The 71,094-nt window shown below is 44.9% G+C and overlaps 3 protein-coding genes and 3 long non-coding RNA genes across 9 annotated transcripts; 1 reads left to right on the forward strand and 5 right to left on the reverse strand.

Moving 5' to 3' along the window:
* Window positions 1-2,608: 2,608 nt before the first annotated feature.
* On the reverse strand, window positions 2,609-8,323 carry LOC123100759 (paired amphipathic helix protein Sin3-like 5). The gene is made up of 16 exons (XM_044522644.1): window positions 8,192-8,323; window positions 6,426-6,635; window positions 6,146-6,353; window positions 5,960-6,061; window positions 5,776-5,850; window positions 5,635-5,689; window positions 5,379-5,536; window positions 5,147-5,292; window positions 4,900-5,006; window positions 4,545-4,796; window positions 4,106-4,407; window positions 3,640-3,978; window positions 3,465-3,526; window positions 3,248-3,386; window positions 2,914-3,074; window positions 2,609-2,828 (listed from the first exon to the last, which is right to left on the reverse strand). Exons 2-16 carry the CDS (start codon window positions 6,587-6,589, stop codon window positions 2,756-2,758), a joined length of 2,343 nt encoding a protein of 780 aa, XP_044378579.1. The 5' UTR covers window positions 6,590-6,635; window positions 8,192-8,323; the 3' UTR covers window positions 2,609-2,755.
* Window positions 8,324-9,854: 1,531 nt separating this feature from the next.
* On the reverse strand, window positions 9,855-10,604 carry LOC123100771 (uncharacterized). Its single transcript, XR_006448461.1, has 2 exons — window positions 10,308-10,604; window positions 9,855-10,166 (listed from the first exon to the last, which is right to left on the reverse strand). It is a non-coding gene; the product is annotated as an uncharacterized lncRNA (long non-coding RNA).
* A 4,862-nt stretch (window positions 10,605-15,466) lies between these two features.
* On the reverse strand, window positions 15,467-18,526 carry LOC123100778 (uncharacterized). Its single transcript, XR_006448464.1, has 3 exons — window positions 18,204-18,526; window positions 16,083-18,073; window positions 15,467-15,941 (listed from the first exon to the last, which is right to left on the reverse strand). It is a non-coding gene; the product is annotated as an uncharacterized lncRNA (long non-coding RNA).
* A 5,162-nt stretch (window positions 18,527-23,688) lies between these two features.
* On the reverse strand, window positions 23,689-29,360 carry LOC123100785 (paired amphipathic helix protein Sin3-like 5). Of its 3 annotated transcripts, XM_044522677.1 has the most exons (17): window positions 29,178-29,358; window positions 27,986-28,208; window positions 27,682-27,901; window positions 27,498-27,599; window positions 27,315-27,389; window positions 27,172-27,232; window positions 26,726-26,883; window positions 26,496-26,641; window positions 26,263-26,369; window positions 25,910-26,164; window positions 25,386-25,759; window positions 24,915-25,247; window positions 24,725-24,786; window positions 24,484-24,622; window positions 24,193-24,294; window positions 23,958-24,058; window positions 23,689-23,865 (listed from the first exon to the last, which is right to left on the reverse strand). In XM_044522677.1, exons 2-17 carry the CDS (start codon window positions 28,147-28,149, stop codon window positions 23,778-23,780), a joined length of 2,487 nt encoding a protein of 828 aa, XP_044378612.1. In that variant the 5' UTR covers window positions 28,150-28,208; window positions 29,178-29,358; the 3' UTR covers window positions 23,689-23,777. The 3 variants fall into 3 exon arrangements, with proteins under 3 accessions (XP_044378612.1, XP_044378607.1, XP_044378601.1); XM_044522672.1 differs by having other exon boundaries at window positions 24,915-25,184; window positions 27,682-28,208; window positions 29,178-29,360; XM_044522666.1 differs by having other exon boundaries at window positions 27,682-28,208; window positions 29,178-29,360.
* Window positions 29,361-46,765: 17,405 nt separating this feature from the next.
* Window positions 46,766-48,440, forward strand: LOC123100809 (uncharacterized). Of its 2 annotated transcripts, none has more exons than XR_006448468.1 (3): window positions 46,766-46,896; window positions 47,024-47,221; window positions 48,257-48,440. It is a non-coding gene; the product is annotated as an uncharacterized lncRNA (long non-coding RNA). The 2 variants fall into 2 exon arrangements; XR_006448467.1 differs by having other exon boundaries at window positions 47,024-47,214.
* A 1,538-nt stretch (window positions 48,441-49,978) lies between these two features.
* Window positions 49,979-52,098, reverse strand: LOC123100820 (AAA-ATPase At3g50940). The gene is made up of 2 exons (XM_044522694.1): window positions 51,017-52,098; window positions 49,979-50,878 (listed from the first exon to the last, which is right to left on the reverse strand). The coding sequence occupies exons 1-2, from the start codon at window positions 52,037-52,039 to the stop codon at window positions 50,192-50,194; spliced, it is 1,710 nt and encodes a 569-aa protein (XP_044378629.1). The 5' UTR covers window positions 52,040-52,098; the 3' UTR covers window positions 49,979-50,191.
* Window positions 52,099-71,094: the final 18,996 nt, after the last annotated feature.

The raw sequence follows: 71,094 nt of genomic DNA on the forward strand, positions 1-71,094 counted from the left end.
CATCTCCGACCAATAACCAATAGAGGAACATGGATGCTCATATTGGCTCCTACATATTCTACGAAGATCTTTATCGGTCAAACCGCACAACAACATACGTTGTTCTCTTTGTCATCTGTATGTTACTTGCCCGAGATTCGATCGTTGGTATCATCATACCTAGTTCAATCTCGTTACCGGCAAGTCTTTTTACTCGTTCCTTAATGCATCAACATTAGCTCAGCCTACCCATTGGCATGCCATACTCGAGGTTCATGGATGAACCCCGGCCCCCCACCCCCCCAAGAACTACACATCGATCATCCTTCTATGGTAGGACGACCCAAGCTATTTTGTATGCCTTGTGACCGAGCAAAGCGGAGACCGTAATCAAGCGGTCTTGGGCGCCGCCGCTCAACGAGTGATGGACCGTAGCGGTCAAGCTCCTGGGCGCCGCTGCTCTTGTCCTTGTGATGTCGTCCTGCCTCTTCCTTCTTGTTTCTTCTTTAGACCGAGTGAAGCTGTACGTTTTGCAGGCCAAGTTAGAGCACTACGGAGGTGTCGAGCGAGCGAGAGTGGTGCTTGGAATTGAGCAAATCATCCAAAAAATAGTGTGACCATTCAAACAACTGTGCATGTGTTGGAGGCCAGTGAATATCAAATCAAATCTCAAGTCTGAATATATACATAAATACATCCACACGCAATTAATTTCTTTTTTCATTCCATATATAGCCCAGACAAACATATCCATTGGATATAGACTACGGAAATATAGACGTTGGAAAGTACAGTTCGTGGTAGAAAAAAGAGACGTTAGATAATAACGGCTAGAAAAATAGCCGTTGAAATATATATATAGATTTAAAAATATGAAGCCGTTGACCATTAAGTGCGCGATATAATGCCCCAACTAGAATATATCTATATATATAGATGTTAAAACCGAACCACCAACCACCGCTATCCTCCCCTACTTGCCCTTTCCCACTTGTCAAATCAACTCCCTGCTTATGAAAAGTTGCAAACGTTGAACAACGAGGTATGACATTCTCGCGAACGGTTTGATTAGTCAAACCGTGGGCGTTCGACCAACCACATAGGTGCCGCCACAATCCTATCTCCGCCTCTGATTCCCCTCTTGCCCACCTCCAATCATCCAGACCTCCACGTACGCCATGGCGCAGAAGGATCGGTTGCCCCTGGTGTTCCGGTTTGGTGAAGTCGACTCTGAGCCGGAGGAGATGGAAAATAAGGAGTATTGGGATGACTTCGACATGGCCCAGGAGGAAGTCGTCGCGGCTACCCCCGCAGCCGTCCCATCTCCCATCCCAGCGCCGGCACAAGCGACTATCCCCGTGGCATTAATGGGTTGGGCACCACACATCGTGGCTGAGCTAGAAGCCGCGGGGCTCTACGAGGTCCCCACTGACGTGAACGCGCCGGTGCACGTGCCAGCTCCTGCACCGTCACTAGCGCCCCCGTCTGTGCCCATGCACGTGCATGTGCATGCACCTATCCCTGCACCGGTGCCAGTGCCCACCCTAGTGGCATGGGACGTCGCCATCGACCGCTTCCCTCCAGCGCCGCCGGTCGCCGCTGCCCCGCCCGTCGACCGGCTCGTGGAGGCGGAAGTCCAAGCCATTGTTTCCTTAGTTGAAGGTTGGTCCAACAATTCGGAGTATGTCAATGCTGGCACAAGACGCCACCGCCGCCAGTAACCGCAATTAGTTTATTCGTTTAAATAATGTAGTTCAATGGTAAGAATGTAAAGTCACAGTGTGACTAAATGAAATCAATGGTTTACCTAAATGAGTGTTCTGCTAGATCCCTGTCAAGTAAAATAAAATTCATCAAAACTTTTATCTGCACGCATAATTATTTGACCCAATGCAGCATAAAAGATTAAATTGTTGTCTGACTAGTTTTTCACCAAATTCGACAGAGAGGACTAAAATAAGGACTAACTATCAAACTAAATCAAAACATTCATCGAGCCTTTCCTCTGAATAATCCAAGGGAGGACAGAGATGCGTCGGCGACTCGTTCTGGGGCAACAGTGGTTGTTCGGTGGTCTCAGAATCTCGATGCCGTTTTAATTATGTTTGTGATGCTTTGTACTGCTGGTGCACATTTATAATAGGTCCAATCTTTTTCACAGAAAAAAAATCACTAATGGGATGTTAGAGCTGTATCATATGACCGGCTTTTGCTTCTTTCGCACAAGGCCTGCTACATGCCTGACGTGATGTTACGGTTGTATAGGAATTGTACAGCTCAAACCTGTCCTTAGCACAACAAACCATAACCTCACCGCCTCAACAGTGGATGGGAGTGTGGGCTAGTATCACCCAATCCCAATAATTACGTGATGCAAAAACACACACACAATTTAACCGCGCCTACTGGTTTTTTTATAGTTCTTTGCGCTTATCAAAGTAAATTATCACTTTTATGTTTCAATTAAATTCAACGGACTAGAGTAGTTTTTCTAGCAAACAAAATCATCAATTGCATACCCTGAATAGTTTTTTGCGCAAAAAGAAGGTAAATTATCATTTTTATTTTCAAACTAAATTTATGGTACTAGGGTAATTTCTCATAACAAACAAAATAATGTTTCTCTATTTAATTTTAATGATACTTTGAATAATCACATCTAGCTTGTTACATTACAGTATTACACCAAGGTATAACATTCAATAAAACACTTTAACTCTATAATCCTGGAATAAAACAGTTTTATCCCCGCAAAAAAAAATGGTATAACGTTCAGTTATGAGTTAATTTCAGCCACTGCTCCAAGCTGACAGGAACCTGTTGCACTGTTCTCCAACTTGCGTTTTTTCCTAGGAAAACATGCATAGTGTTAGTCTAATGAAAACGAACTAAAAGCAGTACAGAGTAATATAGTCCATTTTAGGGGATCATTACCGTCTCTCAAAATGGCGTGGGACTTTTACGGTATCATCAAGAGCTTTCCCCTGCTCCTCTCGATCATGCTTTGGCAATTCATTGGGTAGAATTGGCCTTTGTAAGTTCTCAAGGAATTGAACGATTGAGTTGTCTGGATCCTTGGAAGAAATTATGCACAGCTGAAAGTAAGACTGGATTATCAGTTATGCGCCTAACTATATCTCACACGAATAAGCAGTGTTAACTATACGTAATTAACTAATTACAATGATCAAGCGCTAAATGATCTAGGTATGAAGAAAAATAGGTAGGTCAGAATTCCCAGTCACTACCCCATACTAATATAGATTACCTGCTTGATAACTTGGTTTATCACTGTATCCAGAGTAAAAAGTTCAAAAGACATTGGCCCAAGATATTTCAGGCAGAAATCCTCAAAATTGGAATTATCAATAGCGCGATAATGTAGCCTGGTGAGTTTCTCCTTAAATCTGCACCATTCAATAAAGAAGTTATGGTGAAAAAATATGAGCAATTCTGTTTAGATAGATATGCATCCTAAACATTACTCTGCATATAGGTTGTCACTGGTGCACAAATTTCTCGCATTCTGTAGTCTGTTATATAAAATCTGCCATACAAGGGAAAATAAATAAAATTATTTTGCAAGAACATATGTAGTTTGCTTAAATGAAACCATATTCCTTTGACTTCCAACCAAAAAGCAGAGAGCAAGATGAATACCTGGTAAAGCCTGCGAAGCACAACGAGGAAACAACAAGTACCTCCTTTCACACCACGCGGTTTAGCAGATGTTTGCCTTGATTCTTGCTGCTTTTCATTTTTGTCCCCATGGTCGCGAGTACTAGGTTCGGAAGTATCGATTATGCGGTAACGAGAGCTCAAACCATCTCTAACAGAACCAGCAACATCACAACTTACTGGTTCTTTTCCGGCACCACGGATGACATCCGACACAATGGTTTCTCGATCGGGTATGAACTCGCCTTCCTCAATATCTGCACCAGAACCATCGTGTGAAGAGCTAAAGTCTTTGGAATTTTTGCTTACGAGTTCACCTCTCTGAAATAAAAATTGACAGGGTGCAGGTTACAAAACATGGATACTAAACAAAATCATGTTATTGCATATTCAAAATTTGGGACACAATTCTGAAGAACAGAATATTATGTCTTATGTGTATGATTACCTTGGAGGACAGAGGAAGATTATTGTCAGTGAAAGCATCAGGATTGTTGTTGAGAATATCTTTTCTGGTGCCGCAATGTTCACAAGCTTTTTCAGGAGCTACAGTTTCCTCTGATGAAGGCCGTGCACAGTGAGCAGAAAGAAATGGATGTACTACTTGTGTCCAAGTCACCATCTGCTTCTCTTCAGAAGCGCATGCAGAGGAGATTATGCTGCTTATGTCCATGTGTATGTCAGGATTAGCATATTGATCTTCAGCCTTTGGCTTCATTGCATTGATTTCTTTGGCTTCAGCCAGCAAAGCTGCACGGGAAATATGTATGAAAATAAGACTAACAAGACAAAAAAAAGATGGAAAAACTTTCTTGAGTAGATGAAGCAGTGCCCAATGCTGGTTACAAGTGCCATTATATTTGAGGCAGAGTGGAAGTTGAAACTACCTTTCCGGCTCATTCTCTTTGCATCCAATTGTTTGAAACAGGGGCCGCGATGATCAAGTGCTTTGTAGTAATTTTTTGCTATAACTTCTGAGCAAGTCTTTTGCAAACGCAATCGTGCCTCCCGTAGTTCTACTATGCTGTGATTCAAACGAGAAAGTATAACAGGGAGAGCAGCACTAGCATTGTCGGTATCCAACAGAGCTTCAAGAAAATCCTCACCATATAGTCTTATGATGCACCTCCTATGTAGAGCTTTGTACAATTAAAAACAAACAAAAAAGGAATAGTTAGTTAGCTGAACGTACAAAGAGGCCGACTCAAAGTTCCGTTTCCGGTGACGGTGACCCATTCTTACGAGTTAGTTGTTCCTTAATCTTCACATCGCTGCCAGCACGATGTTGGAGATTCGCAATGAAGTCCGCAGTCACACTAAACCACTGCAGGAGCATGTCACTCTCAAACCTGAAGAAAGAACACAGCAGTGAATCACTCATCTTCAAGACAACAGTGCACTACGAAAAGCATCGGTTATTCGCTGATATATTTAAGAATAAAACAAAGGATGAACAATAATAATGAACAAATTAGCAACTGGTGCATACATGTCTTCTTCGCAAAGCAACATTTTTGCTTCATATTCATTTGCAGCTTTATGGTTAGGGCTTTCCTCCTCGGATACCGGACAAATCAAAGCATCATTGAGAATAGACCTTCCCAGTTTGGTCCGGTAACTCAATAGAGGTATACACTGCGTTGCAGAACAAGTATGATTTGGATTAGCTGTGCCAGCAGTAATTTACATGAGAAACTCATGGGTTTGTAGGGATTATTTACATTATCTGGCAGCAGGTAATAGCTAGGAGTGCAATGTCTTTTGAGTTCCTTGGGTTCCAATTTTGGGGGCAATTCATCAATTCTTGAGGTAGTCCATTCAGGCAAGGGTTTAACCTTGTCTTCCTCGTCCTCTTCAGTGTGAGGCGACACTCCATTACCTATAAGAGATTAGTATATCTCTTAAGTTACCGATCCTGCTGCATAACTGCAGTTTCCTATGGATTGTTTGAGTTCAGGGCAGGAGGGGCAGAAAAACCTTCTTTCATATGGACACCATCCAAGCTGCGATTATCATTTTCTTTTACTAAGGCCTGCAAAGGAGAATCGGTGAGATGACCATGTCATATGAGTAAATAATACACTGAATGATGTCACCTTGATGCATGAGAAAGGGTACCTTCAGGTCTGCCGGGAGAAAATTATCTGTAAACTCTTCCAACAGCTCGGGACAGTTACGCATGCATCTCTCCACCTACGAAGACAAGGAATTATGAATCAAACACGCTGGTCTTTTCCAGTCTTCTACAGAGAAATTACTGAATGATTACTTAATACACAGTTTCTGAAGAAATAATAAGTACATCACTGTAAACTTCTCGAGGGGTCATGGTCCTGTCCATGCAAAAATCTTGCATGGTTTGCAAAAAAGCAGCATAATCATCGTCGCTGATGTAAGGACATGTCTGCAGTCATAAGGTAGTCGAAGATCATGTTAGCGACCACAGGCAAACAGAAGGAGCAACCATGCATGAGATTTTATTCACCACCTTCACTCTGGAAAGAAAATCCATTGGTTTCTGCATCAGGGTGTTGACAGCAACGGTATCGACATCGCCATTGCCTTCGAAGGGGCTACGGCCTTCGGTAAAGTTCAGGAAGCTCTGTTTAACTGTAGGACAGCCCTGGAATAGCTTCAAGGCCGTCTCTATGCAGTTTTCAGGGCAGACATTCCTTATTTCACCATCGGGGTCGGCACTGCAGTTGGGAATTGTGTGAATGTGATCAACAAGTTATTTAATACCGACTAATTATTCAGAACATACATACCCTTTTTTCCAAATGCCGGTCATGGTCTTGACAAACTCGTGGTACACGTCAGCGGGGAGGTTCTCTCTAGCAAATAGCAAGCATTGCATAGTCTCCAGCATGTACTCTTTTTCCCCCCCTTGGTATCCAAAATTGTCGTCGTCAGCTTCATTGGGAGACGCCATTTTCTTGCACTGCTGCTAGCTCTGACGGTCAGTCCTGCAACAACACCTGCACGTCACAAACGAAAGTGCGTCAATTAATGGCATGTCTGAATTCTGAGACTACCAAAATCTATATATTGCCGCATTTCCCCTTTTTTAGGGTGTTTCGCAATTGTACTCCTATGCACGCAAACATCTTGTGTAGTGGTGTAGACAGTATATAAAAAGGGAAATAAAAGAGGAAGTGCTATTTTTTTAAGTTGACTTTTGATATTATCTGACACGATTGTAAAATGTGCAACTATCCAAAACCCACGATTGTCGACTAATCAATGCCCACAATTGTCGACTTAGAAGACGCATGATCGCCGTTACTGCTAAAATGTGCAACAACTTAATTTCCATTAATCAAGATGCATAATTATATATCTTTGGCTTGAAAATAATGAGGAATCTGTAAAACATCTAGAGGTACTCGCATGAGCACCAGCACATCATATATTGGCCAAAGAATCCAGAAAAAGGAATCAACTATGAGAGAGATGGGAATTGCAAACATGAAAGGTAAGAAAACCATTGCAGCACGTGCCTACAGCAAAGGTTGCTGCGGATTCAAATTAATCAGCCTGCTCGCGTCCACGGGATAAGCTAATATGATGTATGTAATCAGCCCTGCAAATTAATACGCAAACGACAACACCTGAAAGTCACAAACGAAAATGCGTCAATTAATGGCATGTGTCAATTCTGAGACTACCAAAATCTATATATTGCCGCGTTTCCCCTTTGTTTAGTGTGTTTCGCAATTATATTCCTATAACTGCAAACATCTCGTGTAGTGGCAGAGACAGTACATAAAAAGGGAAATAAAAGAGGAAATGCTATTTTTAAGTTGACTTTGATATTATCCGACACGATTGTAAAATGCGCGACTAGCCAAAACCTCATTTTCCACTAATCAATGCCCACGATCGTCGATTTAGAAGACTCGCAGTCACCGCAAGTGCTAAACGCGCATCTAGCCAAAACCTCAATTTCCACTAATCAACGCCCACGATCGTCGACTTAGAAGAGTCGCGGTCGCCGCAAGTGCTAGAATGCGCAACAACTTAATTTCCACTAATCGACGCGCATAATCTTTGGCTTGAAAATAGGGAGGAATCGCCAAAACATCATATATTGGCCAAAGAATTCCAGAAAAAGGAATCCACTATGAAAGAGATGGGAATTGCAAACAGGAAATGGAATTAAACCCGTTGCAGCATGATGCGTGCGTACGGCAAGGGTTGCCGCGGATTCGAACGAATCGGCCTGCCCGCGTCCGCGGGACAAGCCGGCGTGACCTAACCTAACACGATGTAGTCAAGCAAGCAATCAACAGGCCGGCGGCACTGGTCGCCGGCGCCGCCCGGAAGAGCGCCAAACCACACCGCCAGTGCTGCCGGCTGCACTGGTGTCCCGGCCGGCGCCGGATCCCGGTGGGCGCGAGCGCATGGGTCCGTCCGGCCGCTGGAAGTCGGCTGATCTCCGCCGCGATTTTCATCCGGCAATTAATACAACAGGTGACCGAGGGTGTGTGGGATCGGAATCGGGATCGATCGGAGTCGGTCGGTGGGCACGTACCGACGGGCGTGGTGGGTCGGGATCGAGCGAGGACGAAGGGAAGCTTCCGACGGCGAGGACGCGGCGGAGGGAATGGGGGCGGGGCGCCGGGAGAGGGAGGGAGAAAGGGGGTTTGAGCGCGCCGCGGGGTGGGGTTGGGGTTTGGGGACTGATAGGGTCGGGTCGGGTCGCGGTGACCGAGGCCTTATTCCGCGGGTCATAATGGTCGCAAAAAACGTGTTTTAAGGGTCCATTTTACCTCCCTACAAACGGCACTGTAAAAACGAGTCAGATATGCTCCCCACCGTCCTCCTCCGCCTCCCTTCCTCATTCCCCGCTGTCCCCCGAACGCCCCCGGTTGCGGCCGGTCACATCCGTGAGGTGGCACCCATCCCGTCCGCCTAGCCCCACCCTTCTCCGGCTCAAAATCGAACAGGCTGCGGCCGATTCCGGTGAGGTATGTGGTGGAATTGCGGCGGCGCACACTACTAGAAAAACCGCTACTAATGGCGCATCTAATTTGGCCATTAATGGCGCATCACTGGTGCGCCATTAGTATCTGATATACTAATGGCGCACCACTGGTGCGCCATTAGTATAGGCCACGGTGCGTCATTAGTATGCCTCCCAGGGGCCATGTATATCTAGGTGCTTTGGCATACTAATGGCGCACGACCACGGGATGCGCCATTAGTAACCGCGGCATACTAATGACGCACTGTCATGTGATGCGCCATTAGTATGAATATTAGGTTTTTTTTATATTTTCTGTTTTTTGCACAGGTTACAAAATGTATAATTTGACAAAATATAGATAGCACACATCAACAATAGATTCATCGAATACAATACAAGATTAGTCTTTGAATACAACTAGATGACCAGTTGCGCCAATGGCGCAAAGGCCGAGAGTAAGCCATGTATTGAAAGAGTGTACATTAATATTATTCAGACACATATTGAAACATATGAAAATAAGTACTTATTGCTGGTAGATAGATACTTAGTAATGATACATAGTGTTCTAAGAAGCTTACGATTAATTATTTACAATGTTATTAGCAAACAAAGTAGATAGTCACATATAGGCGCTATGAAGTGATAAACATTAGACAGAGCCATCGTTGCACCCTTGACCATGGCGCAAAAAGTGAGAGCGAGCCAAGCATTCAAAGTATGTGTATGAGATTGATTTAGAATCAACTTATAAAGATACTTATATTCCATTACATGAAAGCTATGCTTGAAAGAAAATATTCCGATCAATTGGTGATAGCATACATTGGCTTTAAAAGACAGGCTATATTAGCATAGATGAATGGTGTATATAGTGCTTGCCCGTTAACCATTGCTCGAGTCTTGTACCTGCCGTCAACAGAAAGGAAAGAACCTACGACCCAGGCGGACGAACAACCTAGCCGTACACTGCAGACAGGACCAGAGGCCTATAGAGGAACAAAAATAATCAAGCGACTGTATGTAAAACAATAAGCAGATGGTACACCACTGGGAGAGACTGTATTTGATACATATAACAGTTGAGCATATTTTTGGAACACCAACTGGACCATGAAACAAACATATATAGCAAGCCAAGAAAAGGAGGAATCATGATGCCACAATGAAAAGAGTAAGTCCAATGGACACAACTACAGAAGCACATGTCATAGGACAAGATGCAAAATCTATATATCAATTAGATATAGAAACAAAAACAGGAAAGAGTAATCATAATGATCTGAGTATGTTGTAGATTTCCTACTGAAATTATAATTTAATCAATTTAATGTCAAGAGAAATGCAATGAGGAAAGGGCCTGTAACATGGAGTTGGTCCAACCCAGCCTCTCTAATTCATGAAACAGTAAGTTAATTGTCACAGTCTTCTAGTTATTAATGGTCCTGCGTCACTAATCTCAACCAACGCCAAAAGTTTGTGATCCCATGAATGTACTAAGCGATTTCCATCAAGCCTGGACCAGCTCTCTTAGATACCCCTGCCAAAAATAGGAAAATAGAACTATGAATACTCTCAGCTTACACAAAATAAAACACTATGCAGGACATGATAGACACTTAGAATTGCAAAGTTCATTCGATGTCATAAAGCAAAAGACTAAGAACCATTATGTACCAACCTGGACGTTGCCTCTTACTCCCTTAGATATCATGGTTCAACAAATAAACCTCTTACTCCCTAGAAATAGTAAATCCTGCCTTCATCAATTACAGGGAGGAGCTTCCAACTGGATTTGAAGGACCATTTGTATTATACCCCCCCTATACCAATATAAAAAACAACAATCTTTTCACCATCAATAGTTATCCTGCAACATCATTCAACTCTCACATGATTTAGAGAGAGTAGTAATGAAGCACAGATAATAACATTTGTCAGAAAAGAGTAGGAGAGAAACAAACAGAGTACAATTTGAATGCTCGGAACAATCAAATTAAACACTACAGGGAAAACTAAGAACAATCAACCTTAACTACTGTAGGGAAGATAAAAGTCGTCTCAAATTAACTGCTATTGGCTTTACTAATCTACTATTGTTCAGACTAATTATCAACTACTACAGGAAAAACCAAGAACAATTGACCGCAACTATTGCATGAAAGATAAAGCATTCTCAAATTCTTTTTTCTTTCCGAGTTGAATGACTCCATCCAGACCAAATGACCAAGCTGGTCATAAAAAGGGACATAAAAAAATGTCGATAGAAGTGAATCAGTAAAAACAAAAACAAAAAACTGTATGCGAATAATCAAGATGGGATGAGTGCTTTTAAGCACCATGTCAAGAACCAGAGCCATGGCGAAAATTCTGGTGATTTCATATGCAAATAAACGTGCAAAAGTAGCAAGATGACTCATACTGACAAACAAATCTCTTGACAGTGCTCTTTGGCAAGTGCTGCAGAGATGGATAATACTCAATCAGTCTCTATACCAATGTCTCCTGTAGGCTGGGTGTAGTACACAGCTTTTGGGAGCTATAGAGTGTGTTCAGCATAGCATCCAAAATAACCCTTGGTGGAATGTGTACAGGATCCATTAGGAAATCCTAAGATGATTTTATAAATGTTAGATTATCGCTCATAAAAAAGGCCATATAAGGATTATTGCCATTGATCAGTACTATGCATATGTAGTATGGTCAAAGAAGATAGATATGAACAATTGGTGTTAGCTACCATGTCAGACTAAAACTAAAAGAACTTGTTGAGTAATCATAGATAGCAGGAAAGTCTATGTTGGTTGCATTTAATTATTCAGTTTTAGTACAGGTGCTGTTCAAGAATGGCAGAACCATTTTCTACCAAAGCTCACTATACTAAAGGCTTATCCAATGCCATAGCAGAGCCGATCAAAGAGGCACTAACGGACAGGGGTCTCGCAAAGTACATCATGAATTTCCATGTCTCAATCTGGCAGTGTAAAACTGTAGGTTCCATGGCTCAAAAAAAGCTAAGCGATTTGAATCTAAAATAAACGTAGGTTTATTACCTATAAGGCCATCCCCAGGAACATCAATCTCTACACCAGCAAGCACATGACCATTCCCGTCGATCTCACACAAGTAAAAAGGCGGAAGCAATGCACATTGTGCTGCCACAGTTCCAAAATTGGAAGAACAAAGGACACCAGAGCACACATTCTAGGTAAACGAAGTAATTACACAATACGAAGCAGGAAAGAATATATGTAAGCACACAAATAAATAGTATAAGGTGAGAGGATAAAACATTCCATGCACAATAAAACCGTTCTACCAAGAACGCTAAAGACACTATGTTAGAGGAACAAAATGTATTGAAACAGTAAACAATTAGCAGGGAAAGTACTAATAATAATCACCTTCACAAGATGAAAGAAAGCAGATGAGGCCCTTGACGAGATCAACAGCACTAGAATCCCAAGAACAGACCTAGAAGAAAACAGTTCATAAATCAGGACACAACCAAGCTTTCTACCCACAAGGAAACTCTTCTACCAAGAATGCTAAAAACAGTATATACAACAGCACGAGCAGAAGGGAATAGGACAGATCTTAACCCCAAACAGAAAAAGGATTCTAAGCACGACCGCATTTCATCGAACAGGTAGAAAGCAAGCAGGGAAAAAGTGGCTCACCTCTGACGAAACGTAAATCGCACAGTTCAGACCGACGGAAGAATCAAGAATTAGATCCTGCAAAGAAGAGAGAGGAATCAGTTACACTTGGGTTGTTTTTTCTCTTAAAGAGGATTGAATCCTAACCCTAGAGCAAGAGGAAAAAAGAGAGAAGGAGAGGCAGGGGCGAAGAGGCATACCAGAGGAGGAGCATGAGGAGCAGGCCTCCACGGCCAGAGCGCCGCCGACCGCCATGGGAGAGATTAGATCCTGCAAAGAAGAGAGAGGAATTAGTTACACTTGGGCGGGCGCGTCGCCGCCTGGTCGTCCTCCTTCTCATGCATCTGCCCCCTCCCTCTTCTCATGCGACGGTGGTGTCGGGGCGGCGCTGGGGCGGCGGGGCGACGGTGGCGTCGAGGGCGGCGGGGCGACGGTGGTGTCGGGGCGGGGCGACGGTGGCGTCGAGGGCGGCGGGGCGACGGTAGTGTCGGGGCGGGGCGACGGTGGCGTCGGGAGAGGAGATCGGGGAAGGGGATCGCGGGCGAGGGCGAGGGAGAGAGAGGGGATCGGTACGAAGTAGGGGCGCCACAATACTAATGGCGCACCACCCCTCGGTGCGCCATAAGTACATACATGCTAATGGCGCACCGCGGGTGAGTGCGCCATTAGTAGTTTTGCAGAAAAAGGAATAAAAATAATAATAAAAAAACAACATTAGTGGCGCACTTTCTGACTGGTGCGCCATTACTGGTGCGCCATGGATGCGCCATTAGTATGTTTGGACAGGCGCACTAATTCAAAAAAAAAATTGATACTAATGGCGCACCATGGGCCAGGTGCGCCATTAGTAGTTTCAACACTAATGGCGCATCAGAAGGTGGTGCGCCATTAGTATATATTAATGGCGCACCACTTGTCTGGTACGCCATTAGTGCCAATCCCATCTATAGCCCTTTTTCTAGTAGTGGCATCCTTGCCGATGAGGTTTGACCGGTATAAGGGCCACCCTCAATTTGGCCTTCGAGCCTTCAGATATATGGGTCTCGGGTGTGGGTTTTCGGTGCCCTTTAAAATATTTAAGGATCAGACCTTTTTACAGGATCTGTTATGCATATTTGTTTCGATCAAAACCTTATAACCTAAAAATTATAACGGTTTGACCGCTTTTAAGGAGTCTGCTAGAAATGCTCTTAGACTCTTTAGAGCATCTCTACAGCTTGGGCGCACAAAAGGTAGTTTTGCGTCACCTAAAACATTTTTGCTCCAGCGAGTGATGCAAATTAGGGCACCACTTTGCTCCAACAAAAGCCCTATATTGGGTGACGACCTCCGACTCGTCCCACGTGCCAAGGCATCGCATGATCTCGGCCGAGAAATGGCCAGACTCCCGCCGGTGAATGCCATGTAAGCCGGTGGAGCTCCTCAGGCAGCACGGGGCATTGCGGATCTCGACGATACGACTGAAGAAAGGGCGGAGGGAGGTACAGGGATGCATGATCCTCGGTGGCGGCTGATACGATGGCACGGAGAGGAGGGAGGAGGAGGAGGGGGCGGGGGAGGGGGGCTGGATCTGCAGCGGTGATGGGGCCGCGGGCTATACTGTGGTCTATACTGGTAGGCCTTGCGTAGACTAAACTATCTATAACATACACCATGCTTTATTGTGCCATCATTGTGCATCCGTAGAACAATGTCTTGCATATGTTGCAATGTGCATGCGTACGGCAACACACAGCGCCAATGCTCACGCATCAATTGTTCATTCCCTTAGACTCTCACATGTCCATGATGCTATAGTGTTAGTGTTTTGATGATTGTGTAGTTTACATTATACACTTACTAACGTATGCTTAAGCAATGAGGTAATAAAGATCGAATAGGATGCCGAGGAGTGTATCTACGAATCGCTGTCCGACATCGAGGATGTTCTCCCGATAAAATTGCGGGCACAAAAGCACAAGGTTCCTAGAAGGAAGGAGACGCCGGAGCTACTTTTGCATAGGCATGGCCGGCAGCCAAAGCTGGGGCACAAGGCGAAACAAACAATGCCCAGCTGGTTCTACGTACAGATGGATGAAGAGGATCTTTCCATGCTCGTGGTTCCAAAGGTTTTTCAGAAGACCCTCAGGGACTGGCTTCGCGTGGCCCTTCCTCGTTGCATACCGGTCGCTGCCTGCCAATGGTGCAAAACCTATGTGCAAGTCCACGAACTCGGCGGCGAGGTGATATTGGGGCAGACTGGAAGGAAATCTGTCGGAAGCACCAAGTTGTACCAAACGGCATCATCATCTTCAAGCTCAATGTATGTGGGTTCAAGGTCAAGGTATTCAGCGCTCCAAACTCCATTGTTAAGCGGTACAACTATGCCAAGCAATGGCTAGGTGGCAGAATTGCGTCCCAAGTTCATAGCAGTGGCATTTTAGGTAGTATGCGAGTGTTGATCCGTACATTTTGATAAGAGGACAACACCCTTGATATTGTCTGGGGGCATTGGACGACCGACCATGGCTCATTGTTTTAGCCGGGGTTTTTGATCTATGATGTTAATTCAATAAGCAGGAACACAGGGTGGCTTGCAGAGAACACTCTAATTTAGTTTTAAAATCACACCTCATCATTCTAAACCCGATTGTTAGCTTGATGCTTAGATATGTGATTGTCGACATGGTGGCAAGATCACCACCTTTGTAAACAGCAAACATATTTTATTTTATGGACCTGTGGAATGGTAACTATGACGATAATAAACACCACAAACCATGTTACACAATCATATACGTAGGGCAGCATTCATCGACACTCTCGTTGCACCCTCGATGAACTTTTTTGAGTACTAGGTAGGAAACGCGCCTTGGTGCGGCATGCCTGGCTCAACTTATTGTCCAAGCACATAAATAATGTATTAACAACAGCAAAAGAAATTTAGAATGGTTGCTCAAAATGGATCAGTCCAATCCAGTAAGGTTACATCAGAGACATGGCATTGCCTTGGTGTATGACATAAGTATGTCCAGAGCAGTTTGTCCAAGCAATGTCGCAGGGTAAGGTGATCAAATATATAAAAAGCAAGACAACATTAGATCTGGAAGTTCACGACAAAGTGGGAAATATATTCTATGTTCCAAAAGTAAACCAAGATGATGGATCGTCACTAAGTAGATACAATAGTTAGGTTATTAGATAGCCAAAGCATGAATCGTCACTAAGTACATCCAATAGTTGTGTTATTACATGGCCAAAGCAAGCCAGAGTGGCGGTGCGAGATAAGTCCAACCAAACACTCACAAAGAACCTATATAGTTCTGCTGAAGCCTAATATTTGATGGCTTCACTTGGTCGTATCGTTGACTAACTCCTCACATGCCATGTCATATGAACCTGTTGTGATCATATTGTTTAGCCGATGAAATCACAGGGAACATTTGATGGATAGTATGATGACAACCTTGTAACCGACCATGTCAAAGCAGGTAGACAGTGAGCAACAGTTTGCTCCTTGTAGCATTGTACACAGAAGACACATATCTGACATTCTCCAATCTCTGCTTTCTTCACAAGTCTGACCAATTAGTTGTTATGGTGGCTCTTCCATGAACTCCCTTTATAAGTTGGACATGCTCCTTAGCTCACCCACATGCAAGTTTAATCCACATGTCCTAGATTGATGGTTTGAGTTATTTGTAAGGTATTTCCTTGTGAATGGAACTGAGAAATACTGGAAGCAGGGACGATAAGATTCGTGATCATTGATAATTGAAGTTCATTTGCGTCAAGGAAAATGTGTAGAGAGCTCTCACCATCCTTTGACAGGGAGCGGTGAAGGTCTTGTTCATCTCATATATGTAATACCTGATGGCAGGCTTGTTTGAACCAACAAAATGCTTGAGTCAACCAAGTTCGCATGGAGACATTTTTAGCTTCTTTGCATAGAAAATATCCAAGGTCTGTACCATAGTGGACACGCGGTCCTGCGTATCAAGCATAAGAATTTAGCATTAGAGAAGTGAGAAATATGGGTTTCAACAGACATAAAATAGTAAAAATGCAACTGCTTCAAGGTGGAAATGTATTAAATAATTTATTTCTGTGATGTAACATCTAAAATGATTTTGGATCTTACCAAAGCTCAGTTTCTCGGTTACACAAGCCTGATCACCTAGTTGTGCACTAAGCAAATATATAAAACAAAGTTGTATCTGGTAAAGGAAAAGTGCAAATGTACAGACAAACATTTAGCTGATATAAAAGGAAAATGTAGGCACCTCTTTGGAGACATGGGGAACAATTAACAATAGCATTGATGATAGCATCACCCATGTAAAACACCCATAAGGCAACTTCCCATGTATGTGATCACTGCAGTTGTTTCTTCATCATCCAGGAGCCCAGCATCGCCACTTTCTCTAGTTATTTTAAATTTAAGACCGTACTGTTGATTTTGTATAAGTTTCTGAATTGTTTGGTGCAGATAGAAAAAAAAACAATTATGTCAGCTCAGGCTTAGTTTTAGGGGAAGATCATCACCCCGATTACCGCTATTAGTCACCTCTCCTCGTTCGCACTATCTTAAAATGGTGGCAATCCTGCTCTACGAACTCTCTTATAGTTATCGCGGCTGAAAGCAATCAAAGAATCGTCTATCCAGGTAAAACACAAAATAAATACACACAATGACACACACGATCGTGTTAATAAAAACAATTACATGCATGCGGATATGTTTCTGTCTTCCAATGTATTATTTGGTCATACAGGAACTAACCAGTCCAACAATAGGGAATATCTTACTGAAAGTAACAAAAGGAAGTAAGAAACATAACATGGAGGAGCTTATAGCTTGGTAGACTTAACTGGGCAGTGCCCAACGGTAGTCATCAACCTTTGAGTCACAGAACGACAAGATCGAACTGAGACTCAGGCCTGCATAACCATAGCAGGAACAGGATCATCGATAAAAAAGGACAAACTCGAATCAGGAACCCAAACCGTGGAAAGGAAAAGGAACAGGTTCTGATTCCTCTAATAATCAAATTTAGATGACAACCAATGGTAAGAAAAATCAGGAAGCAAACCTTAAGGGAATAGCATCTATTATTCCTTCTCCTAAGCCAAGAAAGCGTCATATAGCAGCAGCAACAACGTGTACATAGGGGGGAAATCCCTAAATGAAAGGCACAAATGGGCAAAATTGCAAGCAAATGCAAGGAAGCGTATATGACCAGCAGCCTCAAATAATATTTTCATTCAGCCAAGGTGCCACGGTGCAGTATGCTTGTTGTTTCGTGCATAATGGCGAACTTTTTTTTATCTTTCTATATTAAGAAAAAAAAGGTTTATGGTCTTTCATCAAATGATCGAGTCATGCCTCAACCTAGAATAAGTAATAGTAAACCAGAAGAAATAATTACGTTCCTTTGCTTTCCCTCTATATAAAGAAAGTTGATATTGTTCCTGTGAGGCATGTTGCCATCAAGTTTCGTGTTGTACTGCCTAATTTTGATAACTAAGAGTGATGAATATCATTCTAGAAGACGCCTGTTCGGAGTCCCCCCACTCCATGACTCCGCTCCCGGAGTAGGCGGAGCTGCAGTTGAAAATCACAGAACGGAGAAACAGATGCTCCATAAATCCTCGGATTTCTCGGAGCTGGTGGATTGCTGAACAGGCAATAACTATCTTACCTTGGGTCCGTAAATGGCAGTTGGTGCTATTAGCGCCCCTGCGATTACTTCCAACCCCTCTTCATAATCTTTCCCCATTGAGTGCCGCTGAGAACAATTCCCTGAACCTGCAATTGGACGTCATATTTTAAACTAAATTAGTTTCTAATTAATAACCAGTAGTAAAGCTAGCAAGCACAATTAGTTCATGACGTAATGTAGTATCTACCCCAAGACCATGGCAAAATATCCTACTACCTTTTGCACAGAAGTTCACCTGGGACCTTTGATTTGGCGGTTAAACCCCATGAACCACATCCTTCTGCACCAGAAACATATCTTTCCCTGAGAGATACCAAATGCTGGACCATAGAATCAGATAGGCAACACGTACCTACACACAATCAACTGTCAATGCAAGCGACCCGCTGAACCTGCCAATACAATAGTTAGCGTGTGAGTGGCGATCCCGACAGGGACAGAAGAGAAGACACAGAGAAACCGAGTAATATTTTAAAGCTAAAAATCCCATGAGTGACTTTCATAATGCAAAATCGGTGAAGCTAAAAACACATGCTATATTTTGAAGCAAAGAAGCAGCATAGGCAAACCAGTGAAACTAAAGACACATGCTATAGTTTGAAGCAAAGAAGCAGCATAGGCATTGGAGCCAGCATTGTTTGTCAAATCAACCAAGCACTGTACTAATGACCACACACGAAAATGTTGGTTGACACTCTTAATGGACCATGAGGTTCACAAGTAAACTCAAAATATAATTATTTTTCTCGAACCATACTGCCATATAAAACAGTGTGATACTTGCATCTGATTTATGACAAAAAAGGGAGAGAAGAATCAACAAGTGATTCTGTAATAGGAAAGAAAAATAGAAAAAGAGAAAACTGAATTTGAACATACCAGCCCAATAACTTGGTTATCCGACATGTTTAAATCCCCCAGCTATGTACAATGCAATAACCATAGGAAAGAAAATGAGAGAGAGAGAGAGAGAGAGAGAGAGAGAGAGAGAGCATTGGAGGGTTTTCAGCCTTTACCATAGATCTAGAATAAGATGAGTAGATCTCCTCTGCAATTTAATTTATATAGCGGTGAAAATCCAATCAAATTGGCGATGTGAGACTAAAAGTAGAGTATCCGCCTTACCCATAGCAGCAGGCCGACGTCTCCTCCCACGGTCCCGCTCTGCCATGCCAGTCGTTCTCTGTTGCATGTGTCGCCGTCGCGGAGAAGGAACGCGGAACGCCTCGACGCGCGTCATCATGTCTTTCTCCTGCTCCTACCGTGGTGGCTGCCAGCCCCTGCTCACGCGAAGCCAACCTCAACTGGATACTCTGGCCGCTGCCATCTGGTGGTGCAGGCGCTAGGGGCTAGAAACCCTAGCACGACACACATGCCTACTGAGGAGCGACGGCCGCGGTGCTTCCCGGCGGGTGGCGGCGCGAGGGGAGGCAAGGAAGAGAGGGCTTAGAAGGGGGGAGGGAGAGTGGCGGCTAGGGTTCACCCAATCGGTCACTCTCCTCGACCTAGCTAGCGCGCAACCGAGCCATCCACAGGAAGACACGCAAGGGACTACACCCGAAGTCCCGAAACTAACCCTCGGCGGCCCTCCAAAACTCGGTGGTTGGACCTCTATGCCCATTAGAACCAACACGGGTCACCCCTTCTGCCGCAGTCCATGATAGAAGCGGCTGCCCTGCCTGGGTCCCGCATGTCATGGGAGACACAGGAAGGCAACATGCATGGAAAACGACAGCCACTATTCATTGCTTGTCACAACAACTCACATCCAATGGCCAAGATCACTCCATCAAAACATCCGACAGTCAGATATCTTTTGGACACACAATCCAACGTCTCAAAATCCAAACGCCCTGAGAAGGCTTCACTTTGTGCACGGTTCTAACAATGCCTGGGTCCCGCATGTCATGGAGACACAGGAAGGCAATATGCATGGAAAACGACAACCACTATTCATTGCTTGTCACAACAACTCACATCCAATGGCCAAGATCACTCCATCAAAACACCCGACAGCCAGATATCTTTTGGACACACAATCCAACGTCTCAAAATCCAAACGCCCCGAGAAGGCTTCACTTTGTGCACGGTTCTAACAATGGGATTTGAAAATTTTGTTTCCAAGCTATGTGCAAAATATGATGACCCGTTGCGCCCCTGGTGCAAAAACTAAAGGCAACCAAGCAGCCAGGGAAAGTATTTATTGTTTTTTGACCATTGTACCCGTTTCTGAAGAACATACACCAACGCTCGATAGATACGCCAAGTTTGGCCGCTTGGCCCGCACCGAATCGATTGCCCAATAACCCCATTCATGTGGATTTCTCAGGTTGATGTTGCCACTCTTGGTCTCCCATCCAAACTTCTCATTTATAGCTTCTTTTATGGGCCAATTACATTTTAGCCTTTAACTGGAACCACTAATCACAATTCCCCTAATTTCCGAGTATGCTCAATTCGCCCATCTTTCATCAATTTTCCTTATAAGAATGTCCTTTTGTGTCGTTTCAGTCCGTCAAAGGGATTTGAACGTTTACGAGACATTTTGCCCCTTCTTATAGGTGGGACCCTCCGAGGTAAAAGATAAAAGAAAAAAGAAAAGTCAAAGTAGTTGTAGTAAATGACAAGTGGGATGAGAGAACCAAAGCTAGCACATCAAAAAGGACAAGTCAAACTAGATATTGGGCCCACATGTCATTGTATTATTATTATTTAAAATGTTATTTTAGTGGGTTATTAGAGGGGAGGCCCCACTAGTTGGGAAACAGAGGTAGTTAAGACTTACATGGGTTTATCCTAATATAATTACCAAGGCCACTCACAAGTCTAACACAACGGAGTCTTAACTCTCACGGAGTGCGCCGGCACGCCGACGACGCATCGAATGGCGCAAAGGATGCAACTAGTAGGATAGGTGGGGGCATATGAGATCTCTGGGGCCGCAGCAAGCTCGATCAACAAGATAGTAGGCTGCGGGGCATTCAAAGACCACAACAATGACGAGCTCTCATGGTTGCGCTAGGCGGGGAGAGCTGCGGGGAACGGGGATGATCGAGAAAAGGGGCAAAACATCTGAGTGTTCCCAAGGAAGCAAGGACGGGCTCAAAGGAGCAGAGGAGCATGGAAACAACGACCTTGCCCTCCATAGCGGGCGGCAAAGTGGCTATTCGCAGGAACAACGCCTCAGGGATTAAATGCTCTGGGGCGAGGGATCTAGAAGGTTTAGAAGCATCAAGGGTCGATTAGGAAGCTAAGTGAAAGTGTATTTGTGTTGTATCATAGGAGACCGGGCACATCGGAGCATTGCCAGAGGCGGAGAGGATGGAGACCAAGCCGCCGCCTCCCTCCAATTCCTTCGGGTGGGTTAACCAAGACTATGATTCGAAGCTCCCGGACAACGTTTCAAGGCGGGGAAGAGGCGTTGGCCGCGCGGGCGAGGAACGACAGCGCCAACTGTGTCACGCATGAGCTTTCCCATGCATGTGCACGTGTGTGATACGACAAGCGTGCTATGGCGGCAGGTCAGCGTGCTTGACGGGCAGTGAGCGGACCATGAAGACTCGAGATTTCAGGAGGGCGGCTGGGAGATGCGGCTTGTGCCATGCGGGTGGCTGCTGGGAGGTGCGGCTTGTGCCATGCGGGTGGCTGCTGGGAGATGCGCTTGTGCGTGCACGGGCGAGCGGCTGACAGAGGCAGCGTGTGTGCGCATGAGTGAGTGGCTAAGAGATGCGGCAATGACGGATACTGCTATTGGCTATCGACGTGTAAGTGATACATGGAGAGGGGTGGGAGATAGTTTCTTTTGTTTCTTTTCTTTCAAGGATGGGTCGCAGCTGTAAAGGACATGTCAGCAGCAACCTAACAAAATAGGGAGGGATACAAACATCCATAAAACATCTCGTAGACGGTCAAAGCCCTTTGACCGAATGGAAACCGCACAAAAGGCCTCTATAAGAGGACTTGACGAAGGAGGGGGAAAATGAGGGGCAAATGTGAGTACTCGGTTGCAGTTAGGGGCTGATCTAAGTGATCCTTTGTTTAATGTTGTCATTGAACACGTTGGACTGAGAGACCTGCCTGTCTACCCCACAATGGTAGAAATTACATTGGAAGATAAACACTCTCTTTATAATATGACTACATTGGAAGGGACATATTTGATCATGTTCCCCTCCTTTTGGACACCGGTAGCCATGAGCCTAAGGCACCTTAAGTTTGAGTGGAAGTCTAGATCATGGCTTCATAGGGATGGTTTTTCTGAACTGGTTGCTTTTGTGTGGTTAGACAAAAACCACCATGCATCCAACATAGAAAGACAAAAAACTTGAGCCCTGAGGAAAAAAACTGAAAGGATTGGGTAGAAATGTTGATGCTTGGTACAAAGAACTTGAAACTAATTCTGCCGAAGTAGATGACACTGATAAGAGATGAGAATATTTTGGTATATCTGCTTATGGAAGACAACAGAAAGATCTTAGGGAACTATGGAGAGATGAAGTGGTTGCGAATATGCAAAGAGAAAGAAATTAAAGAATGGGATAGTAATGCTAGATATTGCATTTTTTACAACAAAACTATTTGGACACCCTGAGCATTCTCTCATTGCCCTTATTGCTGTCCCCAAAATTTTAAAGATCAGGTTAACTTGCTTGTTATAATCCTTTTTCCATGGGTGAGCTATATGAGGATGTATTCCAGATGGAACACAAGAATGCCCCTGGCCTGATGTCACTGAAATGTACTCAAGACTTTCATTCCTTATAAAGTCGCCGAAGTTGGAAGTGACAAAATGACTGGTAGATTGGCCGCCAAGAAGAATTTACATGCTATGGATGGAAATGTACTTTAGATGGAAAGTATGACATGTTTGCACTCTTTTCCTAATGATGCCAAACTATAAAGATCTCAAACCTACCGAGGTTATTGGAAATATTATGGATCATCAGATGGGTCTCAAGGACAAAGAACTCCATTGTCAATCCACCCACCTCAAGTCAAGTGGAGCTTAGAAGCTTACAGGTGCACCTATCAAGATCTCAAATGAAGAAATCCCCAAAGGTTCTATGGATGAGGAACTTGGACTCATGGTCAAGAACTTCAACGAGATGCACTCTGAAGGGAAGTTCATGATGGTTCAAGATCAATATCAAGAAACCCCTCCCTGACTATACCCAGCAACCATGACATTGGCAGGTTAAAAACTGTATTTACAGTAATAATGTATCTAATAACTTGGTGATCTCTTTGCAAATTATATCTTACATTTTCCATGGTGAGAATAAGCGAGAACTCAAAATAACCTGATCACAATTTCAATTTCCATTTTCTTTGTATACCATTACAGTTAAAACGAATAACAACCTACAAATTCCAACTGCAAATAACTAAGATACATCAGATAAAAAATGCTTGAAAAAGGAAAACAAAACAACTGAAAATAAGCAACAAGCATCACTTGTAAAATGACAATATAAAAGGAGGGTAGGAGGTATGAGATGGCTAGGCCCAGGAGGAAGCAATTAGAAGTTTCAAATGCATTATGCAAAAAGAACAGAATTGAACTGCATACTATTTTTTCGCGAAAATGACATCAATTGCATGGGATTAGAACCGAACAGTTATCTGGGCTTACCAAAGCACATTAAGATTTTTGTTTTTTTGTTTTCTAACTAAATTCATGGGATTAGAGCAGTTCCTTATATAACAAACAAAATTATACTATATTTCTCTATTTAATTGTAACAATATTTCGAATAATCACATCTACCATGTACAGTACACCAAGGACATTCAACCATGAGTTTTAGTCACTGCTCCAAGCTGAGAGGAACTCCAAGCTGAGGAACTCGTTGCACTGTTCTCCAACTTGCGTTTTTTCCTAGAAAAAAAATATGCATTTGTTAGAATACTGAAAACGAGCTAAAAACAGTGTGTATGATTTATATATAGTCCATTTTAGGGAATCACTACCTTCTCTCAAAATGGCGCGGAAGTTTTTCGGTGTCGGCAAGAGTTTTCTCTTGCTCCTCTTGATCATACTTCGGTAATCCATTTGATGGATTGTTGGGAAACTGAACAAGGGATAAAACACATGCTTCAGTAATAGTATGAAACAGAACTAAAATGCACTTCGCGCTGAAACAGCATCTAACATCTAACATGAGGCAGGGTTAGAAAGAAAATGAAACAATGATCACAGGATTACGTTTTGATGCCTGAACACAGGTTTGGGCAGAACTGGTCTTCCAAAGTTCTCAAGGAATTGGAAGAGCGAGTTGTCTTGATCTCTTGAATAAATTATGCACAACTGCAAGTAAGCCAAAACAGCAGGATTATCAATTATGCATGCCCAAGTATCTGAGACAAATAGTTGACACTGCTTATCCATTTCCGGATACTTTTTTCAGTGTCAACTAAATGGATTTACAATGATCCACAAAAGAAAGGTAAGTAGGGAAGAATTCAGAGTCGTTATCTCATACTAGATTTAGATTACCTGCTTGATAACTCGGTTTATCACTATATCCAGAGTAAAAAGTTCAACGGACTTTGGCCCAAGAAATTGCAGGCAGAAGTCTTCAAAACTGGAATTATCAATACAGTGGGCATGCAGCTTGATGATTTTCTCCTTAAACCTGCAACATTCAATGAAGAAGTTGTGATTTTAAAACAAACTCTTACATGGTGAGAAAATGAGCAATTCTGCTTAGATAGTAAACAAGCATCATGGACGTTACTCTGCATATAATAGATAATCGGCGCATAAACCTCTCGCAGTTTGTAGTCTTTCATATAAAATCTGCCATACAAGAAAAAATAAATAAACTTCTTTTGGAAAAACATATCGCAATAGGTGCAAAAAAAAGGGTCTGTTGAGTTCCAATAAACAACTTCTAAAAAAACAAAAGCAGAGAGCAAGATGAATACCTGGTAAAGCCTGCGAAGCACAATGAGAAAACAACAAGTGCCTCCTTTCACACCACGCAGTTTAGTTGATGTTTTAGAGTGTTGCCTTGATTCATGCTTGTTTCCATGGTCACAAGTACTAGGTTCAGAAGTATCGACTATGCGACAATGAGAGCTCAACCCATCCATACCGGAAGTGGCAACATCACAACTTATTGGTTCTTTTCCGGCACCAGGCATGACATCCGACTCAATGATTTCTGGTTCGGGCACGAAATCACCCTCAATGTCCTGGCCAAAACCATCGTGTGAAGAGCTCAAGTCGTTAGAATTTTTCTTTAGGAATTCCCCTCTCTGAAATGATAATCGTCAGCGTGCAAGTTAGTTTTACTCGACCTGGATACTAAGCAAATTCTTTTCTGGCTATTCCAAATTTGAGATTTTTTTTGGAACAACAGAAACAGAAATACAGAATGCTATGTGTATGATTACCTTGGAAGATGAAGGAAGCTTAGTAGCAGGCAAAGCATCAGGTATGCTACTGAGAAAATCTTTGCTGGTGCGGCAATGTTCGCAAGCTTTTGCGGGAGCTACAGTTTCCTTAGATGAAGGCCATAGACAATGAGCAGAAAGAAATGGATGTACTATTTTCGCCCAATTCATCACCTGCTTCTCTTCAGAGGCACATGCAGCGGATAGTATACTGCTTATGTCCTTGTGCATGTCTGTATCAGCATATTTATCTCCAGCATTCGACATGGCTGTATCAGCATATTTATCTCCAGCATTCCGCATGTCTGTATCAGCATTTTTATCTCCAGCATTCGAATTGGTTTTATTGATTTCATTTGCTTCCGCCAGCAATGCTGAAAGGGGGACATGTATGAAAATGACTCAGAACAAAATTAAAAAAATGGGAAGACTTTGTTGAGTACATGGCTCAATGCAGGATCTAGGTCCAGCAATGCCTTACTACTATTTAAATTATATGGGACAGGGAGAAAGTTGAAAAATACCTTTTTGGCTCATCCTCTTTGCATCCAATTGTTTGAAAGAGAGGCCACGATGATCAAGCGATCTGTAGTAATTTTTGGCAATAACCTGTGAGTGCGCCTTATGCAAATATGAGCGCGCCTCCGATAAATCTTCTACCTTCTGCTTTAAACGAGAAAGTAGAACAGCAAGAACAGAACTAGTATTCTGACTCTCCAACAGATCATCAAGCTCAGGATCATCATCATATAGTTTTTCAATGCACCTCCGGTGTAGAGCTTTGCACAAGAAAAAAAAGCAACAAAAAATAGTTTATTAACTGAATAAAGAGGCTGATCCTCCTAAATATATATTAAGGCCAGTGTATCATTCTTACGAGTTAAATGCTCGCTTATCTTCAAACGGCTACCAGCACGAGTTTGGAGATTGGCAATAAGGTCAGCAGTCGCACGAAACCGGTGTAATAGCATGTCACTCTCAAACCTTGAAAAGAACACAAATGTGAATCATCTTAAAGAAAAAGGGCATTATGAAAACCATTCTCCCCTGATAGCTGAACGAATATAACAAAGACTGAAGATCAAAACAAATTAGCAACTGGGTACATACATGTCTTCTTCGCAGTATAAAATGTTTGTCTCGTAACCATTTATAGTTTTGTGCTTAGAGCTTTCCATCCCAGATACAGAACAAACCAAAGTGTCGTTGAGAATAGACCTCCCCAGATTGGTCCAATAACTTGAATGAAGAGTTAACTGCGATCAAGAACGAGTATGCTTTGGATTAGTTGTGCCAGTAGTAATTTACAGGAAACTCATGGGTTTGTAGGAATTTATTACATTATCTGGCAGCAGGTAATAGCTAGGAGTGCAAGCTCGTTCGAGCTTCTTGGGATCCACTTCTGGGGGCAATTCCTGAGCTTTTGAGGAATTCCAGTCTGGCAAGGGTTTAACCTTGTCTTCCTCATCCTCTTCGGTGTGAGGCAATTCTCCATAACCTATCAGAGATGAGTACATATATGAAGTTACCGATCCTGCTGCAGAACTGCAGTTTGCTAATTGCTATTTCATCTAGGAAGATCAGACATGGCAATGGCGACACTGATGTGTTGGTTGGTAGCTAGGATGCACTTAAAAAAATAGGTTGAACCGTGGACGGCAAACAAGATTTTGGGGAGTAATTAATAAGAAAAGGGGATAAATATTTGCATCTAGTTATCATAGGTGAATCCTGAAACAAGGAACCTAGGGACTGTTTGCATTCAGAGCAGGAAGGGTTGAAAAACCTTCTTTCGTATGGATACCATCCGAGCGGTGATTATCATTTGCTTTAACCTTTACAAAGGCCTGCAAAGGAGAACCGAGGAGACAATCATGTCAGATGAGTTCATAATAAACTGAATGATGCCAGATTGATGAGAAAAGGTACCTTTAGGTCTGCAGGGAGAAAATTATCCACAAACTCTTCCAACAACTCAGGGCAGTCACGCATGCATCTCCTCACCTACGAAGTCAAGGAATTATGAATCAGACACCCTGGTCTATCCAATCTTCTACAGAGAAATTACTGAAGAATTACTTAGTATACAGTTTCTGAAGAACTAGTAAGTACCTTCTTGTAAACTTTTCGAGGGGTCATGGTCCTGTCCCTGAAATATTCTTGCATGATTTTCAAAAAAGCGGCATAATGATCGTCGCTCATGTTAGGGCATGCCTGCAGTCATTAAGTAATCAAAGATCAAGTTAGCATCCACAGGCGAACAGAAGGAGCAACCATGAGATATTTTTTTCAGCACCTTCAGTCTGGAAAGAAAATCCATTGGTTTCTGTATCAAGGGGTTGAAAACAACGGCTTCGACATCAGGATTGGCATTGCCATTGCCTTCGACGGGGCTACGGCCTTCAATGAAGTTCAGGAAGCTCTGTTTAACTGTAGCCCAACCCTGAAATAGCTTCAACGCCGTCCCTATGCAGTTTTCAGGGCAGATGTTCCTTATTTCACCATCCGGGTCAGCACTGCAGTTGGGAATTGTATGAATGTGATCAGCAAGGAAAGCATACCGACATCTGACAGAGACAACTTCTTCAGAGCATACATACCGGTTTTTCCAAACCTCGGTCATGGCCTTGACGAACTTGCGGTACACGTCGCTGGGGAGGTTGTCTCTAGCAAATAGCAAGCATTGCACAGTCTCCACCGTGTATCCTTTTTTCCCCGTTTTGTATCCGTAATTGTCGTCGTCAGCTTCATCGGAAGACGCCATTTGCTTTCACTGCTGCTAGCTCTGACGATCAGTCCTGCAAATTAATGCTCGAACAACACCTGCTCATGACAAATGAAAATGTGTCAACTGATGGCATGTCTGAATTCTGAGACTACCAAAATCTATTACTGTATTTCCCGGGTTTTAGGGTGTTGCGCAACTCTATTCCTGTACACACAAACATCTTGTGTAGTGGCGTAGACAGCACATAGAAAAAGGAAGTTATATTTGTAAGCTGACTTTGCTACTACATGAAACAATTGTAAGCCAAAACCTCAGTGTCCCCTAAATCGATCAATGCCCGGGACCGTTGAGTTAGAATACTCACGATCGCTAATTAAGCGGCTTAGGGGATCCTCAGATCAAGTCTATTACAATTTACAAGTGCTAAGATGTGCAATAACTTAATTTTCATTAATAATCGACACGCAAATCATCAGCTTGGAACAAGGATCCCTGGAACATATAGATGTACTCACATGAGCATATATATTGGCATCTATCTATGTGTCGACAACCATCTTGGAAACCAGCCAAACTAGTTGTATATTATTTACAAGCACTAAAATGTTTACAACTTAATTTCCGTTAACCAGCACGCGCAACAATCTTGTGCTTAGAAACAGGAAACTCTAATTAAGTAGGCATATGGAGGCACTATTTGCTCATAGTCATAGGTCGGCGTCTGATAAAGGGATCGATCTCCAAAGAGATGGAATAGGCAACAAAGCGGAATTTCAAACACGGAAACCCACTGCACGCCGTACGTAGGTCGGTAGGGTGGGGTAGGGGCTGCCGCGGATTCGAATTAACCAACGCGCGGAGCGATCCGAGCAATCAACAGACGGGCCGGCGGTAACGGTCGCTGGCGCCGCCGGGAAGAGCACCCGGCAGACTCCACCGCCGGCGTCGCGTCGCCGGTACCGCCGGAAGTCGGCCGATCTCCGACGGAAGTTTCAACGGGCAATCCACAGGGACGAGTGATCGATCGAGGGTGGGAGTGGGGTCGAGGGTGGGCACGTACGTACCGACGGGGCTGGGTGAGGATCGAGCGCAGAGGGAGGGAGCCCTGCACCGGCTTCGATCTGGAGGGCTCCGGTGGCGTTGTCGAGGGCGTCCGCGGCCGACGGAAAGGGGGCCGGGAGGAGGACGAAGCCGAGTATTTGAGCGCGCCGCGGGTTTGGGTTTGGGTTTGGGGTCAGATCTCGGGTCGGTGACCGAGGCGTCGGAGCCTTTTCTTTTCCTTTTCGTTTGCGAACTGCTCTTTATCTTTTTTTTTTGTTGTCTTCATCTTTTTTTTTGAGCATCAGTACAGACACAAGCGCTCATATACACGCGCATACACTCATCCCTATGAACGCACACACGCACACCCTACTCCTATGAGCACCTCCGAAAGACTGAGCCGGCATATCATCTTGAGATTTACGAAGTCACCGTAGGCGCCTCGTCGTCGACGGAAACGTCTCCTCCCACTGAAAACGCATCGCCGGAAATCCTGAAATAAATCCAGAAATAATGCGAGCACCAGGATTTGAACCCTGATGGGTTGGGGATACCACTGTCCACCTAACCAACTCAACCACAGGTTGATTCGCGTCTTCATCTTTTCTTAACCTCAGTTATACGACTACGACATGCAGAACCCGAGCAGTACACTACACCATGCCAATTAGTACTCTTTTATTTTATTTTCTTATTCTTTTGCAGGGTGAAAATTGTTTTTTTACTGTTTTTTTTATGTGATGCTCCTGGTTGATGGTTGGGCCGGCGGATGATGGCATTTGGCGGCAATGACCCTATGCTTGTTGAAGCCATGTCGTCGTCTCTCGAGGTTGCAACCATGGTCAAGCGTCTACCAATTTGCTATGCTTGGCGCCATGATGTGATCCTTGACTATGTAGTTCCATCTGATATTGGAGTACTCTATGATATTGCCCCACCTTGGTAATTGTTCCCCGACCATCATTGTGCCCTCCTCTGCGCTTCAGGTGCTCATTTCAGATGAGCCGCCTGCTTCCTTGAAGAGGAGCGAGGTCATTGTGGAGCGCATGATGGGGGACTTCGGTAAGCCTGGTGCTGTGGTTGGTTCTCAAGCTCACGAGAGGCATGCTGAAGATGATGTGACAAAGATTGTTGCACAGTCAATTTTTATGGAGGAGTTTCTCGGTGAGGTCACTGGCGTGATCCCACCGGCACGACTTGGGACCCAACGCCCTTCAAATGGAACAAAGATGGTGACTCTAACACGGAGTGGTGTTCCGGGTGGCTTGATAAAAAGAAGGCATGCAATATTCTGACGAAAAAATGTGTGGAACGTTGGATGACGCGGGATTTTGGTGAGTTGCCAGGGGTGAACAGAGAGGATAAGAATAAGAATAGGACGAAGACCTATGTAGTTGGACATGTACAAAAGGCCGTCACGCTTTGATGGGCATCTACGATAATCACATTGCAAAATGCCTGTCCATGTTTTTTGTGTGCAAAGGCGGTCACCAACAACGACGTGGATGAGTAGCGCTCTTGGCTCTGGCTCATACATTTGTTTTTAAGGGAAACAGTGGGACTCTGCTGTGTATTTTTATTGATTTTCAAAAAATTAATACAAAGCGATATCTCGAAAAAAGAAGAAAGAAAACTACACATAGATTAAAACCAAATAAAGAAGAAAAAGAAATGAAGCTATACAAAGAGGGGGAAAAGGTACAACAAGAACAACATCAGTAGGAAGCTGGTCATCTCTAAATATAATTATCTAAATCTGCTTGCCCAATCTTCAGAGCCATTGAAAACTTTGTATTGATTGGAACCCTTAGGCAATTGCCACTGATCTGGTTCTAAGGAGGGAGTTAGTTCATGAACTAATAACTCAGGTTCCTGGAATTGCACATAAGCCTCTTCAGATAGTGAAAATGGAAAAGTGTAGTTGAATCCTCAGCTTGATGCAAATCAAAGATGGATATGTGTTGGTTGATAGCAAAGGAATGAAGCCGTGGACATACTTCAATCAAAGGAACCCCATTCCATTTGTCAGACCAAAAATGTAGAGTCTGACCATTGTACTGAGTACTTGAGGCATGTTGCTTATAAATTGGAAAGAGTTTCATGCACTAGTAGAAAACAGGGCTTTGGTTCAGGCCGGGCCAGCCCATTAGTCCCGGTTTAGCCCAGAACCGGGACCCATGGGGGCATAGGTCTCGGTTCGTGAGGCCAGGGGACCGGCCGGGCCATCGTGGGGCATTGGTCCCAGTTCATCTAGCACATTTGGTCCCGGTTCGAGGCTCGAACCGGGACCAATGTACCTCGCTCCTGGCCCACCAGCATTTGTCCCGGTTGGTGGCTTGAACCGAAACCAAAGGGTGTCCTTTAGTCCCGGTTCCAGCCACGAACCGGGATGTGATGCCTATATATACCCCCTCGCCGGCGAGCAGAGCACTCCACACTGCTCTATTTTTTTGGCCGGCGAGGGGAGGGCTTTGTGGTGCTCTAGATCACCTCCTATGCACATGAGGTGTTCGATGCAATGCCCGTGCCACACTACTTAAGCTTTCTCCTCTCCAAGCTCGACCTCGAAGCTCCATTTTCCTCAATATTTGTCTAGGTTTAGCGGTCCGTCACGTCCCGTCCCCGTCTTCACCGTCGTCGATCGCCCGCGAGATCCTGCCCAAGCTACCCCAGAAGCTACCCCGCCATCTCAGTGGAGAAGCAGCGTGGCTTCCACCGAGCTCGTTCAACATCCTGACTTCACGGGTCCTAGCTACCCCGTGGATTTTATCACGGATTCACACCAGTGCCAGCATATGACGCAATGGGAGAATCTCAAAGTCAAGGCGGATGTCGGCTCTGTGTTCCCTCCTTCACCTGAAGCAACTTTTCACTTTCGTCCGATTCCACAAGGCTATGTTGTTGTGATGGTGGATGAAATAACAGAGGGATTTGAGGAGCTCCATCTTGACCACCCTACAGGTCAAGGGGAGACTCAACTGTGTCTCGCTCTGAAGACTCCATGTCTATGGCGGAAGGAGCACATCAAGCTTATGAACGTCACGCCTCCAGCGAGTCAGCTGGGCACTCCGCCTCCTCCGCCTCCTCCTCCTCCTCCTCCGGCGAGTGATCAGGGCACTCCACCTCCTGCTCCGACGCATGAGGGCGGCAGCACTCCGCCTCCTTCTCCACTTGCTCCAGCGCGTCCGAGCAGCCCGCCTCCTCCTTCGCCGCCTCATAAGCAACAGCGACGGCGGAACACAGACGCTGCCGCTCCGGCTGCTCCGGCGCGTCGTAGTAGTCCGCCTCCTTCTTCTCCACCTCGTAAGCAATGAAAGAAGACAGCCGCAGCCGCTCCGACTGCTTCGGCATCTAGCAGTACAGCCAGAGGCGGGAGGCAATACATATTCGGTCCATCGTCTCTCAAGCCTCTAGAGAAGTTACCATACGAGATAGGCGAGGAGGAAAACCAGAAGATCTGTGAAGCCCAAGTGAAGGACTTCTTTGAAACGGCAAAAGCTAAGAAACATCCACTTCCGGAGGAGAAGATAGACCCGGTGAAAGCGAAGCACACTTTGGATGCCCTGAAGCGAGCATCACCGCCTCCGCCGCAAACCAACTATGACCGCGTTATTGAAAGGACATATAAGGAAGCAGAGCGGTCAGGAAGTACTTGCAGTGATCGAAGGTTAGCAGAACGAAGAAGTGGGAAAAAAACCACCAGCTCGGCGAACAAGCGAAGCAATCGTGCCCCCCCCCGCTCAAGGTGTCTAGCGATATCGTTGCTAATCTTCCGGGGATGCTCCCCGGTACCAATCCTGGAGATTACATGCCCGACGATGCACTTTTTGATACAATGGAGGTGGACACATTCAAATACCGGCACGGGAAGCCTCTCATCCAACCTGGTCATCCTCCTCTAACAATGACGATGCGAAGATTCCATGATTGGTACATGGACATCTGTAGCAAGTCTGGGAAGGATACTTTGACGCTGAGAGTTAAAGAGGAGCACGACCTAGTTGGAATTGATTTGTTGTCTGTTCCATATCAGGAGTTCTTCTAGTTTTTCAATCAAAAGGCCCTCGATAAAACAATCATCACTTGCTACTGTCTGTAAGTACTACTTATGTAATGAAGTCTCTATATATAGCTCAGCTCTTTCATTGCATGTATATATAATTATCCTCACTATATTATGCAGATTGAAGACCGCCGAATTGAAGAAAAGACAAATCGGTGATATTGGGTTCATTAACACAAATCTCATAGATGAATGGAATGTTAAACATGACGCCAAAGAAACCGATGCCAACTTGCTACGATCGTTACTTCAAAATCAAAACAAAGATACAATACTCTTTCCTTACGAATTCAAGTGAGTGTTACTGTCTTGTGCATATTTGGTTTCCCTTATTACTCAAGGTTATAGTAATGTAATTGATGAGTTATGCATGCGTGCGCAACTTTTACTTTATTTTGCTAGAGATTAAGCTTGAGCATGGACTAGTAACCGTCATAGACTCGAGACGAAAAATCCCGAGGAGTATGTGACCATGACTAAAATGCTCGAAAAGTATGTTCAATCGATCATTATCACACCATATCAGCAACTTTGTTCATTTCCTGATATCAAGTAATTGTTTTCTTTGTCTGGCAGAGTTTGAAAAAAGTTCACCGCAGAAGCTCCGGGACTGCCGGCGGAGCTGCGATTTAAACACTCAAAAGTAAGTACTACTAGCTAGTTCCATGCATCTCCCATTGATTCTATCTAGTTTCATCAATACCATCTAGCATGCTTGCTTATCAGTTTGATTGACCTCTATTTCTTGTAAAGTGATTGTGGCAGGAACGGGGGAATAATTACTGTGGATACTACATTTGCGAGTTCATCCGCCACACGACCTGTGAGCAGGGCTACTCTAAAAAACAATATGGAGTGCGTAAGCAATAATATTCACAATTTTATTTTATTACCATAATTTGTGTTGAATTTCATTTGTATATATGTATTGACCCCCTTCTTCAAATTAGATGTTTCAGATGCGGGATGAACTCCTATCACAAGATCGCATACGAGCAATTCAAGAGGAATTGACAGGATTCTTTCTTGACCACGTCATCGACAAAGACGGAGAATACCATGTGGAACTTGAGTTCAGATGTTAGGGGATTGATCTTATATTGTATATATGTAGCCACTAGCGTCGGATAGATATACGAAAATTTGTTGTTCGACCAATCACTCGGAGAAGGAGAGGTCGATCACTTCTCTCTGTATATGTTCATGACGATCTTCTGTACTTAATGGTTTCCTTCATTTGCTTACTAGCTATCTAGCATGTCGAGTCCTTTCTATACGTATAGTACACTACTAGAGAAAACGCTATACACAGAGGTATAGCAGTAGCGTTGGTTAAAACTCGGCGCTATCCTTAGTAGTAGCGCTTGTTGCAAAACCACACTACAACCATTATTTTAGCAGTAGCGTGTCTTCACAGAAAAGCGCTACTACTAAAATTCCCTCACTAGTGCCGGTAAGGCTAGGAATAGTAGCAGCGGTTCTCCCAGAAGCACGCTACTACTAAAAACATTGTAGCAGCGCGTTTCTGCTGTAGAGCGCTACTGCTATGTAAAAGAAAATAAATAGAAAAATAAGTAGAAAAGTAAATGAAAATGAAAGAAATAGAAAAAGGAGAAATGAAAAAAAGAAAATGTAAAGAAAACAAAAGAAAAAGAAAAAGAAAACAGAAAGAGTTAGCTGTAGCGCGCTTCTCTGGAACATGCTATAGCTATCTTAGTTATAGCGCGTTTCGGAAAAGCGCGGTACTGCTAGTTTGACTCAAATCCCGGCAGCCCGGGCTCAAAATTTCGCTAAGTCCTCCCCCCCCTCTCTACTCCCCCCTGTCCCCCAACTGCTCCATCGCCGCCGTTGCCCTGCCGCCTTCGACCACACCGCCACCGCCCGAGGCCGCCTTTGACCACACCGCCGCCGCCCGCCGCCTTCGACCACACCGCCGCCGCCCGAGGCTGCCCCCTCGACCTCACAGCCGCCGCCCGAGGCCGTCGTCGACCTCACTGTCGCCTCCCTCGAGCTCGCCGCCGCCGCCCTCGACCTCACCGCTGCTGCCCGAGCCAGAGCCTGCCCTCGCCGCCGACCGTAAGGCTATGCCTCTCCTGTCCCTACCCTCCTATTTCTCTCTGCTAGGGCAATTATATATATGTTGATATGCTGTGTTGATGTTCATATGAACCCTAGATTTTTTAGGGCAGTAGGCATTCTATAGCATTTAGGAAAAATGATTAGCAATTTTTTTAGGAAATTAGCTAGAGCAATTTTTATGAAAATTCCTAAACAGTAATTCCATTTAGCTTTAAACTAATAGAGGGTATATAAATAATAGTAGCATTTAGATTTAAATTAACAGAGGGTATAAACAAAAAACACTTAGCTATAAAAAATATTTTGACTACGGACCTGAATTTGTTCCAAATTTCATTCAAATGAAATTTGAATTATTTGGACTATGGACCTGAATATTTTTGAAGAAATTGGGTGTGGGTACTAAGGTCTTGCCGTGGAAATTCTGGTGAGGTCAAAAGGGTTAGAGAAAATGTAGTTCCTAGACTTTTAGCTTTAGACAAAAAACAAAAGTATTTAGCTATAAATAAAAAACAGTAGCTATGGCATTTAGCTATAAACAAAAAACAGATTTGTTTTTCTTTTCAAAAACTTGGTCAAACAGAACAGTAGCTATGGCATTTAGATATATGTCATTGATGTTCATTTGCATATTCCGTTATTGTTGATTATATCTTTTCATTGAAGTGGCCATGTTATATGCAAATTCCTCAATAGTGTTTGCTTATGTTATATCTTTTCATTGAAGTTGTTCGATTGTGCCCAAGTGGCTTTGTTGTTTCCAGGGAATGATGCTGAGTGGCCTATGTTTTGCCGGAATGTTGATTCATTTCCGTTCCGGCAAATTTCAGGTTCTCAATTTGTCCACTTTTTAGCAAAGGTCATGCCGAAATTTTCCGTGAATTTCGGCATGACTTGTGCTACAAACTAGGACATATCGAGTGCCCGGGATTTGCCGCACCAGGAAGGAGTCAACATTCCTGCAAAACAATAGTCCTTTTTTATGTCATTATTCATTTTATTAGGTCTAGAATTAATTGACTAGATTTAATCATAGGAAGCATGGCTAGCAACGATGAAGGACAGGGTTCTGGTGATTGCGACGACATCTACCGGGCGGCAGACGAATATTTTAGCATTACCGACGATCAACCGATGTTGTTGCTGGGCCCACCGGTGGCATCGGGGACTGAGACCGACACGCAGACCGGTGCTGAGACTGAGACCGGCATTGAGACCGGCGCTGAGACCGGTGCTGCCTCGGGGAGCGGAGCCGGTGTAGAACCGAAAGCAAAGAGGCAACGGGTTCCTAACAAACTCAGGCCTACTAGACTGGCGGTCAGGGAGGTGAACAACGGCAATTTTGAGCCAAAGGTGCCCGAGGAAGCGCGCGCGTGCTACGACAATCAAATAGGCTGCATCGTACGGACAACCGTCACCATCAACGATGAGAAACTACAGAAGATAGAAAATATGAGGAGCTCCCTCCTAAAGAAGTTTCACCAGATATTCTTATTCCCGGGCCGGAATGAGAAGGATTATGAAGATCCAGACGAGGACCCGGCAATGAAGAAGATAAACAAACACGTCATGACCAAGTTTAGCGACGCGTTGGCCGCCTGAAAAAATCAAGTGAAAGCAAAGATCGACGACGGGGAACCCTACTCCGAGATTGTAAAGGATAATCCGACAATCACGGAAGAGCAGTTTCAAATATTCAAGGAGACTTGCGAGGCCGAAGCTGCCAAAAAAAGTCTAACTACATGAAGGGGCTTCAAAAGAGGAACATTGGGAGCCACCACCTCGGAAGTCGTGGTTACGGCGGAAAGAGGTCCAAATGGGCCAAGGAGGACGCGGAAGCCGCGAGTCTGGGCATCCCAGACCCCTTGGCAGATTTCACCGTCCCGCAGGAGCGTGATGTCCTGAGGGCTCGGCACCGTTGGGACCCAGTGAAGAAGGTTTACGAGACAACACCGGTCATTACGGAGTTCATGAGACTGCTGGTAATTTTAGTTTCTGATCAATTCGAATGCACACGTTAGTCATATTTGTAAATGATCCTTGTGACTTTTGCAGAGAGAGCAGCACCGGATTGCAGCCGAAAGCGACTCGCTGTCTGAGGCATTGGCGAGGCCCAAGTGGGACACTCCATTCAACTAGGCGTTGAACATATTGAAACGACAACCGGTGGATACTCGACCGTCGTATGGACGCGTGCACGGTGTCGGAGACGGCGCCACGTGGAAGAAGTACTACCGTGAGACCACGGAGGAGAGAAAGGAAAGACGGAGGTTAACTGAAGAAAACATCGACAAGAAGGTTGAGATTGCGGTTGAGAAGAAATCATCTCAGACAGTCGCAACAGCGGTAGCTGCCGCAAAACAGGCGATTGCAGATATGTCTACTTCCTTGGTGACGGGCGTTTTCACTTGGACAAGGCAAAATCCAGAAAAAAAATGCAGAGGACTTTCCCCTTGCTGACTTCTTGGGAGCACCTGCTCCCGCACCTGCTCCCGTACCTGCTCCCTCACCGGCTCCCGCACCATCTCCCGCATCAGCTCCCGCACCGGCTCCCGCACCGGCTCCCGCACCGGATGTGCTCGGTGGTGCCTCCTCTTTGGCTGAGCTCGACGCCCTCACGGTATCTGTCACACCGGCCCCCTTCAATATAAATGTATAATCTCCCGTTTTCGTTGCCTTTCGGATGTCTCACGTCGCAGACTTTTCTTTGCAGGTCGACGAAACCCTGTACACCATATTGTACACCATCGGCGAACAGAAGGTGGACGTGGGGAAGGCGACGATAATGGAGCCGAAGGAATCATTGTTCCACAGCCGGCCGATCCCCCCCGAACGTCTTCAAGGTTTCCGTGGCCAGTGTCAAACCGGGCCACGAGAATTTGCCTCCTCTAATACCAGTGGGGGATGACGACGAGACCCCGCGGCGGCTTGGTGATTGTTGCAATGGGTGGGTCCTGTTGTGGCCAAAGAGTATGCTTCGTCTGGAGGTGGCCGGGAGCACACCCACGAGCACGCAGCCTTAGCAAGGTATGAACATCAACACCCCACCTACCCAATTAGCATCGGGTGTCGGGTTGGGTGATAGCGGACGGGGTAAGGAGGAGGCTCCATTAGTCGTTGATGACGTCGCCATGGATGAGGACGAGGATGACGATGACGCTGAACAGTATGTCTATACTGGCGCCTCCTCAGGGTTTGAGCATCATGAGTTGGTGCCTGAATTACCGTCTCAACGTATTATTGACGACCTTCCGGTAGTAAAGAAGTCTAGGAAGAGAGCGAGGAAAGGCAAAAAAGCTGATTCTATGATCCAGCCGCCTCAGCAGCCTCGGCTTCAGGACCGTATAGATATCACCGATGCGGATAAATGGCATATCCCCGGTCAACCAATCCTACCTGCAACAGTGCTACGGGCCAGATTCGGCGATCTAAGGAGACTTCATGACGATGTGTTGCGGGTAGAGAAAGGCCTCATCGCCTCGAAAGATCCAGGATACCCACTCTACGTGGTTAAAGTTCCGCGGCAAATGTCGTACGTCGACAGCTTCCCTGCGGATAAGTTCTTCCTCTGATTCGATTACATATTCGACATGTTTCACGTGAAGAAGCTGGATTTTACGTTTGTCCGCCTTTATGCCTTGCACATGAACTACATCATTGGGGTTGAGCAGATACGTCATATCTGTGTCGCTGACCCGTACTACATGCGCGAGAGCTTCTTGGGAGTCTGTGCAGAGCAGCATGAATACGCGAGGGATTACATCGTCAGTTTCATGCTCGCCAATAAGGACAAGGAGGCGATTCTCGTGCCTTATCATCCCGTGTAAGTCATCCGCGCTGCTATCCTTCCTTCGATTTCAATAATTCATTTGCACGGTGGAGGCTAATTAATTTGAGGTGTACTTATTTTGCGCAGCGGCGGGCGCGTCGTCCTCATCATCCTCTACCCCCGATTCTCCTACGCTCTTTACTTGGACTCGTCGAAGAACATTCACAAAAAGGACTACACCCACATCAAAGATGTTCTCGACAGTGCTATGTTTTACTACCAAGCAAGGGGTGGAGAGGTTAGGGACAAGAAGAGAAGGGGCGGCAGGGCCGCCTTCAGCCATAAGACCGACTTCTGCTGCATCCAGCAACCGAACGATTCTCTTAATGATGGATTCTATGTCCTACACCACATGCTGGAGTACAGACGGGATCACTAGAACCTTCACATGTCACCTAGATCTGGCGATGCCCATATTCTGCAATGGGCAAAGGACATAGGAGATATCGAGGATCGTCGACTTCGAGCTGAGTTCTATAACATCCAGCGTGAACTTGCCCAAATCATCATGAAAGAGGTCGTCGGAAAAACAGGGATGTTCTACAGAGAAGGACAAATGTCGCGGGAAGACGTCCGAACATGGATAGCTTCTCAGCGTCTCGACATGAAGCCTTTCACTAAGCTCTGGGACTATCTCCCTGACCTCGATGGATGGCACGGCATGTTGGAGTGATTGTCGATATATGACAATGTGTCTGTTTAGTCCATACTTTCTGTATGACAAAACTTTGAGTTATGCGCAGTGAAACTTTATTTGTGATGTAATTAAATTGTCCTCCTCCTCGACTAGAGAAGATCACTCTAGTTAGGGCATTTTGGATACGATGAACTTTGTTATTTATGCTTATGATATGTTGTTTCTATTTTTGTCAAGTCTGTCTCTTTCTGTTGCTCAACCATATATGTTGCATATCATCGACTCATGTGACAATGCAGGTGCATAGATCATCGATGGTAAAGAAGTGCTACGCCAGGAGTATATATACGATGAGTGGCCGGAGTGTCAGGCCCAGGTGTTGCCGGTTTCCGGTTTCCGAGCGACAGGCAGTAGTTAGTTTAGGTTCACGCTAATGCGAGAGAGGGATACGAACTCATGTATTCAAAGTGATAGCTCTTCTCGCGTATACCATTGTTTAGATGGATGACGATGTATTTGCAAGTAATCAAGGACTTGTATCGCTATTTTCGAGATGATGACGAAAGACCACTTTGTGTTGGATGATGATTATGATGAGACTATTTGTACGTATATGCTATGATTACATTCGTGGTCTCGCAGGCATTTGTATGTGTATCATGATGACATTTCTATGTGCTAAAGATTCTTCTATAAAGCCTGTTCAAATACAAAACAAATATGCCAAAAAAAACCTGTTAAATTAGCAGTAGCGAGTGTATAAAAGTTAGCAGCAGCGCCGCGATAGCAGTAGCGCGTCATTGCAAAGGGCGCTAGAGCTACTAGCAGTAGCGAGCTCCCAATAACCGCGCTGCTGCTACACTTGTGTAGCAGTAGCGCCGGTGACCACGCGCTACTGCTATATGTTAGTTGTAGCGCCTTATTAGTAGCACCCCTCCCCGCGCTACTAATACACCTAAAACCCGCGCTGCTGCTAGACTTTTCCCTAGTAGTGGTACGTAGCATCGATAAAGCATGAAGATAATAAAGGACACTTCTCTCTATTAGCTAGCTAACACAATATATGAAACCCCTAAAAATTAACCCTACAAAACCCCCACAAAACCCCAAACCCCCCTTCCTTTCAAAAAAAAAACAAAAAACCCAGCCGTTGAACTGCTGACGCTTGGATGCCTTTTGGTTTCGGTTGGTGCCACCAACCGGAACAAAAGGCCCTCCTTCCTGGGCAAGCCGCAGCGGCCACATGGAGCCCCATCTGTCCCGGTTCGTGGGCGAACCGGGACTAAAGGTGTTGGGATTTAGTACCGACACTTTAGTCCCGGTTCGGCAACCGGGACAAATGGGCCTTATGAACCGGGACAAATGGGGCTTTTTCTACTAGTGATGCAATCTCTCCACCAGAAGGATGTATTGGGTGTAGGAGTTGGAAGGAAAACCATGATCATAATATACTTCCCAAACCACTTTGGCCCATGGTATATCCATGTGATTGATAAACTTATGCACCATTCCAAAAGACGGCAAGTGTTCTACAGGGACATATTCAATATGCCCAGTCCTCCTCTATCCTTTGGCATATATTAAAACCCCAGCTACCAAGGGAGGGTTTTTCTTTTCCAGGTCCTTACCTCTCCAAAAGGGATGTCTCCTATATTTATCAATATGTTTTATGACGCCTTTCTATAGAAGTAAACAACTCATAAGAAAATTAGGCAAAGAGGATAAAACTGCATTGACCATGAGCATTCTCCCATCATAGCTTAAGAACAAAGAGTAAAAGTTTAAACTTTTATAAATTATGTCAATGATAAACATAAAAAAAATTCATTATTGGCTGGGTGAAACTGAGAGGAGCACCTAAATAAGTAAATGGAAAAGTGCCAATGAGGCAACCCAGAATGGTGGATATGACCTGCATGGTCTCATATGGGGTATTGATGGGTAAAATGCTTGATTTATGGTAATTAACCTTTAATCCAGAGGCTTTGGAGTAGAGATTCACCAAATGTTGCAGTTTATCCAATTGCTCTGCACATGATGGCATGATGATCAGAGTATCATCAACATATTGAAGTATGGGGAAGTCAGGGCAGGAGTTAAATTTGATTGGGGTACTGAATAATATCGATGTGCATTGCATAATTTAATATTTTCTAGAAAAAAATCAGCTCATGGAACAAAAAGGAGGGGAGAAAGGGGATCTCCCTGTCTCACCCATCTTCTGCATTTGAAAGAGTTACGAGACACTCCATTCAATAGTACATCAAAGTTGCAGCGTTGAGAATTTGTTCAATCCAAGAGCACCATTTGATCCCCAATCCTTTTTTCTTCATAATAGATGAAATCATGCCATGTTCCATCTTGTCAAGGGCTTTATCAAAATCCAGATTTAACACCGTTGTGTTTTTTTTGCTTTTATGGCTTTGAAACAAATATCCATATGCCCAGGCAATATGATCCTATATAGATGTAGATTTGATGAATCCATACTGATTGACATGAATTAGCTCTAAAATTATGGAATGCAGTCTATTGGCTAGAAGTTTAGTAAGCAACTTGATTGTGCAACTGAGGAGGGAGATGTGTCTGTAATCATTGGCATAAGAAGCACCAGGCTTCTTGGGAATAAGAGAAATGTAAAGATCTATTGATGTTTTGTAGGCAGACCTCACATTTGTAAAAGTTGGTTACCAAGATCATGAAAATATTGCTTGATTCTTGACCAGCACTTCTTGATAAAATCAAAGTTAAAGTCATCCGAGACTGAAGATTTATTTGAGTGCAAGTCTTTAATGATGACATCTATCTCCTCAGTAGAGAAAGTTTCTTCTAGGAAAGATAAACCATGATGCACTGGCAAGAGGTAAAGCAACTCCGGACGGATATTATAATGTTCTATTTTTTCCAGCATGTCTTTAAAGTTTCATGTAGAAGAGAGGCTTTTGCAACATGATTGGAGACCCTAGTACCATCTGATCCAAGCAATGAAGATATATAGTTGTGCGCCTATGATAAATAGTAGCCAAAGCATGTATTTTTTAAAGTTGTCACTTCCTAAAGTAACCCATTTAATTTTCTCTCTCAGTTGCCAATATGCCTTTTGTTCCTCCAAAAGTCTATCCAAATAAATTTTAATATCTTTTTACAGGCCAGACTCCAAAGGTGTGAGGGATCTAAAGTTTTCAATTGCGTCCATCATTTCAATCAGAGCATTTTGCATCTCTGATAACCTCTTTTAGATTGGAAAGGATTTTCACCCAAGTCTTTAAGCTTTTTCCTTAAGATCTTCATCTTAGCATTATTCTTTTTGGTTGCATCAGCATAATGAATACCATGCTTCCACACATGTTTCCACCAGAGGCATAAAACTATCATGTTCCATCCACCAATTTTTAAATCGGAATATGTTGCTTTTTGGCATAGATTTTTGAATCTGAATGAGACAAGGCACATTGTCAGAGGTGGTCGTTGCCATTGGGAAAGCCAAAGTATTTGCATAATAAAGTGTCCTAGAGGAGGAAGTAAAAAACCAATCAAGTCTTTCAAGTAGAGGATTTTCTTGCATATTGCTCCAGGTAAATTTCCCGCCTTTAAGAGGAATATCATCCAAGCCTAAATGACTTATGACAACATTAAACTGCAGTATTTCATTAATATTTTCTCATGGTTTACTTCTATCCTCAACACTCCTGATCAGATTAATATCTCCAATAATGAGACAATCTGCATCTTCTGGGATTATAGTGCCATCTTACCAAGCAAGGAATTCAAGTTTCTTGTCATCCCAACATGGGGCATATATATTTGTTAGTGTCCAACAACTAACACATTTGTTAGATCGCGTCAGTAGTTATTTTGAACTAACATTTCCCTCTTAAACTGACTGGAACACCTTCCAAAATGTTGTGTCTGTGGTGGTGGTAGGGAGGGGTGGGGGGAGGGTCGTCTAAATCCCAAAGCCACATTCTCTTTTCTGTCTTTCATGTTTGTGTTTGATTTTTCACTCAATTTTTCTTTTTTAACCGAGACATATGGGTTTTTTTATTCGATTTCGCACGTAACTATATCAGCTTTTATTATTCTCCGTGCAATCGCGGGAGCTGTCCGTACTCTAACGAGGTCCCATAAAAAAAGAACCTAAGCAATATAGAGAGAAGTTTGTGACTCCCACTACTAGAAAAGCTATTATTAACGATGATGGACAAAAACTCTTGGTCGTTGAAATGCAGTCCCATCCGAGCCAGCCCCGTGCGACGGAAATCAGCTACTCAAGCAGAACCATGGGTGCGCTCCTTATTTTTCTCATCTCCTATTTGTAGGTAATAGCTTTATAATAAACAGAATCTCTCACCTTTATCTCACCCCATAAGCAGCAGATTAAAAGAGTAAAAAAATTGTTGGCGGTTCCCGAGAACATTTGGCACTAAAGTCTCTTAAAGCAAACCAAGTCATCCAGATCCTCAATCCTCGTACAACTAGGCCACCTGCTCACGACATCCACCTCCAAGAATACATTTTTTTTTTGAGAATCTCACAAAGCTTTATTACTGAATCATAATGTTCATAGGTACAAAAAGAAGATCGCCGGGTTGTCCTACCCAAGTGTGTCGGCCAAACCCTAAAGATAACGCATGCTTTGCGAGATTATGGGCCTCCGTATTGGAGGTCCTATACTCATGAGTAAACGAACATGAAATAAAGGTAGTTGCTCTAGTCTTGATTTCCTCGACAATGGCTCCAAATTCTGCTGAGCTTCCCTGTCTGATTGCATCTACCACCACCTTGCAATCGGAGGCAACAAGTAAATGGTTGATATAGAGATCTTCTGAAAGTGCTAATGCCTCCTGAACAGCTAGTGCTTCTAGCACTTGGGGGTTGTGCAGTCCTCTAAAAACGAGAGCTGACGCTCCCATGAACAAACCTCTCTCATCCCTGCAAACCACACCAACTGCGCCAAACGTACCTGGGCGTGACACGGCCGCGTCCACATTGAGTTTGTAGTAATCTGTTGGTGGTGGAATCCACGTACGGGGTCGTGGTACTGCTATCCCATGTGCTTCCTCCTTCTTCTTCTTCAAAAACTCTATGTCTGATAAGTAAGCTTTGATGAAGTTGTCAGTGGCAAACGGAGTCTGGTATATATCCTCATGTATAGCTTTCCGTCTTGCACTCCAAATCACCCATAAAGTAACAATCATCAACTGAAATTGCTCCGGTGGAAGAGAGTCATTCATGGCAAAGAGCCACAGCCGTGCGTCAGGTTCTGAGGTTGCCCACATGTGCTCGACCATCTCGGCTTCTGAAAGTGCCCACACACACCTAGACACATTACACTCCAGCAAAGAATGCCGCCAGCTATCCTGCCCTCCGCATAGGGAGCAAGCACTCGTGGTGGCCATATGACGATGGTTTAGGACATCTCCCGTAGGGAGTGAGTGTTGCGCCAATCGCCAAGTGAAAAAGCGCAGTTTCGGTGGCACTGACATGTTCCATAGCGAGTTCCACCCCCTCATCTCATGTTCAGAGTTGGAAGGATCCTCCCTTTCCTCCAGCCATGCCTCGCGCCCAATCTTGATCTTGACAATCATCTTATAAGCTGACCGTACAGAAAAACGCCCCCTTGGATCATCATTCCATGCCCAGAAATCGTCCACACGCCGTGTACAGAGCGGTATTTGCAAGATCGCCTCCACATCAATGGGTAGGAACACATGTCTAAGCAAGTCCTCTCGCCATGCAGCTCTAGTGTGGTCGATCAGATCAGAAACCAGTTGCGGTGGGTCAGCAACTAAGGAGGCCACCGGCTTCATCATTCCGTCCCTTGGGATCCAACTATGTTGCCATATGTTCGTGGTAGTTCCATCACCAATACGCCGGATAGCTCCTTGGGTGATAATATCTCTCCCATCAAGTATAGATCGCCACACCTGAGAAGGATGTGGACCTAGTTGAGCTTCAAGGACTGTACATTGTGGAAAATATGATGCTTTAAGGATTTGTGCACTAAGAGAGGAGGGATCATTCAATAATCTCCAAATTTGCCGAGACAAAAGTGCCAAGTTGAAGATTTCTATATCCCGAAAGCCAAGTCCTCCCAAACTTTTCGGTCGGGTCATCAAATCCCAAGCTACCCAACATGGTTTCCTCTTGCCTCTCTTGCTCCCCCACCAAAATTGACGAATGAGTGACGTAATGCTTCCACAAAGGCCTCGAGGTAATCTGAAGCAAGACATCGAAAAAACTGGTAAAGCTTGAGCCACAGATTTTATGAGAACCTCCTTTCCTGCCACTGATAAAAGTTTCTCCATCCATCCCTTTATCCTTTCCCAAACTCTATCTCGTAAATATTTGAAGGTGCCATTTTTGGACTGTCCAACATCGGTCGGCAGACCCAAATACTTTTCACTCAAAGACTCATTCTGCACATTAAGTATATTCTTTATCTCCACCCTAAGGGTCTCCGGGCATCCCTTACTGAAAAATATGGACGATTTATCATAGTTTACCCTTTGGCCCGAAGCCAAGCAATATGCATCAAGTAGGTTTGAAACCTCATTTGCCCCCTGGACACTAGACTTGAAAAGCAGCAGGCTGTCATCTGCAAACAAAAGGTGGTTCACTACCGGAGCCGTGGGCGCCACATTTATGCCACCGAGCACTAATGACTGAGAACTGTGTTTTAAAAGGCACGAAAGGCCTCCGCTGCAATCAAGAATAAGTAAGGGGAAATAGGATCTCCCTGCCTGATACCCCTGGAAGGTGAGAAGCTCTCTAATCTTTCTCCATTAAACAAGACCGAGAATGAAACAGAAGTGATCATGCTCATAACTGTATGGATCCAATCTGGTGCAAAGCCAAGCTTAACCATAATTGCCTTTAGATAAGGCCACTCTAGTCTGTCATATGCCTTCATCATATCAAGCTTAAGTGCACAAAAGCTGTTTGTCTTGGATCTGTTTCTCTTCATGAAGTGCAAACATTAAGAATACATGGCCATTCTCCCCATCTCTGGTCGTTGCCGCTGACAAGCCCATTAAAATCGTCCGGTTGTGCCTCCTTTTCGTCTCCTCGCCATCTCTTGTTAATCCTCGGCGATCCAGAAGATCTAGGAGGAGCAGAAAGAAAACGAATCTGGTAGGATCCATCTCCTTGCGCCTCCTTTTCCTCTCCTCCCCTACTTTTTTTAATCTGGGCGCCTCCATTGATCCCATCTCCCTGCTCTTGTCATACGACTAACGACCCTGGCGCTCCTGCGCTGCAGCCTGCACCTCGCCGACTACCGACCCCGGCGCATACATGTCGCAGTCTACTCCTCGCAGCCGTCCTTGAACCCAGCGTGCACACGCTGTGGCGTGCACATCGCCGGCCGGTCACCTCGTCCTCGGCGCGCTCGAGCTGCATCCTGTATAGTCCACACTACCAGTTTCCACCACGGACGCTATTCCACTACAGGTTCATTGTTAGTCCTCCTTCCTCTGTTTTTTGGTTGCTGGGCCTTTAACAACTATTGTTGATTCGTACCCAGTTCATGATTATTAAACACGTAGGTGCAATTTTATTTGCTTTATTTTGGTTTGCAAATTTACTATGCCATGTTGAATACCATCCATTCATGTGTAGCTCTTATATGATCTGGTTTGTTTATAATTTGCTATGCCTTACATTGAACAAAAATGCAGGGCCACGACCATGATATCTCGGTCTCACATGGCTCCAACGCCCAGTGTCTGTACATCACAGGAACCCTCCGATTCTATCTATCCTTTATTTGTTTGTTGATTCAACAAGTGCACATGCCCAGTAGATGTGTAGGTTCAGGTAGCTTGGGTTTTCTACATAGCTTGGGTTCAGGTTGTGAACTTGTGATGTCGTGATCTACTTGCTAATTTGCTTGTGATGCCCTGATGTACTTGCTTAAATTTATTGATATTTATCTGCTGAACTGAAAATCCCCTGTTTTTTAAGAAAAATATGCACATGTACTAGTTTCGATCTCGAATATACATGTACATGTACTATGGCAGCGAAATGGGTTAGCGGCGCTAAATGAATTAGACCGCCATTTTAAACTTTGCACACATCTCATATGGGAGAACAGGACTATGGGGAGGTTACGACTTAGCTAGAAAAGGTATTAGTCAAACTGAAAAAATTATTCAAGCTATCTCGTATTGAATGATATAAAGAGGTTGCTTGTTTTCATATCTGCAAATGATGTGCCAAGAAAGGTACAATGCGAATTTAGTGCAAATTGGGATGTAGATGATTCGAAAAGTGAGTTTCTAACTAGCATGTAGCACATCAAGAATTTGTTTCTACACTTCATTGTCTTCACTTTACTCAAACATATTGCACACATGATGAGTGAAGTTGATGAGCAATGACGGTGACATAGAAAATGATAAGGATGAAAGTGATGGCATGAAAATAATGTCAAATTTTTATTTATTTTTTCATCATCCACCCTACTTACAATTGGTTGTATATTTTTCAGACAATGCCAATGGCGTAGATGAATTAGCAGGCAGGAGTGATGGTCCACTATAATATATAGAAGCATCAGGAGGGATTGTAATCAGCGATGAAGACTGATTCTCATCCAAAGAAAGATGGTGTCCAGATTGATAAATATTATCTTTCGTCTTCCAGAAAGATATGAGCAAGTACATTGGTCATATAAGGAGTGTTTTTGACTCAATTTTCTAAATGATATTTTAATTCCAGAATTGTATGTCGAAATTTTGGTACTTTGATTAATAAAAGAGGAGATGTGCTTTCAATTCAGATTCTTTTGTTTCTATATTAATGTGGATGTTAATATTCAAATATTGGATGTTGAATCAACTGACTGTTGAATTGAAAGTCATACTAAATATAAGTGGTTCTGAAGGATATCAAAGTGGTGAGGCCTAATCATGTTTTTTTCACCATGAGTACATTATTAACGATGACAAAAATGGTCGTTATTTCCTTGGGATTGACGACGACACAACATCCCGCCGTTACAAGAATAACGACCACATAATGTGGTTGTTAGATTTTTAACGATGGAGCCTACTACGACCAGCAGATTGTGGTCGTTAAAGACATTTAACGACCACAATCTGACTTTTAGCGACCACATATACCATCGTTAAAAATAATTTTCCTAGTAGTGTCCATGATGGTTTTGAAAATCTAGGACGACGATAAGTGCCACACGTGTGGGCGTTTAGGAGTCCGCCCACACATTTTGTGTGGTGTATAAGAGGAACAGCCCACACACCTACGTGTGGGCAAAACAAGTAATGCCCACACACCTCTTTTTTCCCTCCTGATCCCTCTCACACGCGTGTGTGTGGGTGAAGTTGATAACGCCCACACACCCGTATGTCAGGTACCTCCTGGTCCCGCACGCCACGCGTGACGGTCACCGCGCGCCTGCAGTTGCCATGGTCCAGACCCTCGTCCATGTTCGTTTAATTGCAGTTGCCATGTACCATACAAAAACACATGGCAACTCGGTAAAAGAGAGTTGCCATCTGCTTACGTGCACACTAGGCAGTTGCCGTGTACCCTGCAAAACACATGGCAACTCGGGTAAAAAGAAAGTTGTCACCTGCTTATAAAGCACACTAGGGGCAATTGCCATGTGCACTGCAAAACACATGGCAACTAGCAGATTGGGTGTGGGAGAGGAGACGGGCGTGTGGGCGAGATGGCAAATGCCCACACACTAGTCCTTATGTGTGCGTGCAAAGTGGCGTGTGGGCGAACTGCTGAACGCCCCCACACCAGCCCCTCCTGTGTGGTGAAATGGCCGTGTGGACGATCGGGTGAACGCCCACACATCAGGCCAGTCCTACGTGGCACTAGAAACATGTCAAGATTCGTGCGCTCACGAACGGACGCGAATCCACGCGTGTGGGCGAGATGCAAACGCCCACACGTGTGAGCGTTAACATTTTCGAAAATCTAATGGTCTGTGCGTAGTTTTTTGAAGAGTTCGCTTGGTTTTGATCGACTTGATTTTGCCGTTTTCAATCTTAAAAGGAAAAAGATAGGACAAGAGTTGCTCGAAGGTTGTTAAAGAGAGATGTTGTGGGTGAAAGACAAGTGACTACGATGTTGTGCTTGACGCACACTTAGCATCAAGACATGGCGATTGTTCAGACATTGCTCTTGAGACAAATGCATGTGTTTCCAAAAAAATAACTATGTTAATAAGCTGTTTTTTAGTGATGTAGCAACGCACTAAGTGCCTTATTAGTAGCTCTAACAATGTTAGCAAGATGTATCTAGTTGCTTGAAAAAAAGCTGAAAATTCATAACAAGAACTAGTTTGGCACGAGTACATTTATATAGCAGAATATTTCATCATCTATAATTGCTTCTATAATCCTCTATATTGTAAAATTTCCAGAGCATGATATGATGTCATTGTCTGCTCCTATTTATTATCACCGTTGTGGTTTCCATCTTGGTCTGCACCATTGTTCTCACCGGCATCACCCCTCTTTGCCTTGAGGAACTCGATGAGATCTCGGATTGCAGCGTCCGCCCCGCCATTATTCCTCCCTAGAACATCGGTGACCTCTTCGATCGTGGTCGGCACCTCACTCAACAACTGCTCGACCTCGGGAATCATGGCACGGTCTTTAAGTGATTGGTAGTCACGGGACACGCCCCTAAAGTACTCCGGAGTGCAGTACAACACCATTGTCTGCTCATATTTATCCACCTTATTGTTTCCATGATGTTTCACGCCCTTGTTCGCACCGACTTCTCCCCTCTTTGCCTTGAGGAACCCGACGAGATCACTGAGGGCGGCGTCGGCTCCGTCATTCCTCATCAGAACCTCGGCAACCTCTGCCGGTGTGATCGGTACCTCCTCCATCAGCTTCTCGATCTCTGGATACATGGTGTGGTCATCTTCGACGAAGTGGTAGTTCCTGGCCAGGATCCTGAAGGACTCCGGGGTGCAATACCCCATGTGGATGTGCATGTCCATCCTGCCCGGCCGCAACAATGCCGGGTCGAGCCGCTCCTTGTAGTTGGTGGTGAAGACGATGATCCTCTCCTCCCCGCTCGTCGACCACAGCCCGTCGACGAAGTTGAGCAGCCCAGACAACGTCACCTGTTCGGCAAAATCAACACACAAATCAGGTCATCCCCGGATTGAGTTATTGACACAGCACAAAAAAGATACAAGGACCCAATATTATACATGAATATATATGAATGACCATGATTTAACTCATAGTAATTGGCAAACCTTGTCCTCTCCTCCGGTGAAGCTGTGCCTCGCACGCTTCTCGCCGCCTTCCTGGCCACGCTGAGGCAGGTCGATGCTGCAGTCAATGTCCTCAACGACGAGGATGGAGCGGTTGCTCATGCCGACGAGCAGCCTGCGGAGGTCCGAGTTGGACTTGACCTCCGTGAGCTCGAGGTCGTAGATGTCGAACTTGAGGTAGTTGGCCATGGCGGCTACGAGGCTGGACTTGCCGGTGCCCGGCGGCCCGTAGAGCAGGTACCCGCGCTTCCATGCCCTGCCGGTCCTGCGGTAGTAGTCCTTCCTCCTGACGAACCGCTCGAGGTCGTCCATGACGGATCGCTTGAGGTCGCCGTCCATGGCGATCGTGTCGAAGGTGGAGGGGTGGCGGAGGTCGACGGGGGTCCACGCGTCGTACTCGATCATGTGCATCTTGAGGTCCCTGTGCCGGTCCCGGATGGCCTTGGCGGCGTCCACGACGAACGGCAGGTACGAGGCGAGCGCCTGCTCCTTGTGCTTCTTGTGGAAGCAGAGCTCGAAGGACCTGTGGCAGCCGCCGTGCGGGCCGCGGCGGCCGTTGTGGCCGGGGCCGGAGCCGTGGCTTGCGAAGGAGCCGCTGTTACCGGCGACGTCGCGGGAGACGAGGCGCCAGGTGTAGGTGACGCCGTCGTGGACGTCGATGGTCTCCTCGCCGTGGTCCATGGTGACGAGGATGCCCTGGGCCTCGTCGACGCGGGACGCGCGGAGGCGGCGCACGGCGGAGGCCGTGCCGGTGAGGGAGGCGAGGTAGGCGCGGGCGGCGTCGAAGAGCTGGTTGGGCGCGAGGCCCTCGGCCTCGTCGATGACGACGGTGTGGGTGGGGGAGAGGCGGGCGCGGAGGCGGCGCACCACGTCGGCGGTGGACAGGGTGAGCGCGTCGCGGAGCTCGTAGGGCAGCAGCTCGTTCATCAGGCCATTGATCACCATCTCCGCCCCCGCCGCCGTCGCCGCCATGGCCACGTAGCGCTCATACTCGCCGGACGACATGCCGCAGGACTTGATCGACGGTAGCACTGAGAAGCCGATCGAAGCGTGAAGGTAGGGAAGGCGTGCGTGCGTCTTCCTCCTGATAAATCCTTTTCTTTCTTGGGGTTGGGACAATCGTGGTAGTGTTGTACTCCGTGTTATATTTTGAGATCAAACTACAAGTCGCTGTCTAACTTGCAAAATTTACCTTTTTTTTGTGTAAACTTGCCAAATTTGCTATTAGGCCGAATCTCACCCTATAAGTTTCCGAATCGGCACGAGGCGATCCACACGAGTAATCAGATCAGATGGTCGCGGAGGCCATCGATGCGTCCCATCAAATCTGAAGGAACGTCTAAAAACGAAGTCCTCTCGTCAGTAAGGGGGAGTGCCGTTATGGCCGTAAGGCCATCGGGATGAGGCGGACCGGCGTCGACACCGGCGAAAGGCAATGAAACTCTATGAAGTAGAGAGGGTGCTTGTTTTGCCTCACAGGGGCCGCGGGTGCAAGTTAGCACTACTAGAGAAAAGCTTATAGGTAGACGTTTATTAGTGGCGTGGCCGGGCGGGTTTATACCCCTCGCTACAGCTACTTACTAGTAGCGCGGGTTTATACCCCCGCTACAACTAAGTTGATAGTAGGAAAAACCCTAGTAGTAGCGCGGGTTTTGAGGCTATCAGCAGCTCGGGCACCCGCGCTACCAATAAGGTGCTACAGCTAACTGTTAGTAGTAGCGTTGTCTGTACCCGTGCTACTACCATTGACTATATGAGCAGCGCATTTTCGGAACGCGCTACTATTACTTAGCTGTAGCGATTTCCTGAGCCCGTGCTACTGTTATATCTTTCACCATTTCCCCATTCCAGCTTCAATAAACTGCAATTTCCAGATACTAGGTACTACTAGATATTAATTTCATAAAGCATTATAGGTACTAGGTAGTAATTTGGAACCGAGGGAGTACTAGATAACAATTTCATATATACTCAACATGCATCCTCAAGCAGTACAAGGTGACATCGATGACGATCATCATATTTAGTTCTAGATGATATCGACGACGATCATCATATGTAGTTCTACATGATATCGACGATGATCATCATATGTAGTTCTAGATGATATAGCCACACACACATATGTAGTTCTAGATGATATCGACGATGATCATCATCCTCAAGCCTGGGCGGTGGGTGTTCCTGATAGTAATTAGGATGGCCTGTCCAACACGAAGATTCTTGCCAACGAGGAATCTCTTCCACCCAACCAAGTTTAAGTGTGTGCGACCGTCTGTGTCCATGCGGTAAGTACAGGTGGTGACGGAGCCCCTTGCGGTAAGGCGTAGTCCAGCTGAGTCTTCTTCATCAGGCTCGATACCACAACTCACAGATAGGTTCTTTGGTAATTTCTGAATAAGAAAAATATATCAATTAATAAATAGCCTCACACATACTCTTGCAAATATATTTCTATTAAGTCTAGATTTTTACACTATCAAAAGACACAGTACTACGCATTTGTACTAATTAATCATGAATTCTACTAATAAGTATATATGGATTATCTACACTATTAATAGTTTGTTGGATTCTACACTAATAAGCATGTGATCAGACTCTACACTAAAGCATATCAACGACTAGATTCCACACAACATATCATTGGACTCTACACTAAGCATATCATCGGATAATTTGCATTTGTAAGTATAACATACTATATCATGTCGATCGACCATGGTACTTGTTAGGCGGGTCACGAATGGCACCCCGACAAAGTCAGCACGTGGTGGAACTATGTCCCATAGGTTGCACACCTCCTCTTCGCTCAGCCTCATTCTTTGAGCTACGACAGCTTCATGAAGTGGGTTCTCATCATCTTCATCGAGTGGGTCCTCATTATCTTCATCATCTTCTTCATCTGCATCATCTTCGTCATCTTCATCATCTTCGTCATCTTCATCATCTTCCACCAGGTTGAGATAAATGACAGCCAGCTTGGGTCTTTCTGCTCTGAAGGAGAAGCTGATCAACTCACCACCAGTAAGACGCATGCGGGCCAGGAAACGGGCCCATCCATCTCCTCCAATCTGCGACATATTGCGTCCTTTCTCGACCTCCATAGTGTACGGCCCCCCAGGAGCTTCAAATGTTACAGTGTCTCCTGTCAGCTTGTTGAATGTCAACCTCACATTGCATGGGACAGTCTGTGTAAGAAAAGAAAAATGACACAATGCAGTAATGCCAACACTAAAAATAAAATAGTTGTTACATTTCATCTAATTTCTTACCGCCGCATGACGAAAACTCGGCTGGAAGTAGATGCCAAACAACTTGCCAGTTGCAAGGCTGCTGGCGCACCTTGACTTGCACAGTCGACATAGTGGTGGTGGTGGCGGCGCCATTTTCCTAAAGCAATATGAGCAAAGGATTAATGATTCACTTCACAGGAAAGAAAAATAGTAGCATGTGATATTTTTGGTTCTTCCGCGAGAAGCAATTTTATGGACAATTATAATTCTAAGATCTAATAACATATTAGATGACAAGGTACCACGTACCAAAGCATTTCGGTGGCACCTATTGCCGAAAAAATAACAATAAAATGGTGCATACTAAATCAACTAAATCAACTAGCATACTAAATCCACTAGCATACTAAATCAACTAAATCAAAATGTTCTAAATCAACTAGCCTACTAAATCAACTAAATCAACTAGCCTACTAAATCAACTAAATCAAAATGTTCTAAATCAACTAGCCTACTAAATCAACTGAATCATATCAACTAAATCAGAATGTTGCATATGAACTAGCCTACTAAATCAAAATGTAGCAGGGAGGAGGGAGAAGGAGGGGCAACTCGAGGAGGGAGAAGAGAGTAGGACGGAGGAGGAAGGCGGAGCGAGGAGGGGCTAGCCGGCGGCGAGTGGAGGGAGAATGGAGGAGGAAGGCGGAGCGAGGAGGGGCTGGCCGGCGGCGAGTGGAGGGAGAATGGAGGAGGAAGGCGGAGCAAGGAGGGGTCGGCCAGCGGCGAGTGGAGGGAGGACGGAGGAGGAGGCCGGTACCGAGTCCAGTGAGGAGGATGAGGTGACGGCGGCGCAGATCGGAGGAGGGGCGACGGGGGAGGACTGGTGGCGCGGGGGTTGAGGGGGAGATCGAGTGTGTGTGTGAGTGTGATCTGGATTGGATAGGTGAGTGGGGGGAGATGGAATGGCTTAGCAGTAGCGCGCTATAGCAAAATGGGCTACTGCTAAACGACCTATCAGTAGCGCCTTTCGCCAAGAACGCGCTACTGCTATGTTAGACATAGACATAAAAAATACATTGATCATCAATTGTCTTTTTGTGTACAATCTGATTTGTCAATAGGAATCCTCGACGGTTGGTTTAAGAACAGGCGAGGATTTCTATTCCGGCCACAGATCCTACACATAGAGTTCAATGAAGACCAAGTACTTGTGAAAGTTGTAGAAGTAACATATTTAAGGTGGTACAAACTCTCTTCACGGAGCGAGGTGGGACTAAATTTTTGTAGTAACCTTAGTAGCAGCGATTATTGCGTAAATGCGCTACTGCTAATATCCGTAGCAGTAGCGCTCTTTGTGTTAACGCGCTGCTGCTATAACTGGCCTCGCGGCGGCGTCCTAGGAATTTTAGCAGTAGCGCGTCTTAGAGTGTGCGCGCTACTGATAAACTTGTTTCAGCAGCGAGTTTTGAGAGCGCGCGCTACTGCTACATAGCAGCAGCGCCTAATTTTAAAGCGCGCTGCTGGTAAGATTCTGTGTATAGGCTTTTCCCTAGTAGTGGTAGTGCGGGTTTATAACCCTCGCTACTACTAAGTGGTCTCTACCGTGCCCTCCCCCCCCCCTCCCCAAGCGGACATATCATAGTAGTAGCAAGGAGTATAAACCTGCGCTACTACTAAGTTGATAGTAGTAACGCGGGTTTATACCCCTCGCTACTACTAAGTACAAGGTAGGTGAAGTGCCCATATCCTCGGCCGAATCCCTCTTCTCTCCCTCACTCTCCTCCCTTTATCCATAGGCTCTCCCATGGTGCTCCTGCCCAAGAACACCTCCTCCTCCATGGCGCCCAATGAGTTCACCTCCTCGGCGTCGCTAGCGCCCAGGAGCTCGCCCGTCTTCCCCCTCACATCTATGCCACTACGACAGAGCGCCTTAACACCGGCGACCAACCCCACTGCTAACTCCATCCCCTTCCTCTGGTTTGACTCACCCTCCCATGTCCTTGCCCGTGCAGGTCGTCACCATGGACGACCAGGAGCTCGCTGCCTTGGCTGCGAAGAGGATCCCCACGCCGCCGCCTTGCTCGGCCAAGGATCCGGGCCCTTTGCAGCAGCCGTCGCTGGATCTGGTCTACTGCTGCCCTTCCGCACCTTCGGCGACCCCTGCCAACACTGGATCGAACCATTGTTGCCATTGACAGCACATACGGGATTGGGAACTTTTTTGTTTTTTAAATTAATAGTAGTAGCGCGGGTAGCACCCACGCTACTACTAATAGACATAGTAACAGCGCGGGTGCACCCACGCTACTCCTACAAGTTAGAAACAATCATGAATTCAAAAAATATCATGCTTTTAGAAAAAAAAATGAAAACAAGAAGGAGAGGAAAAACCGAACTAAACGTTCCAAAAAAGAGAAGAAAAAAAAGGAACCAGAAAAAGGAAAAAGAGAAGAAGAAAAGACAGAAAAGGATGAAACAAATTACATCAGGTGAGGTGGCTGGGTGGTTATCACACATACGGTCGCTCTTTTTAGGATTCACCGGGAATCGGAAGAGAAAATAGTTAACGAGCGCTCCTTCGGGCTTTTTTAGTTGTTTTTTTCGGGTTTTTTTTTGACGTTTTGGTTTTCCACCGCTCGTCCTTAGCTTTTCGATTAAAAACAAAATCGGAAAAAAATTGCGCAAAAAAACGCGTTTTCTTTTTTATCTTTCGCGAGAGTTACGGTTTTGTTTCCGCGAGAGGCACGGTTTTGCTTTCGCAAGAGTCATGGCCGTGCCTCTTGGAAACGGAAAAAAACGCGTTTTCTGTTCTTTTTTTCTTTCGCGAGAGTCACGGTTTTGCTTCCGTGAGAGGTTCGGTTGTGCTTTCGCGAGAGTCACGGCCGTGCCTTCTCGGAAACAAAAAAAAAACACTTTTTTTTTCCACGAAAGTCACGGTTTTGTTTTCGCGAAAGACATGGCTGTGATTTCGTGAGAGGCACGGGCGTGCCTCTTTCGGAAAGGGAAAAAACACGTGCTCCCGATTCGGTGTTCTCGTGAAAAAAAAAAGTTGTCAAGACCTATCAACATGGGATCTAGTTCTGAAGATCTCGACGCGAGAAATCCAACAGTGAAAGCGGTTCGAAACATTTTGAATAAATGGATCTACGAAAAAAGAGAAAACTCCGGTTGCGACAAGTGGTGCACATGTTGCATGCAACTTGTCAGGTTGTAGTGATCTTTGCAATGAGTACTTCTGAACTAGTGATTTCAGGGAATCAGTGATGTCTGGTGTTTAGAACAAACACGTTGGCGATTTGCTGGGCCTTAGGCCAGAATGTTAAGTCACGACGTTTCTGTGAGCTTGAGGAACTTAAGCCTGAACGTTAAGTCAGGATTGTAAATCGCAATAACGCGCCCCCTCACAAGTACCCTCCTTTTGTTAGGGTTACTCCTTTCTCTCTTTTTCTGGAAAACTTTCGATTTATTCACCATCTTTAATCATGGTAGTACGGCAAACACTAGAACGTTAAGTCGGTCTGGCCATTACGGCTCGCGCCGTCCACCACTGGCCACGCGGCCACTTTGCCACCTCAAAGCGAGCTTAATTTTGTGCTTGGTGCTTTTTGCCGTTGTCTATTTTTTGGTTCGGTGCAAAATATCACGAATTGTAAAGTGGTGCTTTTTACGCTAATTATGACACGAAATTGTTGGTTCTGTGCATTCAACTCCTCAACCTGGGATCGATGTTAATTCCGCAATGTCCGAGAGGAAATGCATCGATTAAAAAAAACACTCGAGGAGCTGCGCTCGATCCCAAACCGGCAAGGCCTACACATGCAGAGATTAAGGTTTCAGACTGTCTCGTGGAGCTCTTCCATCGAGAGGCGATTCTGGTGTTGGGTTAGGATGAGTGGTGGAAGCCATTGATCTTTCGAGGTAGGATTGCACATTCATGTGAAGATGGCAGATCACAGAGAAGACAATATACACAAATTTTCCTTGTGTGTATTGTGGTTATTCCATTACCAAGTACAAGCAAACAATATGTACAAAGTATTGCTATTTCAAGATCAGTTACACATGTGTGATGCCGGCGCATTATTGAATCCAACAAGATGAACAACACTCTAGAGATGAAATAATTAACAAAAAAATGAGCAATGTTGATGACTCGAGAACAAACCCACTGTAGATGTTTTATACTTTATAATGTTCTATTTACTTATGAATAAATGACAACATGCACTCTCAAAACCTATGTTAAGATATTTGTTAGACCGCTACAGATATTTTGACAAGAATTTAAGGATGCCAAAAGGCATCATCTAAGTGACAAAAATATTTAATGGAGGCATGCAATTTTTTTATCTCTCAGCATTCATATAAGGGACTCCGTTTTGGAAAGGAAAACTCCAACCTCATTTTATTTACATTTTTGTGAAAATGGATTTTCCATGCATGCTAGTGTACAACCAAATCATGGAATTTTAATATCTAGTTAAAATAGCATAATAAGGAAGGCATATTAGTTTTGTCCTAAGCCAAACTTTGTAAACTTTGACAATGCCTATCCAAAATTATAAATAACAGAAATATCAGATCAATGTCAATAAATCCACATTGAACTATATTTTCATATTGTAATTTTTGTGCAAAATTAACATACGGTACATTTTGAAATTGAAAATATATGTAAGTAAAAATATTTAATATACATAAGTTATAAGAAATTAATTTGACTCGTCGCGGAGCTCGTAGAGCAGCAGGTCGTAGGGTAGCAGCTTGTTCATCAAGCCGTTGAGCGTAATCGCCGCTCCTGCAGCCGTGGCCGCGTGCTCGCACTCCCCGGATGACATGGTTTCGGATTTGATCGACGGAAGGAGCCGAAGATTGAATCTTATTAGGGCAAGGCCAACGTGTGTCTAGGCATCCTAATAAATCTTATTTCTTTTTTGTGCTTGGGGACTAACAGCGGCAGTGTTGTAGTTCAACTCCGTATTACGTAGTACCAGTATATTATGACTTGTGTTGTATTGTTTAGCAGTATACGAGTTAGAATCTGTGCCATATATATACAAAAATTGTTTGACGCGTAAATGACTGCCTTCTGGAGCATGTCTATCTTTAGCACCATGCGAATATGTCAGGATCCTCCCGGCAGCTTTTTTTCTAAAAAAACTTCCGATGTATTCACATTCGATCATGGCAGTGCAACAAACACCAATAATAAAAAAAATTACATTCAGACTCATATGGATGAATACAAGCATTAAACAAGCAGAAGGCGCGCTGTCGTCCTCGCCCAAACCCTTTTTATATTAGATAGTCGACAAGTCGTCGAGCTAAAGCCCATAGGACCAACGCACCAGAACAACAACTAACGTTGTTGAAGAGTAACGTAGATCGAAACGATCCAATCTGAAGGCACATGAACGTATACGAACTACTATAAGATCCGAGCAAATCATCAAGCATAGTTCCACCGGAGACACACCTCCACACGCCCACCAACGATGCTAGACACACCACCTAGACAGGGGCTAGGCATGGAGGACCTTATTCCATCTTCAGGGTGCCGTTGTCGTCTCGTCTTCCTGAGCAACACACAAAACCTAACAAAACTCGAAGGAACATCTAAAAACAGAGTCCTCCGCGGGCAAGGGTCAGGATCCACCGTGTTGCAATGGCCCTAAGGCCATCGGAGACAAGGCAAACCAGTGGTGGCACCGGCAGGAGGCAGAGAAACCCTAGAAGGAAGAGACGGTGCTTGCTTTGCCTCACGGGGTGCGTGCGTGCAAGCTAGGGTCTTAGAGTTATTATCTTCACCATACGAGTACCAGGCGAAAAAAATGTTTTATGTAGTTGTGAACTTGTTGAGTGAAATTATGATTGAAGCAATACTTTTTCTAAAGGAATACATGCGACCAAGCATATTAAACAAACCGGGTTTGCTATTGCATGCCTAAGTTTTATATCATTGATTTTATGTGAAGATTCATGTGAGTATTTCTTTTTATTTTTTTCCTTATTATGTTGATTGAGTCATTTAGATGTGCAATACTTAAGGCACATCTAGATGTGTCCTAGACAAACCCAAAAAACATCGTCGTGCTAGTCTTATCATGTATGGTAACCTTCATTGTAAGGTTGTTGAATGCAACCCCACTAAGAGCATCTCTAGGCGACCCCCTAAAAAATAAATGAGTAAGAGCATCTCTAGCAGACCTCATATATCCCATTGAACTTTAAAATAATCGTCAGTTTTCAGTTTTGGACGGAAAAAGTGGAGTGAACAGACCCCATATACATCTTCAACCTTTAAATTTTTCAAGGGGTGCGGTAAAAAAGCTTCTCCCGATCTGTAAAAACATAGTTTTCACGTCCACTTCTACGATGCCCTATATCGAGAGAAAGCGGTTGGTGGGAGCCCAACTGCCACGGAAACATCCGCGTCTACCATCTGTGCCGCCCCGGACGCCCCTTGTCAGTGTCAAATCCAGCATATCTTGTAGTAGGGATCCTAAGCTAGGCGTCTTGGAGCGATGGTAACATGGACATAGGATTTTACCCAGGTTCGGGCTCTCTCGAGGAGATAATACCCTATGTCCTGGTTTTGATTGTATTTATATGGGATGTAGTATAGAGTACATGTGTCTACCACGAGATTGTTCTAATGAATATTATTTGATCTATTGACTAGCCTGGCCTCGGTTTATATAATGCATCAAAGGCCTAGGGTTTAGGAGAGTCCTTGTCTTGGGCGCCAAGTCTTGTGGAATTTCCCTTGTATGCGGCATTTGGGTTGCCCGAACTGGCCCAATAGTGAACGACCATGGGGGTCCTCGGTCCGATCTAGCTGGTCGGGAGACAACGTGGTGAGTACCCCCTAGTCCAGGACACCGTCAGTAGCCCCCTGAACCAGTCTTCAAGTTGCGGACGCTCCTCGGTTCTTTCGAACTATTCTTCATCTTCGGTCGTCGGTCTTCAAAACTGAAAGAAATATGCCCTATAGGCAATAATAAAGTTATTATTTATTTCCTTATATCATGATAAACGTTTATTATTCATGCTAGAATTGTATTAACCGGAAACGTAATACATGTGTGAATACATAGACAAACAATGTGTCACTAGTATGCCTCTACTAGACTAGCTCGTTAATCGAAGATGGTTATGTTTCCTAACCATAGAAATGAGTTGTCATTTGATTAACGGGATCACATCATTAGGAGAATGATGTGATTGACACGACCCATTCCGTTAGCTTAGCACCCTATCGTTTAGTATGTTGCTATTGCTTTCTTCATGACTTATACATGTTCCTATGACTATGAAATTATGCAACTCCCGTTTACCGGAGGAACACTTTATGTGCTACCAAACGTCACAATGTAACTGGGTGATTATAAAGGAGCTCTACAGGTGTCTCCAAAGGTACATGTTGGGTTGGCGTATTTCGAGATTAGGATTTGTCACTCCGATTGTCGGAGAGGTATCTCTGGGCCCTCTCGGTAATACACATCACTTAAGCCTTGCAAGCATTGCAACTAATGAGTTAGTTGTGAGATGATGTATTATGGTACGAGTAAAGAGACTTGCCGATAACGAGATTAAACTAGGTATTGAGATACCGACGATCGAATCTCGGGCAAGTAACCTAACGATGACAAAGGGAACAACATATGTTGTTATGCGGTCTGACTGATAAAGATCTTCGTAGAATATGTGGGAGCCAATATGAGCATCCAGGTTCCGCTATTGGTTATTGACCGGAGACGTGTCTCGGTCATGTCTACATTGTTCTCGAACCCGTAGGGTCCGCACGCTTAAAGTTACGATGACAGTTTCATTATGAGTTTATATGTTTTGATGTACGAAGGTTGTTCGGAGTCCCGGATGTGATTACGGACATGACGAGGAGTCTCGAAATGGTCGAGACATGAACATTGATATATTGGAAGCCTATGTTTGGACATCGGAAGTGTTCCGGGTGAAATCGGCATTTTACCGGAGTACCGGGAGGTTACCGGAACCCCCCGGTAACTTAATGGGCCTTAATGGGCCTTAATGGGCCTAGTGGAGGAAGAGGAGAGGAGGCCAAGGGGCAGCCGCGCGCCCCTCCCCCCCAAGTCCGAATTGGACAAGGAGGGGGGCGGCGCCCCCCTTTCCTTTCCCCTCTCTCTCTCTCCTTCCCCCCCAAGTCCTAGTCCAACATGGAAAAGGGGGGAGTCCTACTCCCGGTGGGAGTAGGACTCCTCCTGGCGCGCCCTCCTCCTGGCCGGCCACACCCCCCCTTGCTCCTTTATATACGGGGGCGGGGGGGCACCCCATAGACACAACAATTGATCCTTGAGATCTCTTAGCCGTGTGCGGTGCCCCCCTCCACCATAGTCCTCGATAATATTGTAGCGGTGCTTAGGCGAAGCCCTGCGATGGTAGAACATCAAGATCGTCACCACGCCGTCGTGCTGACGGAACTCTCCCTCGACACTCGGCTGGATCGGAGTTCGAGGGACGTCATCGAGCTGAACGTGTGCTAAAACTCGGAGGTGTCGTAGTTTCGGTGCTTGATCGGTCGGGCCGTGAAGATGTACGACTACATCAACCGCGTTGTGCTAACCCTTCCGCTTTCAGTCTACGAGGGTACGTGGACACACTCTCCCCTCTCGTTGCTATGCATCACCATGATCTTGCGTGTGCGTAGGAATTTTTGAAATTACTACGTTCCCCAACAGTGGCATCCGAGCCCAGGTTTTATGCGTAGATGTCATATGCACGAGTAGAACACAAGTGAGTTGTGGGCGATATAAGTCATACTGCTTACCAGCATGTCATACTTTGGTTCGGCGGTATTGTTGGATGAAGTGGCCCGGACCGACATTACGCGTACGCTTACACGAGACTGGTTCTACCGACGTGCTTTGCACACAGGTGGCTGGCGGGTGTCAGTTTCTCCAACTTTAGTTGAACCGAGTGTGGCTACGTCCCGTCCTTGCGAAGGTTAAAACAGCACCAACTTGACAAACTATCATTATGGTTTTGATGCGTAGGTAAGAACGGTTCTTGCTAAGCCCGTAGCAGCCACGTAAAATTTGCAACAACAAAGTAGAGGACGTCTAACTTGTTTTTGCAGGGCAAGTTGTGATGTGATATGGTCAAGACATGATGCTAAATTTTATTGTATGAGATGATCATGTTTTGTAACCGAATTATCGGCAACTGGCAGGAGCCATATGGTTGTCGCTTTATTGTATGCAATGCAATCGCCCTGTAATGCTTTACTTTATCACTAAGCGGTAGCGATAGTCGTAGAAGCATAAAAATTGGCGAGACGACAACGATGCTACGATGGAGATCAAGGTGTCGCGCCGGTGACGATGGTGATCAAGGAGGTGCTTCAGAGATGGAGATCACAAGCACAAGATGATGATGGCCATATCATATCACTTATATTGATTGCATGTGATGTTTATCTTTTATGCATCTTATCTTGCTTTGATTGACAGTAGCATTATAAGATGATCTCTCACTAAATTTCAAGATAAAAGTGTTCTCCCTGAGTATGCACCGTTGCCAAAGTTCGTCTTGCCCAGACACCACGTGATGATCGGGTGTGATAAGCTCTACATCCATCTACAACGGGTGCAAGCCAGTTTTGCACACGCAGAATACTCGGGTTAAACTTGACGAGCCTAGCATATGCAGATATGGCCTCGGAACACTGAGACTGAAAGGTCGAGCGTGAATCATATAGTAGATATGATCAACATAGTGATGTTCACCACTGAAAGCTACTCCATTTCACGTGATGATCGGTTATGGTTTAGTAGATTTGGATCACGTGATCACTTAGAGGATTAGAGGGATGTCTTTCTAAGTGGGAGTTCTTAAATAATATGATTAATTGAACTTAAATTTATCATGAACTTAGTACCTGATAGTATTTTGCTTGTCTATGTTTGATTGTAGATAGATGGCCCGTGCTGTTGTTCCGTTGAATTTTAATGCGTTCCTTGAGAAAGCAAAGTTGAAAGATGATGGTAGCAATTACACGGACTAGGTCCGTAACTTGAGGATTATCCTCATTGCTGCACAGAAGAATTACGTCCTGGAAGCACCGCTGGGTGCCAGGCCTGCTGCTGGAGCAACACCAGATGTTATGAACGTCTGGCAGAGCAAAGCTGATGACTACTCTATAGTTCAGTGTGCCATGCTTTACGGCTAGAACCGGGTCTTCAACGATGTTTTGAACGTCATGGAGCATATGAGATGTTCCAGGAGTTGAAGTTAATATTTCAAGCAAATGCCCGGATTGAGAGATATGAAGTCTCCAATAAGTTCTATAGCTGCAAGATGGAGGAGAACAGTTCTGTCAGTGAGCATATACTCAAAATGTCTGTGTATAATAATCACTTGATTCAACTGGGAGTTAATCTTCCGGATGATAGCGTCATTGACAGAATTGTCCAATCACTGCCACCAAGCTACAAGAGCTTCGTGATGAACTATAATATGCAAGGGATGGAGAAGACCATTCCCGAGCTCTTCGTGATGCTGAAAGCTGCGGAGGTAGAAATCAAGAAGGAGCATCAAGTGTTGATGGTCAACAAGACCACTAGTTTCAAGAAAAAGGGCAAAGGGAACAAGAAGGGGAACTTCAAGAAGAACAACAATCAAGTTGCTGCTCAGGAGAAGAAACCCAAGTCTGGACCTAAGCCTGAAACTGAGTGCTTCTACTGCAAGCAGACTGGTCACTGGAAGCGGAACTGCCCCAACTATTTGGCGGATAAGAAGGATGGCAAGGTGAACAAAGGTATATGTGATATACATGTTATTGATGTGTACCTTACTAGAGCTCGCAGTAGCACCTGGGTATTTGATACTGGTACTATTGCTAATATTTGCAACTCGAAACAGGACTACGGATTAAGCGAACACTGGCGAAGGACGAGGTGATGATGCGCGTGGGAAATGGTTCCAAAGTCGATGTGATCGCAGTCGGCACGCTACCTCTACATCTACCATTGGGATTAGTATTAGACCTAAATAATTGTTATTTGGTGCCAGCGTTGAGCATGAACATTATATCTAAATCTTGTTTGATGCGAGACGGTTATTCATTTAAATCAGAGAATAATGGTTGTTCTATTTATATGAGTAATATCTGTTATGGTCATGCACCCTTGAAGAGTGGTCTATTTTTGATGAATCTCGATACTAGTGATACACATATTCATAATGTTGAAGCCAAAAGATGCAGAATTGATAATGATAGTGCAACTTATTTGTGGCACTGCCGTTTAGGTCATATCGGTGTAAAGCGCATGAAGAAACTCCATACTTATGGACTTTTGGAACCACTTGATTATGAATCACTTGGTACTTGCGAACCGTGCCTCATGGGCAAGATGACTAAAACACCGTTCTCCGGCACTATGGAGAGAGCAACAGATTTGTTGGAAATCATACATACAGATGTATGTGGTCCGATGAATATTGAAGCTCGTGGCGGATATCGTTATTTTCTCACCTTCGCAGATGATTTAAGCAGATATGGGTATATCTACTTAATGAAACATAAGTCTAAAACATTTGAAAAGTTCAAAGAATTTCAGAGTGAAGTTGAAAATCATCGTAACAAGAAAATAAAGTTTCTACGATCTGATCGTGGAGGAGAATATTTGAGTTACGAGTTTGGTCTACATTTGAAACAATGCGGAATAGTTTCGCAACTCACGCCACCCGGAACACCACAGCGTAATGGCGTGTCCGAACGTCGTAATCGTACTTTACTTGATATGGTGCGATCTATGATGTCTCTTACAGATTTACCGCTACCATTTTGGGGATATGCTTTAGAGACGGCCGCATTCACGTTAAATAGGGCACCATCAAAATCCGTTGAGACGACGCCTTATGAACTGTGGTTTGGCAAGAAACCGAAGTTGTCGTTTCTCAAAGTTTGGGGCTGCGATGCTTATGTGAAAAAGCTTCAACCTGATAAGCTCGAACCCAAATCGGAGAAATGTGTCTTCATAGGATACCCAAAGGAGATAGTTGGGTACACCTTCTATCACAGATCCGAAGGCAAGACATTTGTTGCTAAGAATGGATCCTTTCTAGAGAAGGAGTTTCTCTTGAAAGAAGTGAGTGGGAGGAAAGTAGAACTTGATGAGGTAACTGTACCTGCTCCCTTATTGGAAAGTAGTACATCACAGAAACCGGTTTTTGTGACCCCTACACCAATTAGTGAGGAAGCTAATGATGATGACCATGAAACTTCAGATCAAGTTACTACTGAACTTCGTAGATCAACCAGAGTAAGATCCGCACCAGAGTGGTACGGTAATCCTGTTCTGGAAGTCATGCTACTAGATCATGATGAACCTACGAACTATGAAGAAGCGATGGTGAGCCCAGATTCCGCGAAATGGCTTGAAGCCATGAAATCTGAGATGGGATCCATGTATGAGAACAAAGTATGGACTTTGGTTGACTTGCCCGATGATCCGCAAGCAATTGAAAATAAATGGATCTTCAAGAAGAAGACTGACGCTGACGGTAATATTACTGTCTACAAAGCCCGACTTGTTGCAAAAGGTTTTCGACAAGTTCAAGGGGTTGACTACGATGAGACCTTCTCACCCGTAGCGATGCTTAAGTCTGTCCGAATCATGTTAGCAATTGCCGCATTTTATGATTATGAAATATGGCAGATGGATGTCAAAACTGCATTCCTGAATGGATTTCTGGAAGAAGAGTTGTATATGATGCAACCGGAAGGTTTTGTCGATCCAAAGGGAGCTAACAAAGTGTGCAAGCTCCAGCGATCCATTTATGGACTGGTGCAAGCCTCTCGGAGTTGGAATAAACGCTTTGATAGTGTGATCAAAGCATTTGGTTTTATACAGACTTTTGGAGAAGCCTGTATTTATAAGAAAGTGAGTGGGAGCTCTGTAGCATTTCTGATATTATATGTGGACGACATATTGCTGATCGGAAATGATATAGAATTTCTGGATAGCATAAAGGGATACTTGAATAAGAGTTTTTCAATGAAAGACCTCGGTGAAGCTGCTTACATATTGGGCATTGAGATCTATAGAGATAGATCAAGACGCTTAATTGGACTTTCACAAAGCACATACCTTGACAAAGTTTTGAAGAAGTTCAAAATGGATCAAGCAAAGAAATGGTTCTTGCCTGTGTTACAAGGTGTGAAGTTGAGTAAGACTCAATGCCCGACCACTGCAGAAGATAGAGAAAAGATGAAAGAAGTTCCCTATGCTTCAACCATAGGCTCCATCATGTATGCAATGCTGTGTACCAGACCTGATGTGTGCCTTGCTATAAGTCTAGCAGGGAGGTACCAAAGTAATCCAAGAGTGGATCACTGGACAGCGGTCAAGAACATCCTGAAATACCTGAAAAGGACTAAGGATATGTTTCTCGTATATGGAGGTGACAAAGAGCTCATCGTAAATGGTTACGTTGATGCAAGCTTTTGACACTGATCCGGACGATTCTAAATCGCAAACCGGATACGTGTTTACATTAAACGGTGGTGCTATCAGTTGGTGCAGTTCTAAACAAAGCGTCGTGGCGGGATCTACATGTGAAGCGGAGTACATAGCTGCTTCGGAAGTAGCAAACGAAGGAGTCTGGATGAAGGAGTTCATATCCGATCTAGGTGTCATACCTAGTACATCGGGTCCAATGAAAATCTTTTGTGACAATACTGGTGCAATTGCCTTGGCAAAGGAATCCAGATTTCACAAGAGAACCAAGCACATCAATAGACGCTTCAATTCCATCCAGGATCTAGTCCAGGTGGGAGACATAGAAATTTACAAGATACATACGGATCTGAATGTAGCAGACCCGTTGACTAAGCCTCTTCCACGAGCAAAACATGATCAACACCAAGACTCCATGGGTGTTAGAATCATTACTGTGTAATCTAGATTATTGACTCTAGTGCAAGTGGGAGACTGAAGGAAATATGCCCTAGAGGCAATAATAAAGTATTATTTATTTCCTTATATCATGATAAGTGTTTATTATTCATGCTAGAATTGTATTAACCGGACACATAATACATGTGTGAATACATAGACAAACAATGTGTCACTAGTATGCCTCTACTAGACTAGCTCGTTAATCGAAGATGGTTATGTTTTCTAACCATAGACATGAGTTGTCATTTGATTAACGGGATCACATCATTAGGAGAATGTTGTGATTGACACGACCCATTCCGTTAGCTTAGCACCTGATCGTTTAGTATGTTGCTATTGCTTTCTTCATGACTTATACATGTTCCTACGACTATGAGATTATGCAACTCCCGTTTACCGGAGGAACACTTTGTGTGCTACCAAACATCACAACGTAACTGGGTGATTATAAAGGAGCTCTACAGGTGTCTACAAAGGTACATGTTGGGTTGGCGTATTTCGAGATTAGGATTTGTCACTCCGATTGTCGGAGAGGTATCTCTGGGCCCTCTCGGTAATACACATCACTTAAGCCTTGCAAGCATTCCAACTAATGAGTTAGTTGTGAGATGATGTATTACGGAATGAGTAAAGAGACTTGCCGGTAACGAGATTAAACTAGGTATTGAGATACCGACGATCGAATCTCGGGCAAGTAACCTAACGATGACAAAGGGAACAACATATGTTGTTATGCGGTCTGACCGATAAAGATCTTCGTAGAATATGTGGGAGCCAATATGAGCATCCAGGTTCCGCTATTGGTTATTGACCGGAGACGTGTCTCAGTCATGTCTACATTGTTCTCGAACCCGTAGGGTCCGCACGCTTAAAGTTACGATGACAGTTTCATTATGAGTTTATATGTTTTGATGTACCGAAGGTTGTTCGGAGTCCCGGATGTGATTACGGACATGACGAGGAGTCTCGAAATGGTCGAGACATGAAGATTGATATATTGGAAGCCTATGTTTGGACATCGGAAGTGTTCCGGGTGAAATCGGCATTTTACGGGGAGTACCCGGAGGTTACCGGAACCCCCCGGTAACTTAATGGGCCTTAATGGGCCTAGTGGAGGAAGAGGAGAGGAGGCCAAGGGGCAGCCGCGCGCCCCTCCCCCCAAGTCTGAATTGGACAAGGAGGGGGGGCGGCGCCCCCCCTTTCCTTTCCCCTCTCTCTCTCTCCTTCCCCCCAAGTCCTAGTCCAACATGGAAAAGGGGGGGAGTCCTACTCCCGGTGGGAATAGGACTCCTCCTGGAGCGCCCTCCTCCTGGCCGGCCGCACCCCCTCCCCTTGCTCCTTTATATATGGGGGCGAGGGGGCACCCCATAGACACAACTGTTGGGGAACGTAGCAGAAATTCAAAATTTTCCTACGTGTCACCAAGATCTATCTATGGAGAAACTAGCAACGAGGGAAGGAGAGTGCATCTACATACCCTTGTAGATCGTTAAGCGGAAGCGTTCATGAGAACGGGGTTGAAGGAGTCGTACTCGTCGTGATACAAATCACCGATGATCCTAGTGCCGAACGGACGGCACCTCCGCGTTCAACACACGTACAACCCGGTGACGTCTCCCATGCCTTGATCCAGCAAGGAGAGAGGGAGAGGTTGAGGAAGACTCCATCCAGCAGCAGCACAACGGCATGGTGGTGATGGAGGAGCGTGGTAGTTCAGCAGGGCTTCGCCAAGCACCGCGAGAGAGGAGAAGGGAGAGAGGTAGGGCTGCGCCAAGAGGGAGAAGTTCTCATGTGTTGGGCAGCCCCAAAACCCCCACTATTTATAGGAGGAGGGGAGGTGGCTGCGCCCCCATCTAGGGTTCCCACCAAAGGGGTGCGGCAGCCCTAGATGGGACTTGGGGGTGGCCAAGAGGGGAAGAGAGGGGGCGCCCCCTAGGGTGGGCCTTTAGGCCCATCTGCGCCTAGGGTTTCCCCTCTCCCCACCTAGCTGCGCCTTGGGCCATGTGGGGGGGGGCGCACCAGCCCACCTAGGGCTGGTCCCCTCCCACACTTAGCCCATGCAGCCCTCCGGGGATGGTGGCCCCACTTGGTGGACCCCCGGGACCCTCCCGGTGGTCCCGGTACGTTACCGAAAAAACCCGAAACTTTTCCGGTGACCAAAACCTCACTTCCTATATATTAATCTTTACCTCCGGACCATTCCGGAACTCCTCGTGACGTCCGGGATCTCATCCGAGACTCCGAACAACATTCGGTAACCACATACAAACTTCCTTTATAACCCTAGCGTCATCGAACCTTAAGTGTGTAGACCCTACGGGTTCGGGAACCATGCAGACATGACCGAGACGTTCTCCGGTCAATAACCAACAGCGGGATCTGGATACCCATGTTGGCTCCCACATGTTCCACGATGATCTCATCGGATGAACCACGATGTCAAGGACTCAATCGATCCCGTATACAATTCCCTTTGTCTAGCGGTATTGTACTTGCCCGAGATTCGATCGTCGGTATCCCGATACCTTGTTCAATCTCGTTACCAGCAAGTCTCTTTACTCGTTCCGTAACACATCATCCCGTGATCAACCCCTTGGTCACATTGTGCACATTATGATGATGTCCTACCGAGTGGGCCCAGAGATACCTCTTCGTTTACACGGAGTGACAAATCCCAGTCTCGATTCGTGCCAACCCAACAGACACTTTCGGAGATACCTGTAGTGCACCTTTATAGTCACCCAGTTACGTTGTGACGTTTGGTACACCCAAAGCATTCCTACGGTATCCGGGAGTTACACAATCTCATGGTCTAAGGAAAAAGTTACTTGACATTAGAAAAGCTTTAGCATACGAACTACGATCTTTGTGCTAGGCTTAGGAT

This window comes from Triticum aestivum, chromosome 1B (assembly GCF_018294505.1).
Source record: "Triticum aestivum cultivar Chinese Spring chromosome 1B, IWGSC CS RefSeq v2.1, whole genome shotgun sequence".
Classification (NCBI taxonomy): domain Eukaryota; kingdom Viridiplantae; phylum Streptophyta; class Magnoliopsida; order Poales; family Poaceae; genus Triticum; species Triticum aestivum.

What these genes read in the sequence shown, in the direction of transcription:
- LOC123100759 (XM_044522644.1), bottom strand. Translation starts at nt 6,589, where the DNA reads ATGGCGTCTCCCAATGAAGCTGACGACGACAATTTTGGATACCAAGGG. An exon ending in TGCTTCGCAGGCTTTACCAG is followed by an intron (nt 3,527 to 3,639) that starts GTATTCATCTTG and finishes CTTGTATGGCAG; the next exon opens with ATTTTATATAACAGACTACA. An exon ending in AGTGACAACCTATATGCAGA is followed by an intron (nt 3,387 to 3,464) that starts GTAATGTTTAGG and finishes TGAATGGTGCAG; the next exon opens with ATTTAAGGAGAAACTCACCA.
- LOC123100785 (XM_044522666.1), bottom strand. Translation starts at nt 28,149, where the DNA reads ATGGCGTCTTCCGATGAAGCTGACGACGACAATTACGGATACAAAACG. An exon ending in TTATACTGCGAAGAAGACAT is followed by an intron (nt 26,370 to 26,495) that starts GTATGTACCCAG and finishes GTTCTTTTCAAG; the next exon opens with GTTTGAGAGTGACATGCTAT. An exon ending in GATTATCTATTATATGCAGA is followed by an intron (nt 24,623 to 24,724) that starts GTAACGTCCATG and finishes TGAATGTTGCAG; the next exon opens with GTTTAAGGAGAAAATCATCA.
- LOC123100820 (XM_044522694.1), bottom strand. Translation starts at nt 52,039, where the DNA reads ATGTCGTCCGGCGAGTATGAGCGCTACGTGGCCATGGCGGCGACGGCG. An exon ending in TCACCGGAGGAGAGGACAAG is followed by an intron (nt 50,879 to 51,016) that starts GTTTGCCAATTA and finishes TTTGCCGAACAG; the next exon opens with GTGACGTTGTCTGGGCTGCT.